The sequence below is a fragment of the Alexandromys fortis genome, unplaced genomic scaffold (genome assembly GCF_014885135.2).
Source record: "Alexandromys fortis isolate MF-2015 unplaced genomic scaffold, M_Fortis_MF-2015_v1.1 scaffold_12, whole genome shotgun sequence".
NCBI classification, from domain to species: Eukaryota; Metazoa; Chordata; class Mammalia; order Rodentia; family Cricetidae; genus Alexandromys; species Alexandromys fortis.
Genome location: NW_026067937.1, coordinates 16,236,816 through 16,287,339, shown reverse-complemented (window position 1 = coordinate 16,287,339; position 50,524 = coordinate 16,236,816). Strand labels below are relative to the sequence as shown.

General features: G+C 49.6%; 1 protein-coding gene across 1 annotated transcript; it reads left to right on the top strand.

Moving 5' to 3' along the window:
* Positions 1 to 4,641: 4,641 nt before the first annotated feature.
* On the top strand, positions 4,642 to 45,485 carry Syt13 (synaptotagmin 13). The gene is made up of 6 exons (XM_050147141.1): positions 4,642 to 4,953; positions 31,611 to 31,836; positions 33,925 to 34,059; positions 36,322 to 36,623; positions 41,186 to 41,315; positions 43,189 to 45,485. The coding sequence occupies exons 1-6, from the start codon at positions 4,771 to 4,773 to the stop codon at positions 43,491 to 43,493; spliced, it is 1,281 nt and encodes a 426-aa protein (XP_050003098.1). The 5' UTR covers positions 4,642 to 4,770; the 3' UTR covers positions 43,494 to 45,485.
* The last annotated feature ends 5,039 nt before the right edge of the window (positions 45,486 to 50,524 follow it).

Sequence of the window (50,524 nt, the reverse complement as noted above, 5' to 3'; positions counted from 1 at the left end):
TCTCTCTCTCTCTCTCTCTCTCTCTCTCTGACTTTACTATTTCTCTCTCTCTCTGTCTCTCTCTCTCTCTCTCTTTCACTGTCTTCCTGTCATCCCAGCTTTATCTTTTTTTTTTAAAAAGATTTATTTATTATGTATACAATGTTATGTCGGCTTTTATCCATGCACACTAGAAGAGGGCGCCAGATCTCATTTCTGATGGTTGTGAGCCACCATGTGGTTGCTGGAAATTGAACTCAGGACCTCTGGAAGAGCAGCCAGGGCTCTTAATGTCTGAGCTGTCTCCCTAGCCCATCCCAGCTTTATCAGATTCTAGGAATGAGCCTTTCTAGTACCACAACACAAAACAACACAACAACAACAAAAAGGTATTTGGCCTCTCCACACAAACAAAACACTTTGTCAGCGGGGACAGCTGTGAACTGAAGTTCTCAGAAAGCAGAAACAAAATCCAACCCGAACAAAGGAAACTTGCACCAGTGTTACATCTGTGCGGGCCGCTTGCCTGCCTAGGACTTCAGTGACCGCTGAGACCTGCAGCGCTGCGGGTCCAGAGACAATTACCTTGGGCTATCTTTATCGTTCTTAGCAGTCATATTTGCTACCCACTTCTGTGTCTGACCTGACATCCTGGGGACTCTCTGGCAAAAAGCCCATACCGAAGAGTTCTCTGCCGTGATCAAAAGCGACTGAGGAAGACTCCGTTCTGGCATTTGACTCAGAGGGTTGGAGTCCACACGGTACTCAGGAAGGCATAGTGTGGCATGCTATGGCAGCAAGGACAGGGACAGGAAGCTGGGTGGTCACACTGAATCTGCACAGAAGAAGCAGAGGGATCAGAACAGGAAGTGTGCCAAGGCCAGCACAGTGACATACTTCCTCCGATAAGGCACCACCAACTGGGGACTAATACATGAGTGTTCAAACATATGAGCCTGTGGAGGATATTTCTCACTCAAACCAGGCATCTGCTTCGTAAAACCCACCAAGTTGCTGCTTTCACCAAGGTTCCAAAGGCCTTGACTTTTGACTTTATTTTCTTCTGTTAGTACTAAAAGAAATCACGAACTAGCTACTGCATTTTGAGGGCAGCGTGAATCCGTGTTCCTGGGTCATGGTCACTCACATTTTTCTCTGCACTGCTGTGTGTTTTATTACAGGCATGCTGTGGCCAATGACATTCTGTGTTGGGCCCATATGATGACAATGGGACTGACCTAGTATTGCTGTGATGGGTTCCTCACTTGTCTATGGACATGCTGCTAAGAACAGACATACTATACCACCAGCCATAGGAAGACACAGTGCACCCAGTTACACAGAACACCACTGTTCCTATTTGTGTATTTACTGCACTTACTCTTACCGGTATTTTCTAACATTCTCCTCAGACTAATTAGGCATTATTACAGCAAAAGAGTGTTAGTATTATGCTGGATGCAGCCTCTGTGTAGCCGGTGGGGACGGTGTCCCTTAATTGCATGTGGGGGCCATAGGGTTTGGCTGACCTGTGTGCTCTGGTTTTGTGCAAACGCCTCTTGTGAGGGAATTGTGACCTGAAGAATTCTCAGAGGCTACCCCATGGTGAGCAGTCATGTGCTGCATTTGAAATGTTTTCCCTTCAGGATGAAAGAATTTCAGGATCTTAGAGACTAGAAGTGATTCCTCTCCCTATTTAAACATCCAAGCAATCATCAAAGTAACAATGATGGCATTTCATCCAGAGGCTGGGGGATAGCCCTTGGAGAGCCTCTTTCTGCTTGAGACACTCCCCCAGAATCTTGCCCTTTTCTGACCTTGGCAGCCCGAACACTCCCAATTATGCACTGGCCTCTTCTCCGGACGCTCTCGTCCATTCTTCCAGGCTGACTGTCAACCACTTTTTATCAGACCGTATGATTTCATTTGTCAAAGAAACCCAGCCAGGCCTTTTCATTAAAGGCCACTTCCTAGATATCAGTCACAGGAAGCGCAAGTTCGCCCTTTGATGGGATGTGTGAGGCTGGCTGGCTGGGTAGCAAAGGCATCCCTGCATCCTGACAACCCCTCGGGTTCAGCTGCCTTGGGTTCCACTCCTGGCTCTGTAGGAGGTTCATTGCATATGAAAGAGATGAGAGGTGAGCTTTTCTTCCTAAACTGGGGGGCCGCTGCATTCCAGTAACCATAGCAACAATGGACCACATGGCAGGTGTCTGATGTCCATTGGACATTTTCTGGTATTAAGTGCTCTTCACCCTTCCTCCCCTGCCTCCCTTGGGTTCTGTTCCGACTGGTGGCATTAAGAGTCTCCCGGGGGGACAGCTCAGGCCCGGGAGACTGGCAGCGGACTGCGTTAATTAAGCCTCTTATCTCATACCCTAGAAGGTTTTGCATTGCCTGGCTCAGGAGCCAAAAGAACCTCCAAGGGCAGCTAAACAGAGCACGGGAGACGGGGGTGGGAGGTTGCAGTTCACAGTTGAGGACAAATAGGACTTAATTTAAAAATATTCCTGGTATACAGCAGGGACATAGCTAGTAACTCTGGCAAAGATCAATGCAATAAAACGGACTTGATATAGAAAACGGAACTCCCTCTGATGTCTACAAGCCCCTAGAGAGATAATCATGGGGGTTACTAACTATTGAGGACCTGCTGTGTGCAGTTATGGGTGCTGTGGAGTCTCTAAAGATGTTAGTTTGTTGAATGAATCGCCAATACACTGGGGATGACGGAAGAGAAGAATGGATGGATTAACAGCACCCACCATGTAACCAAGTGTTTGGATCTAAGTTGCCCCTGGGGTCTCTCCACGGAAACCCTTTGGAAGGTTATGTATACTGTGACAGAATCGGCTGTAGGTGTTAGAAACATCCACTCTGGTAGATATCGAAGGGAACAGTGAAGGAAGCTAACTACATTGAGCAAAGAAATTATTTTCTTCTGTATCTTCTGACACTTGGGTCTTCCTTGCTCTTTGAACCTGGCTGCCATGTTGGGAGCTCTTACTACAGGGAGAGACCATGTGGAGAAGAACCGAGGGTGCCTGCTGAGGCTTCAGACTGTCTCCTGTGGTGACCCAGCACCAGCTGCTGCCCGTGTGAGTGCACAGCACAACACTGCACAGCACAGCACAGCACAGCTGGACCTCTAGATAACTGTTGTCCCAGAAGACTGTTGAGCAGAAACCAACCACCTTAGGCCAGCCAACCTACAGATTCACACCATGTAGAAAGACAACTGCTCTAAGCCACAAAGTCAGGGTGGAGCTCTGTGAGGTGGGTAAGTGATAAATCAGGAGGAGGCAAAGGGGACCCATGCAATGAGCACACCTGAAGCCAGACAGACAAGAGCCGCTGGGCATCTGCAGATCTGGAATCACAGCTGCTGTGGATTAAACTCCACCGGGCCCCTTCCTGTCAGTGCCCAGCAACTAGAGCCCACAAACCACATCCAGTTCTCAATGAAGCAAACCTTCTACGTAATGAAAACTCCCAAAGCTCCGTTTTCTAGAGCTAAGCCTTCCTGCACAGACTCTCGTTTTCCCTCGCTCTTAAGCACACATTTCTCCACATTGTGAGACCTCTGTCCCAGCGGCAATCTGTTAACCCTCTAAAGATAGAACTTGCAACATTGAGTGTGGGCTCAGGATGGTGACAATGTTTCTAGTGGCCTGTAGCCCTTCTGAGTCTCAGCTTCTTCAGCCATCTAGAAGGTAAGGTCCCTGCCAATCAGGTGACATAATAAACGTGAGTCTGAATGCAGCCCAAAGACAAGCACTGGAACACAGGACCCTTAAGTCAGACAGCACCCTGAATCAGTTAGTCCTCCCACACCCGTCTGCCCTCCCCCACATTCCCTCTCCAAGTCTCTGCCTGTCCTTGGTGCGAAGCTATGGTGTGTCCAGGAAATGAGACACCTTGACTCCCATGTGTGAACGCTTGCCAAGCCTGGAGCATCTCCTTTACAGCCTCCTTAGCAGCCCTGGGGTAGGGTGAGGGGTAGTGGGGTGAGCAAAGGGTTAGTAGTCTGATGAGGTGACCAGCTACCCAAAGTGAGATCCAGGTGTGAGTTGAAGCACCCTTCATTGGGTTGATTAACACTGTGTGACTTCAGGAAGCTCCAATCCTTCCTAGGTCCAACTGTCTGTTGTGTGTGTACGCATGATCACAGAGCATCTAGATAACACTGAGATTACCCACCTGCCAGGGAGTGTGTGTGTGTGTGTGTGCATATGTGTGTGTATGTATACATAGAACACTAGGAATGGCTCCAAAAACACTGTTGTTGCCAATGTATGTGTGCATATGCTTGTATATGTAAGTGTGTGTGCACACAGGGTATCTATCTGTGTATGTATGTGTGTGTGTGTTCTAGGATTTGCACCACACAAACCGGAGGTTATACCTACCAGTGTGTATGGGGGAGGGGGCGGCGAGAACTAAGATTGATCCCATACAACCCTGATGCGATCACCTGCTAATGTGTGTGTGTGTGTGTGTGTGTGTGTGTGTGTGTGTGTGTGTATAGAGCTCTTGGCATGGCCCGCACAACCCTGAGGCAATCACCTGCCAGGGCCCTCCCGGCGATAGGAAGAGGGTCACATGGTGGCGGGGAGGGGGTTGCAGTTGACGCGCCTCCGGGTCAGCCTCCGCCTCTGACGTCCTTACAGCCATCCTCGCTCTCTGCTGGCTGCGTCCGCACTCTGGAGTCTGGAGAGCAGCTGAAGCCCGGCGGGAGCGCGAGGTGCAGGAGGACCGCGGGAGGCGGGCGAGCCGCGGGAAGCAGGCACCATGGTGCTGTCGGTGCCTGTGATCGCGCTGGGCGCCACGCTGGGCACTGCCACCAGCATCCTTGCGCTGTGCGGGGTCACCTGCCTATGCCGGCACATGCACCCCAAGAAGGGGTTGCTTCCGAGGGACCGCGAGCCCGACCCTGAGAAGGCGAGGCCAGGCGTGCTCCAGCCGGCCCAACAGGTGAGTGCGGGCCAGGTGGGGTGGCCGGGCCACTTTATGCTTTGCTAGACCAGGAAGGGGACAGCAGACCTACAAACAGGGATCACGATGACTCTGAGGGGTGGGGGAGGGACTTGAAGGAGAATGGGGGATGAAGGCTTGAGAGGGCTGGGAAAGGAATGAGAATGGGGGTACAGTGTTCGAGGAGGAGAGGCTGTGAGCCTTAGGAAGGGATGGGGAAACTGCAAGGCTTAGAGCATCCTTCAGGGGACACAGGGGGCAAGGATAGTGGGATCTGCCAGAGGAAAGAGGGAGACCTTAGGGCAAACAGCTGAGAAATAACCGGAGGGGAGGTGGCACCTCCCCCCTGTGAGTCCCCAAGTTGGACAACAGGAGCAGTAGGGGTGCCTGGGTCTAAAGGTGGCCAATGTGGAGGAGTCTGCAAGACCCCTACTCCTAGCAGCTGAGCCTCAGCCTCCCCGTAGGTCTCTGGAGACTGGAAGGCTTTTATCCCCTTCATCTGTGTTCCTCAGAGCCTCCTTAAGCTGGAAATGGGCTATGGGCTGTGTATTCCAGACAGGAATGGCAGCAGCATCTGAGCGATGGAGGCAGAAGCCTTCTCCATGATCTGTGACCTCCAGAATGCTTCTCAGGTGGAGAACAGTGCTCTTTGGAGAGCCAGAGGAAGGCTGGCCCTAAGTCAGGAATGCATCATGGATTTCCCGGGACCATCCAGATTCCCTGATTTTAGCCTTCTGGGAGCATCCTGCTTTGTGTCAGTCCTCCTTTTCCTGGTAAATTAATTATTCACAAGCCCCCCAGGTCCCAGAGCGGAGCCTGTGTCGTTGTTCACTGTAGTGAGAGGGAAGGGAAATGGCTGCTGTCCTTGAGACACTTGGAACCCCATACAAGTGACAATGTCGCTGGCAAATAGGAGCTGGTGAGCTGTGGAGTATCAGCCTGGAATGATCGGGAATTGGGAGCAGTGGGCTCCCCAGTGGTGAGGGTGTGGCTGGATGCCTTTCCCTCCCATCTGGCATGGCTGGGAGACACCTGAGGGACAGATGGCCTTTCCGCTGCCTGCTGTCTTTCAGAGGCGGCCCTCCATCCTTGCCCCTAACTGGGGAACAGTTCATGTAAACAGCCTCCAGGCTTTCCTCTGACTGCCCTACTGACCCCCAGGAGCCCACACAATGCTGATCATCTGCCAAAACCCTGCCAGGCTGTTTCTCAGCACTTAAAACCCTCCAAATGCCTCATTAGAATAAGTTGCAGCAAAAACTTAGTCATCACCACACAGCCTTACTGTTAAGACCTTTACTTATAATTGTGCTTTTTACAGCCCAACAAAGGTACAAAGGAATCGTCCAACTCACAAATTAGGAAGCACACGTTCAGGGAGGGCAATTGACTTGTCCAGGGCCACACAGTTTTGGGGCCCAGCTGTCCCTGAGCTGGTCTGATTTTAGAGTCCTTGCTAGTAGCCCCTCCAGCCATCCCTTACCCCCTCTGTCTGGAAGGTGCCTGTCTCTCCAGCCAGGTTCTGGTTTGGTGATTTACAGCACTCCCTACCCTGGCTGCCATTCATATTAGCCACCTGCATAACATTTATTCCCAGTACCTGGAAACTGACATTTGTGCAATGAGAAACCACTGGCAAACAAAGGCACTCAGCTTTCTGTTCCAAGGGGCTGTGTCTTTTCAACCATGGCCAGTTCTCTGAAGGCTCAGTGATGTCTACCCATGCATATCTGTTGATATGTGATGCCCACCCATCTGCATTTCTTCTCCTGGTTCCCTGATGCCAGGACATTTGGCAACAGCGGCTAAATTGATAGGTGTGAGCACTCAAGGTGTCTTGGTGGCCACTGTGTTCTGATTCAGTCGCTGACCCAGATAAAGTAGCTCACAATGACGACTTAGTTGATTTCAAGGGAGTCAAGGAGGCAGGACAGGGTGGGAGAAGACTGGGGGGCAGTCAGCAAGGCTCATGAAGATATTCCTCAAAGTGAGGACAAGGTGCTGGAGGAGGGAGGGGGCTGTACACTTCTGTCTCCAACTGAGGGCTTATGGTTAGTTGTGTCCCCCTGAGGTCTGTGGTGTTTGTAGGGTGCAGCATCCCTGCCTTGTGCTTCCAAATCTCATTGGCTGTGTTGCTGGGAAATGCCTTTGGTGTCAGAGGGCAGGCCTGGGAATCTAACGAATGCCCCAAATGGATAAACAAAATTGAGGTTTGTATTGAAACAGATTTTGGAGGTTATCCCGAGGGATTAAACATCGGCCAAGAGTCTGTAGATGGAGTTGGAGGGGGTCAGGGTCTTGAGTAAGGAGGAAAAGATCATGTTTTTATCATCATTGACTCAAAGTGAAACTTGGCATTTTCTTTAAGTGCGACTATAAACAAGAAAGCGCGGGAGTGTTCCTGATCCCTGAGACTCTGTCCTCAAGGAAAAATCATAGCTTGTCTGAAACCCGCTGCTGGGGTTGCAGACACTTCCCATGCCGTTTACACCCACCACCACCACCATTCTAAGTTATGGTGTTTATTAAAGTCCCTGATCCATCCCGTGATTTACTACGCTAATATAAAGCTCCACGTCCCTGGATATATGCTATCAACTATCTGCAGCCTACGCGTCACCTTCTGCTTTGTCATCATCCCAGAGACATAGCTGAGGGCTTCTCTCGGCAGGGAAGGGGTCAGGTCACAAATGACCACGAGCTCGTGCTGACGGCCAGGTGGCAGAGGGTGGAAGCTCTCTGCAGCATCCCCTCTAGTACCCTGCTGGCTTCAGGTCACAGATCACAGTGATTTGTTCTGGAGCTAGACTTAGGTCCTTTGTCCCATCTACTTGGACAATGTCCCCCCTCATTTGTATCTAGCCTTCGGGGGGTGCTGAGAATTCAATCTTCCTACACAGGTCATTCTGTTCATGGTGTGGTGAGATCACTGGGGACACCTCAGTCCACCCCAAGAAGTTTGGTTACAAATGATGTATGACTTGAAGCATAGTCAGGGAAGTGGCCCTCATGGGGTACACTGATGGCCATTCCCTCTCCTTCACAACTGTCTCTGAATGAATTTGTAAGCTGTCTCCAGACCCCTCGATCTCCTTCCCTGGGATTCCCTCTTCCTGGGGTTAAGGTTACAGCTGTCCCCTTTGTCATTCCTGGATGAGCAGAGAAGCAACCCTCCCCACTGGGCATCCTGAAGTCATCCCCTAGCCTGACCCTAAGGAGTCAAGAAGCTTTCTCTGTAGGGTCCCGTTTCCCCTTATGTGGCACTTACCTGGCAGTGACCTTAAGTGAATCTTCTCATACTCCTTTTAAGTTCCCAAGGGACCTGGTTCTGTCTTCTCAAAGGCAACATGGAACCAGAGACTTTAGCAAACTTGTCCACACCCTGTGGACTCCCCTGACCACACTCCTGCTAGCCACTGCCACAAGCACCCAGCTCACCCACTTCTTCCCTACCAGTAGAACTGAAACATGATGGCTTTCGCTGGGAGTTTAGCTTCAAGCTTCTATGGGATGAATAAAAGCTGAAAATATATCAAATAATATACGCATAGTCGAGTCCTTTCCCCAGAGATCAAGACTGTGTCTTTCACTTTTCCCCTGCCCCTGACAATGTCTGCTGGAAAAGAAGGGCATGTGACCTTCCTGGATGTGTATATCGAATGAAAACATTTTGTATCCAACACGGACTTGGGGAACAAACCACAAAGTAAGTCACAGTCAAGTCCACACTTGCAGGAGACCTGAAGCCAGGCTTGAGGCATTCATGCTACTTCCCTACAAGACAAATAAGAGACAGGGTGAGTCTGGCTGGTTAGGGAGTGGGGAGCCTTTAGGCTTTGATCCCTGTTCTGCCTCACAATGTAACTGCTGGCTACATGGTTTATTTCCTTCAAGATTCACCTAGCCTTATGTTATGGTTTGTGTGCTTTTCTATAAGCAACTGTGTATCAACATGGTTCCTGTGAAGGTATCTCATTGTGACATAGTGTTTGTGAAATTATGAAGATCAGGCCAGTGCTCTCATGATGGGGACTTTCAGGCCTGAGATCTTCCTGTACATGACCCATCGCAAGCTAACTCTATCCATTGCTGCTGTTTCTTCACCTGCAACATAAAAGACTCACTCTAGAAACTGGGGTCTCAATACCAGCAATGGGGCCCTAGGACCCTTTGATTGTTCTCCACCCATGACCTCAGAGCAGCACCCCCAGGCTGCATGTTTTCATTGTACCCCTGGATGAGATGGGCCAGACACAGCTGTTGTACCACATATTCATTAATTCATCCATTAAAGGTTAATGAGGACATCCTAGGTAGCATACGGTGAAAGGCAGACATGCTCTCCCTGAGGAGACAGAAGGTACACCCAGCAATTGCCACAAGCACGGTATGGCAACATTCAGGAGCCATGAGGAATCCTAAAGAGAAGCAATGCCACCCACAGCCCAAAGTACATCCTTCTCCATTTCTGGGTGGCCACTCTCCGGACATCCCTTTTGTAACCTCTTAATGACTGGACCCTGAGAACTGCTAACCCCACTCCTGGAACTGATTGGACTCTGGCTGCTTTAAGGGCTGACCTCCATGGATTTTCAGCCTTTTACTTATTATTGTTGTTGCTAGTTGGTGGTGGTGGCAGGGGTAAGCTTGAACCCAAAGCTTCTACATGCTAAGTACATGTACTACTGAGCAACTGCCTCAGCCCAGTTCTTAGCTTTTTAAAGGAACCAACTCCCAGATTTCTGTTAGTAAATGCTCTTCCATCTGCACAACATCAGTGAAAGATCCATTTCCATAAAGTAATAAACATCAGGGCTGGCAAGCCATCTGCATGTGTTCTTCACCTGCACCAGATACTTGCCTTTTACAGGTGAGGAGTGTGAATCCAGAGAGCTTACATAACACAGTCATAGGCAGAGCTAGGACCCAGACTGAGGAAGTCTGGCTCTGGAGCCACATGTCTGATCGTGGGCTAGAGCTTAGTAAGAAAACGCTAGTCAAAATTCTGTCCATGTCACTGTTTCCCCAGACAGGTGAACAGGTGTCTGTGAGTCTGTGTCTCTGAAATCAGCTTCCAGAAAAAGTCCTCTGATGTTTGGGGTCATTCTCTGTTTTGTAAACCCATCAGGTCCAGGCATTGGGTACAGCCCAAGGCCCCCCTGAGAGATTTTTAAACAGTAAACATGTTTGGGCTGGTTGCTTAGCAACAACAAAGACAGTATGAATTTTTCATCACAAGATTAGCATAAATTATTTCAGGGAGATGAGCACACAGCCCCAGGAAGTGCTAAGCTTTCAAAGTATTCACAGAGTGAATGTCTGTCTCAGGACCCCTCAGTCACTTCCCAATGACAGGTTCTGACCTATCGCATTCCTGGTCCCTCCCCCAATCTCTCCTTTTGGTATAGCATATAGATAGCCAGTGTGGTGGTTAGTGCTAATCAACTTGACAGACTTTAGAGTCACCTGGGAGATGGGCATCTGGGAGGCCTGGGGGGATATTCTGATGATGTTCACCAAGGTGGGAAGGGCTGCCCACTGTAGGTGGCACCATTCCCTGGCTGAGGTCCCGGATACACACACGGAGAAAGAGAGTTGAAGGGCAGTGTGCACTCACCACCCTTTGCTTTCCAGAGAGTTGAAGGGCAGTGTGCACTCACCACCCTTTGCTTTCCCGCTATGAATGCAAGGTGATCAGTTGCTTCGAGCTCCTCTGCCGTGACCTCCCTGCTATCCAGTGAACTGTGAGCCAAAGTACAGCCTTTCCTTCTTAAGTTGTTTCTACCAGGCGTTTTATCACAGCAACAGGAAGAGTAGCTAAGCGTCAGGTTCATGACTCATCCCCTCGTGGAGCCCATACAGAAGACTCTGCTGCACCCTGCTCAGACTTTCAGACAGGGTTATCAGCAACTGGGGGTGCAGGAGGACTCTGTGGGGAACAGTAAAGAAGGCAGCAGGGCTTGATGGAAAAGGGAAAGAAGAGAGGTGAGGACCCAGAAGGACAAGGGAAGACAGAGGCTGCACCCTGAGTCGGGGCCCAGGAACCATCAGAATCCACAGACATGTGCTCTTTCCCGAGCACCTGCTCCATACCACAGGGACATTGAGGCTGAGGCCACCTCTTGGCTACTGTGGGTACAGTTCTGCTCACTCCTCTGCCAAAGGGCACAGCAGTTCACCTCCCCCGTGGCCATCCTGCCTCTGTGCTCAAAGCCCCAGAGCACATTTCCTGCTAGCCTTGAGGAAACCTGATTTGAGGATAAGAAGAGCTTCATAGGAGCAAGGGTTTTGTTTGTTTGTTTTTATATGTGTATTGTGTGTCTGTGTGAGTCCATTGTACCATGTACACGTGTGCAAGTATCTGCAGAAGCTACAAGCATTTATGAGCTACCGTGGGTGCTGGAAATCAAATCCAAGTCCTCCTCAAGGACAAATATTCTTAACCACTGAGCCATCTCTCCAGCCAAGTATAGTTGAGTTTTAACAACTAAGGAGTTCTCAGTCTGGGTATCAGGACCAACACCCCTGAGCACCCACAATATCCCATAACCAAGTTATAGGGGAAAGAAAAACAGAAGGAAGGGGTATGTTCCTCCCTCCCTTCCTCTATCTCTCTATCCCTCCCCTCCTTCTTCTTCTGAGAGTTGGGGGTTCAGAGAGGGTCGCTGTTCTAACTCTGTAGCCCAGGCTAGCCTGGAACTTGTTATAAAGACCAAGTTGGCCTGGAACTTAGAGATCCTCCTGCTTGGTCTCCTAAGTGCTGGGATAAAGGTATGCACTACCACGCCAGCCCTCTATTCCCTTTCTTACTTCTTTAATTGCATTTATTGAGCACCCACTGTATGCCTGGCTCAGTGCTAGGGAATAGGTACACAGTAGTGGCTGCTCTCTCGCAAGTGACATGTGACCTAGTCTGTCTTCATGAAGCGTATGGTGCTGTGGGCAGGATCAGAGTCAACAGAAAGGTCAGGCGTGCGAGGGACTGTAGGGTCAGCGCCGCTCGGGCAGGCAGCTCATGGCAGCCCACGGTCAGGGTCATCATCTCGTACATGCTCCATGTGTTCCGATGCCTGTGAGGACTGTGTACCGATTCTATTTGGTTTCACTGTGTTTTTGTATTAGAGTAAAATCCACTCCCCAAACTAACCGTTTTAAAGTGCAGGAATCATGAGTCAGTGCCGTGGAGTACATTCACATTGTCAAGCAGCTGCCACCCCCACTAAGTTCCAGAACATTTCATCAGCTCAGCAGAAAACCCTGTCCCATTGAGCAGGCAGCCTCTTGTCCTTCCTCCTCCCCAGGCCCTGGTAACCACCCATCTGCCCTCTGTCTCCATGGACTTGCCTGTTCTGGACATTTCTTATATAGAGACTCTTTTAACAAGTGACCTTCTGTGTCTGGCGTCTTCAGTTAGCATGTCTCTTTTGAAAAAGAGGTTTGTTTGTTCTTAGTTGTGTGTATGGGTGTGTGTCTGAGCATGTGTGTGCAGGTGCACTGGAGGCAGGAGGCTGTCCCGGCTCCCTGGATCGGAAGTTACAGGTGGTGGTGAGCCCTGCTCTGGTCGTCTGCAGGACAGCAAATGCTGGTAGCTGCAAGCCAGCTCTTCAGCGCCATCACTCAGAACATTTCTAAGGTGTTGTCCTTTCCTTAGTCCTGCTGCCCTGGACATTCCAGTGCTGTGTGCTTGAGTTTCTACCTAGGCTCTTTCAGGTAATATATATGAGTTGAATTCCCAGGTCATACGGCAATTCTGTTTTTAACTTTTAAAGGATCAGCTAAACTGCCTTCCCTGGACACACTGCCATTTTCTATTTTCCCCAGCAATATTCTGCAATTCTTTGGGCATTAATTATGATCTCCTTCCCTCCCTTCCTCTCTTCTTCTCTTCCTTCCTTCCTTCCTTCCTTCCTTCCTTCCTTCCTTCCTCCCTCCCTCCCTCCCTCCCTCCCCTCCCTTCTTCTCTTCTTCCTCTCTTCCTCTTAGCCCTTCCCTGCCTCCCTCCCTTCCCCATTTCCTTTCCTGCTGCTCCCCCTCCTCCCCCTTCTTCTTTTGAGATAGTCAAAGTGTGACTAGCAACTGTGTGGTGTTGTGTTTTGGGTGTAAACTGTACTCACGTCCAGGCTCACTGTGCTCTAACACCTGATCCCCAGCTGGTGCTCTAACACCTGCCCAGGCTCACTGTGCTCTAACACCTGCCCAGGTTCACTGTGCTCTAGCACCTGATCACCGGTTCATGATCTAACACCTGCCCAGGCTCACTGTGCTAGATCTAACACCTGATCCCCAGCTGGTGCTCTAACACCTGCCCAGGCTCATTGTACTCTAACAAACAACCTGATCCCCAGCTGGTGGAGCTGCTTTGAAAGGTTGAGGAAGTAGAGCCTTGCCACCAGAAGTGGGTCACTAGGGGTGGGCTTTGGAGTTTTACAGCCTGGCCCCACTTCCTGTCTGCTCTCTGTTTCCTGATTGCAGAAACAATCTGAGCAACTGCCTCACCTCGCATTGCCTTTCCCACATGATGGCTGTGTTCCCTAAAACTGTGAGCCCAAACAAGCCCCTCTTCCCTTACGTTGTTTCCTGTCAGGGTTAGTCTCTGCAGCAAGAGAAGGAACTAGTATACAGTGTATGTCACTTCAGAGTTTTCTAAGCCTTTCATGGAAACACTCACTTTAAAATTATTCTTTGTGCTTATTCTGATTTGCATCCCTAAATTCACCTTCTGCTTTTTCACTGCCATTTGCTGTTTGCACCGAATGTTTATTGAAATGGACCGACGTAGGTACTCCCAAGATGCGTGAGTCTCGGACGAGTTGCGGTGTGACACACAACCATTCTGTTGCTTGAATATTTTCATGTTGTCACTGTCCTCTTCGTCAGCTCCCCCCGCGTCCCCCCCCCACACTGAGCTGGTGTCCTCTAAGCTCGACTCCATGTTGTATATGCTGACTGGCCAGAGCAGCACCAGGAGGAGCCTTGTCGTGCCCACTGGGGCGGGTGTGGCACGCACACAAGCCTTCCCACCACAACTTCCATAGGTGCTAACCTTGGGTAAAGGGCTCTCATGCCTTTACCGTACAGAAAAGCCTACAATAATTTTCACACAGCATTGAAGGGTAATTATAAGTATTTGGAGAGGTTGGTTGGGGTCTTAAGGTGGCAAGGAATGCATTATGATTTTTCCCACTTGCCTTTTGAAACTTGCTGTATGGGAACAAATCAAGATCAAGCCATGAGGAGCCCTTATGTATGTGTGTGTGAACAGACAGAAGCAGGAATGGCCTGTGGGGGTTCTGTGTGACTAAGTCCATCTGAAAAAGACCCAGGGCATTTTGATATATTCCATTGATTTCTTCACCCTCACTTCTGCCCATTAAAGCCAAAGCATACTTTACTTTCTTAGAAACAAGCGCAGAGCTTTGCTTAGCAAGAAGTGAGGAAGGCTAAGTGGGTGGATGGGTTGGGGATGGATGGGTGATGGATGGGCAGCTGCCTGCAGCCGCAGCATTTGCACAGCACAGGCCCGGGAGGCGGGGGGGGGGGGGGGGGGCTCCAGGTTCACCGGGCAATCTCTGCACTCGACTTTTAGTACAACAGGGAGCAGCGAGAGGTGCGGAGTGTGGGCAGTCTCACTCCTGGTTGATTTCCCCCACTTTACGCCTTCATTCACTTGGTTAGCATAAGATAAAATAAAAGTCCTCACCTGTGGGCGTGGGGAGCTGTCTCCATCTGTAAGGGGCCAGCTGTGCCAGCATAATGATCTGTGTTCAAATCACGGGCAGCAGTGCAAAAGCCTGGCATGGTGGTGGGTGTTTATAATCCCAGCACCACGGAGCTATGGGCCCAGCCATCAGCCTCTGATCTCCATGTGCAGACACACACAAGTGCAAGTGTATTTGCACACACATAAGCATATGCACACACACACACACACACACACACACCTAGGTCTTGACCTGTGAGGACCAGGCTCACCCAGGAAGTTTATATTGTGCCTGGCAAAGGGTCCGAACTGCCTAGGGTGGCTGTGCTGCTGAGACATCATGGGGGCAGCAGCACTGAGGCAGAGAGAAAAGTATGTTTGTGCATGAGTACCTGTGTGCACACGTGTGCATCTGTGTGTGTATATGTGGTGTGCATGTGTGTGTGGTGTGCATGTGTGCAAGCGTGCGCGTGTGGGCACATGTGTTGCATGAGAGGAAAGTAGAAGGGGAGACTGTGATGGGGAGAGAGCGCTCTAAGGGAAGGGAAAATCAAAGAAGGGATGAGGATGGGAAGAAAGACCAACTCTCAGGCAGGGAATGTAGCACAGTGGTAGAATGCATGCCTAGCATGTGTCACGTCACAACGGGAGGAGGAAGAAGACATGACTGGAAGACAACACGGCTGACGATGACAAACTGTCTTCTTTCCTAAAATGAGAAGATTTCCATCTACATGTGAAAGAAAAGAAGAAGTGTTGGGAGGGAAGAGGGGATCAGAAGATGGGGTGAGAGAGGTGGGAGGCTAGTAGGAAGGTCAAATATAGGCAACGTACCACAGTGACACACATGCCTGTAAATGTTATAAAGAAGTACAACTAAAAGACTCACTTTAAAAAAGCTTGTAATCTTAGCACTGGGGAGACAGAGGAGGGTTATCACGAGTTCAAGGTACATAGCAAGCCCAGTCTGACCTGGGCTGCAGGAGACCTTATCTCAAAAAAAAAAAAAAAAAAAACAGTGATGACTAAAATTTTAAAGAAGAATATCCTGTAAAAGATTCAGAGTAGAGAAGAGCACTTTAGGGAACGGCAGAGGAACCGATGGAGAGACTCACAGGCATGGGTCTTCCTTCATGTCTGGCGTTTCATATCTTCACGCTTCCAGGTGTCTTGCAGCAGATCAGACGTGTTTCCATCTCCAACACACCTTCCTTCACCCTCAAGGAAAGGATAAGGCTATCAGAGAGAGAGACAAATCCAATCCGAACTGCAGGGCTATCTGTCCCTGGAAGAGTTCATCTTCTTCCGCACAAGTGGATCCTTGAATCAGCCATGGGATAGGCATCCTCAAACACACAGGAAGAAGTGCAAGTGTTAGGAGTGGCTGACTCAAGACCTGAGCTTGCCAGATGACATCAGGACAAGGACGAGGGACAAGGGGGTCTCTAGATTCCACAACACTCTTGAAACAATAAGCCACAGAGTCAAATAGGGAAGCTGGGAGGTGAAGCTAGTCGGAGACTCCCTGGAAGAGACAGGAGAGCTCAGCCTGTAGCTGGAATGGAGGACACCGAGTCTCAGGGTGCCCTGAGAGCACCATGCTCCCAGAATGCACAAAACATCCTTTAGATCCCTACGAGACAAGTGGGGGTCTTAGCGGGGGAAGTGTTAGGGGACATCTAGAATACTTGCAGTCCATTTAAAGGAGCATGAACTGCCAGCAGCAGAGGAGGCGAATGCTTGTTAAACTCCCACTGTGGTGTTTCTAGAATCTTCCTTCATTTTAGGAAAGCTCCAGAATCCCTCTGTGGGGGAGCTTCTTGGCTGTGTAGCCACCGAAGCCCATGGGAATGTCCCACAGGGGCACTCACAGTGGCTCTCTGTGTCTGCTTATACCTGAGCCTGTAAGTTTAGGAAAGTGAGTTGAGGCTACTTGCGGGGGGCGGGGGGATCCATGCAGCATTGCAGATTGTCCCTGGGGAGGCCCTTCCAGGACATGGCCTTCTCAGGAGCACAGAAGGGTGATGGACTGAGGCTGACTAAGCTGGAAGAAACTCTGCTTGGGGATTGTGACAGGCTGCCTTGGGAGGCTGCGCTAATTGCAGCAGTAAACGAAATGGTAATTGGGCTAATAAATAGCATGAATAATGAAGCTGCCTTCAAAGGCCCTTCTCCAGTGGTTTTGCTCTACTCTTGGAATGAGGGAAGGGAGGAGGTATCTGAGTAGACCTACCCTTCTCTCTGCTTTGACACCAGCCAGTGACCTAAGCTCTCCCTGCCTGCCTTGGTCACCTGTTAGCTGTGTCCCCATTAGTGAGTCATCATGGAGATTAGATTAGATAGCATGCCGTGATGGTTGGTATAGATTGTCTACTTGACAGGATGTAGGATTATGATGTAGGATTATAAAAGAGGCCAGCCTCTGGGCCTGCCTGTGGGATGTCTATACTAGGTTAATAGAGGTGATTAGACCTACCTTAATTGTGGGTGGGACCATTCCAAAGGATGGGTCCCAGACTGGTTAAAACTGAGCACCAGCCTCCTCTCTCTCTCTCTCTCTCTCTCTCTCTCTCTCTCTCTCTCTCTCTCTCTCTCTGCTCTGGTCAGGGATACAATACAGCCCACTGTCTCAAGCTCCTGCTCCACACCCTTCCCTGCAGGAGGGACTCTCCCTTCAAACTGTGAGCCAAAGCAAACCCTTCCCTGAGCTGCTTTGCTGGCATCTTATCACAACACGTAACAAATGCATACGTGGTGTCCAGAATGCAGTGCTGGCATGGAAACTGCACCTTGTTGCCTCCGAGACCCAGCTCCAACCCAGCTCCAACCTTACCCAATCCCTACCCCTAACCCAGCTCCAACCTTACCCAATCCCTACCCCTGCCCAAGCAACCCCCATTTTCTGTTCCTTCATGCTCTGGCCCTGGTGACTCCTTCCTGTCAGCTACACTGGTAGAACAAGGTGGTGTTGGCCCACGGGGACCCTGAAGGAGACCTGCTCTTGACTCCTTCTGCCAGGATGCTGAAGGTGGGTTGCTATACCCGTAACAGAAGGGCTTAGGTCCTTTCAAAGGAGTGCCTTCACTCAGTCATCTGCCCTGCATCTTGTGACCTCCCCTACCCAAAGCCTCTTTATACCTAGGGATAACAATGATCCTGCTGCCCTGAGACATCCACCATTCATCTCGCGTGTCGATGCTGTGACCCTCTACCAGTCCCCTATGGTGTCTGCCACCCTGACACCCAGTGTAAATGTACCATGTGCTTCTGCCCAAATCTAACGATGGGTGCTCAGTCAGAGTTAACCATCATCACCATCCTGACAACTGGCCAGATGATGACTGAGCAGATGGTCAAGAGAAGGTACCAATGAAACGGGCAAGGTGGGAACCAACAGTGAAGATGCTTTTATTCACACAAGATCCCAACCTTTAGCACGCTTTCATCTTCCCTGTTGATCCAGCTGGTACCTTGTGCATCCAAAAGCTTTTAATACCTGTTGTCAACCAACATCTGGAAACAAGGCATTTCAGGGTGGCTCTCATTTCAAGAAGCTTAGAAGCTTGCGAGGTCCTGAGGAGAAACACCCCAAGCTTACAGTAACCGGAAACCAGCTGTTCCGATGTTTATGACCTCTCATGATCTAGTCATATTTTGCAATGTTTTGCAGGCCCACTGGTGGGTGAGATGCAGTAGGTTTGCATTTGGTTTAAAAGGAAGAACAACTATATCCAAATGGCAGCTGAACTGGAGATGCTAAGTGGCTCTGTGATGGGGTTGGAGGTGGGGGTATCTCTTGGTTCATATTTTCTCAAAGGAGGGAACTTAGGAAGAGAGAAAGACGGTAGGGTTTGTCTACTTGCTGCATTGCGTTTGTTATTGATGTTTTAGCAAAGCAGACTCTAAAGAGAGACTGGACTGGGTTTCCCAGAAGGGGACAAGCACCTCACTGGTTCTGCATTGTAGGTTTCAAAGACATGCTATGACTGTTCATGAGGTAGGTGGCATATTCATGGGTTAAGGTAAGCCATTTCACTCCCAAGTCATGGTGGACCAGATCTCCGTTTTAGGGTATTTCTTCCCATGACCCTCTGGAAAAGTCACAAGGGTAAGAAGTCCAGAGCACAATATGAATGATGCATATTATAAAGCCAGAGCCTTTAAGAGTACATACACGCACACACATATGCACACACACACACACACACACACACACACAAAACAAACACGTGCGCGCGCACACACGCACGCACGCACACTCCCTTCATGAGCACACATGTGGGAACTGGATGAACACTCTAATTTCTGATATCATGGCAACAACCTCACTGTGAGCACAAAGGGTCGTGAGTCATGAGGAAATCATGAGGAAACAAAGCTGCCAAGGCACCAGTATCATTGGCTTGCTCATGTCCAATCCCTTGCCTATTCAGTATCTGCCCTTATAGGACATCCCTTGTTGACTAGACAGGAGGGTCAAGGAAGAAACTAGTCTGTCCTTCAAGCCCTACTGTGAATAACCATGCAGCAGATTTCTCTGGAAAGTTGACAGAAAAAATTGGAAGTGTCCCTCCTGAATGCTGCTCTCTTACACACACCCCTTCCCTTTACAGCCTGGTACCACTGTAAGCTGCCCATCTTCCTGGAGGTCTTCATCTTGGTCTTGGTGTCCCAGAGTCCTCCCTCCTAGACCTTGCCTACCCCACCCCACCATTTCCCTTTTCCACCTCTCACTTCTCTTTCTGTCGTTCTTGCATGCACCCACTGGTTTGAGTTACTGGAATCAGTTTCGTTCATGCCGTTCTCTGATCTCAGATTGTCCGATGTTCTTACTGACCCCTTTGTTCAGTGTTCAAAGCCCTTTCTGGCCTGATCGCTCACTCTTTTCCAGCTCCACCTTCCTCCTGGGCACCTTCACCATGTCATGACCCTGCTCCCTTTGGATTCAGGTCACTGTCGTTACTATTGAGATGGTCTCTTCCACCATTCATTGTCCTCGAATTCTAGGCTGAAGTCCTCCGCCTTCTGACCACACTGATGGTGTGCAACTCTCCTGTTGGCCTTTGACAGCACAGTCCAGACGTTGGACCTTTGAAGACCACCTTTAGGGAACTGGAAAGATGGCTCAGCAGTTAAGAGCGCTTGCTGGTCTTGCAGATGACTTGAGTTCAGTTCCCAGCACCCATGTGGCTTCAGTTCCAGGTGTTCCAACACGCTCTTCTGGCATTTTCAAGCACCTTTTGCACATGGCACACACTCACACAGACACAGACACACAAATAAAAATAACCATTCCTTATAAAAGGCCACATTTAGCAGGCTTTCCCACACACATGAGGCCATGGATCCCATCCCCAGAATGACCAAAAGTATCTTTTTATACAGAGGTACCCAGGTAGCAAATCTTTTCCATCCTGCATATCAGCTCTTATCCATTAAGACAGTGCCGGAGCTAGCAAGAAAGAACCCTTTGATCGATTAGCCGTGTCTGCCTTGTGCTCTGACTTATGGCATAAGTACTTCCTTGTTCCTAATATGGAGACTCTCCCTCCAACCCCTCAGTCCATTCTCTAAGGGCAGGGCCTTGCTCGTGTTTGCTGCAGATGCTGGTGGATACACAGCTAGGAGATAAGTGAGGCTGACCTACTGGACCCTCTTTGCTCCACCCTTTACCACATGGCTGTTCTCCCACCTCCAGGGCAGAGACTGCCGTGCCTTCCACATGACTGGCAAAGAGGACGGCTGTTCCCCGAGACTTGCACCTCTCTGCACTTTTTCCACCCCACGTCACCCTTGATGGATGATTTATACGCTTGGCGGCCTCAGCAAATGTACTTCCTTCTCTAACATGTAGAAAAGCTTTGAACAGGCAAATGTGAGCAGCAGGCACTGCTCGAAGGATAATCTACCCATCATGTCATGGGTAAAAACAATCCTGTTCCGGTAACATGTGATTTTCAATAAATTGGCATAATAGCAGGGTTGAACACTGTTGTTCTGGCCCGTGGCTTCATCAATTACACAGGGATTATAGACTCAGCAGTTCCTCCAGCTGCTTTGGAGGAAGATTCGATGTCAAGGAAAAAGTGAGCACTATGGGGGCCTTGAGTACCAGCCTCAGTACCCTCTCAGGACTCAGAATTGGATGTCTATGGCGGTGAGGATCTGAGGGTAAAAAGAATTAACTCAAGCATGTTGCCTCTGCATGTTCTTTATTTTTTGTGAGGGGGAAAGTGAAGCAAAGGGGCCTGGAGAAGAAGAATAAGGGGGAGAATAAGGAGGAGAGTAAGGGGAAGAGGTAGAAGTAGCGAGGAGATGAAGGATAAGAACTGATCTCCACGAGGTTTCTGGTTTTTACAGACGTAGTTGGAAAACTCCACAGGCAAGGACAATGATAATATGCATATCAACATCACGAAGAGGGGCAGGTAGAACCTCACAAAGTTGTACTCTGGAACAGGTGGCACCACCTGGGAAAGAGCCAGCATCCAAGGGGAAGTACCTGCCATCCCAAACCGTTAGATAAAGTTACTCAACATCCTGGATCCACACATTCTCCTCATCTAATCTCTTTGGTGATAACCAGCTTTGGGGACGCTCAGAGGTGGGACATGCTGCCTTCCTGCTCAGTGTCTGTCTTCTGTAGACATCTCTATGTTGTCTGTTAGCGGGTAATCCTGTGGGGCTGACTCTGAAAACGTGACTGCTAGAACCAAGAGTGAATGCCACCGCTCAAAGGCCTCGTGTTGGGGGGGAATGGAGCAAGGTCACTCCTTTGCCTGTGCAGAAATGACACTGCTGAGGTGTTTTGGGAATGAATCCCATTTTGAAGGGAAGAATCGTGGCTTTACAGGGTTTCCACAGATATGACAGCCATTTTCCAAAACACAAGTGTTTCCGCAGCTCTGCAAAACGGGTTATTCCAAGTGGACGTGTACATATGCACTCCCGTGGATCTGCCCACTGGTCTGTCAACTGTGCATTCCCTGTATAGTCTTGTGGGCGCCAGCGGAGCAGGGCCCATGTAATAAAAGTCAGGCATGGTTACATTTATAACCCAGTGGTAAGGATCCAAACACAGGCTTGCAAACCACCCCAGGCTATTTGGTGAGTTCTAGGCCAGTGAGGCTCTGCCTCAAAAGAACAAAATTTAGATACCTAAGGCATGTCCTCTATCCTCCACATACCCAAATACATATGTGTACCTGAGCGTGCACATGCATACACACGCATGCACACACACACGCGTGCGCACATACACACACACACACACACAAACATGGCCTCCATAGATAAGATATGGAAGCAAAAGTGTCTAAAGCATTAACGTGGCTCACAGGCTGTATGAAGCCTGTGTGCAGCTTACAGAAGCCACTCAGGCCTGCCTGAGCTCCTGGACCACAAATGGACTCAGATTAGTAGAGAGACTTTTAGTTCCTGCAGACTCAATGCAGTGCTGATGGAAGGGTTCACATGGGAACTTCAGAGGTCAAAGGCTCAGGAGTCAGAAGTCACTAAGGCACACAAGGAATGTCAAACTCAGATTCCAAATAGTAAAGTCAGAAACCAAATAGTAAAGGAGGGATGCACAAACACCCAGGCAATTCATTAAACACCAATAGACAACTAACTGATTGGGAGAAGGAGGGCTGTGGGACACCTAAGAGAAACACCGAAGGGAAAGTCTAGAGCCAGCCTTGGCACTTCCGTTCTCAACGGTGACCGTGGGTATCCAGACATGGCACCGAGGAGCCACACAAGTGCTGAGCCCATGGCTTTGGGGGGGGATTTAGATTCTAAGTCCGTCCAAGCTGCTCATAAGCTGTGCAGCTTTGGAAAGCTTCAGTCTTTACAGTACCCTTTTTTCTCCTTAGTAGAAAAAGTAGTTACGTTGTTTTGACTTTTACTTAGTTTTAAATTTTTATTTTGTTTTATGTGTGAGTGTTTCACTTGCATAGATATCTGCCCACCACTTTCATGTCTTTGTGGAGATCAGAAGAGGATGCTGGATCCCCTGGAACTGAAGTTACAAATGGTTGTGAACTGTCATGTGGGTGCTGGGAATTGAACCCTGGTCCTCTGGGAAAGCAGCCAGTGCTCTTAACTGCAGATCCCTTTCTGTAGCCCCCATCTTCACTTATTGATACTAAAATAATAGCACTGGTCTGGTGAGACGGCTCAGCACGTACATGTGCTTGCTGCCGTGTTGATGAGACTTGAGTCCAGCCCGGGGACCGACACGGTGAGAGGAGAGAACTCAGTCTCAGAGCGGTCCCTCCCCTCCACACACACTACGTACACAAATAAACACATAAATGTGACTTTAAAACGTCAAAAATACAGACTAGAGAAAATACTACCTGTGGGGTAGATTGAAATTGGATGTAATGACGCTTGTGTTCCATTTCACAGAGTATCCCATTCACAGGGGTGGTCAGGGACAAGGCAGCCATATTGCCTTTTCCTGCTCTGTGAATGAGCTCCAATTAATGCAGGAACTAACCTCTGGAGAGAAATATCTCTGGGCACGACCTTGTCCTTCTGTGGCTTCTGGTCCCGTTCGTTCGTTCGTTGGTTTTATGTAGTCCAGGTTGGTTTTGAACTTGTCTCCCAGCCTCCATCTCCCCCTGGTGCTGGGATTGCTGATATTCAAGGTCCTGCTTGGCTCTGTTTTAGTCTGTGTCTCTTCTCAGAACGTTTGGGGTCTAGCTCTCCTCAACCTCCTTGTCCTCTTGGGCCTGGCTTCCACTCACCTGCAGACGCAGCAGCTCCCTGGATGCCCCAGAATGTGCCTCTCCAGCGTCTTTGTCTGTCAACCTGCCACTCATGCTGCGGGGTGCCTAGTCCAAAGTCAGATTCTCTTAGCATCTTCTTGCATGGCTCCTTTATCCCACACCTTCTCTTCTCTGGGTGTTGTGTGATTCCAGCCGCTGGTCTAGCTGTTTTGTCGCTGTTTTAAATTGGGCTCCGCCACTGTAGTTTCCCTTATAATATCTATAGGAGGGCACTGATTTTACAGAACATCCTTTGTTGTTGGATGGGGCAATGCAGGGCACAGGCAGGCAGAACCATGGTATGGAAAAGACAGGAAGCCTGAGTTTAAAGAAGAGAAACTAAGATCCTCTCTGACTGGAATAGTCTGTTTTCACAATCTTAACTACTTAATTTGGGGTCCAGGATGGGGTGTTACAGATTAGTCTTCCCTGACCAAATTAAGTTCCCAGGAGAGCGAGGCCATGCTGACTACAAACTTAGCCTGTGGGGGGTAGCCTTCCCTTGGGGAGACAGAGATCCCCTTGCCCTGATATACCCCCCCTCCCCGTCCCTGTCATCACACAGGTGCAGACCATGTGTGAGGACAGAGACAGGTGGCTGCCATGGTGGCTGGCACAGAAAATGTCCTGATAGTGAATGATGACTGACCAGATGAATGAGGAATGACCAGACTGGGAACACAGAGGTGGGACATCCTCCCCTTCCCCCAGCTGGCTTCTCCTTCACCTTCCCACGGCCCGGGGAAGATGCCAGTTCACTGCCAGCAGAGAAGCATGTGGCCAGGTTAGTCTAGACTCTACAGTCACAGACTTGGGTCAGAAGCCTAGTTTGGTATCTCATCAACCACACAACTTCAGAATTTCCCCTTCTGAGAAGCAGGCAGAGTGCTGGAACTTTCCTTATAAGGTAGTGAGGTCTAAAGAAATCCCTCTGGAAGAATGTTTAGAGCTGTGTCTGACAGCTGAGTGGTGCACACGCTGATCTGTCTGTCTGTCTGTCTGTTTATTCAGACTTGAGCTTAAGCAGGCTCTCTTGAAACGTTCTAACGGACATGTCCTCACTAGGTAGCCCCCTGCCATGATCTTAATGCTTTTCTTTTCCAACCAAAACTGCCTTTGGGTACTAGTAATATCTAGATTGGTGTCTACTGAGATTGTCCTCCCGGTGAGGATCTGACTTAAAGATTGTTCCTATTGATCCTTGTTCCCCAGAGGTGCAATGCTGAGCAAATGCCCAGATGGGTGGCTGAGCACACAGACAGGGTTTGCCCTTCTAGCTGTGTCACACGCTTCCACTGACAGACAGAGGGCTACCTGCTCACCCCTACCTGCTCCTAGTCTGCTGTGTTAGGTACTGGCTAGGGGACTATCTGTCTATCTGTGTGTCTGTCTTTCTATCTAGGTAAGGTCTCAGTAAGTCCAGACCAGTGGTTCTCAACCATCCTAATGTGACACCCAACCATAAAATTATTTCATTGCTATTTTATAACTAATTTTTACTACTCTTATGAATCATAATGTAAATATCTAATATACAGGATATCTGATATGTGGTCCCAAATTGACCATGACCCACAGGTTGAGAAACACTGGCCTAGACTGTCCTCAGACATACTATATAGCAAAGATGAACACCTGATCCTCTGACCTCCACCTCCCAAGTATTAGGATTGCAGGCATGTGTCATGACTGGTTTGTGTAGTGTTGATTGAACCCAGGGCTTCAAGCATGTTAGACAAACACTCCACCAACTGAGCCACATTCCCAGCCCCCCCCCCAACTATCCTTTTGGGGTTTAAAAATAACCTCCAAGAGAAAATGGAGTAGGAAGAGGTGAGTACCGAAAAAAGGGGATTTGGGACACAGGCTTGGAATACACAGAGAGGAGGTGGTGCCTGCTGCAGGGTCGCCATGGAAACACTGCTTGGCGCCAGGACCAGAAGACCAGCTGTTTCTTCAAAGTGAAGCTCTGCTCAGCAGTTTGAAATACACGCCTCTTTTCACTGGGACCCTGTGGACTCGCCCCTACCTGTGTCTCTAGGGCCTCCCTCCCTCAAAAGGCGGTTTTAGCCCACATAAGGTGCAAGTACCATTCCCACCTGAGCCTGAGACCTGAGAATGTGAATAGCACATCCCCCGGTGTGAGTGATATCTACCAGTTAACTCCTCCAATATGCCTGTCCTCTGACTGCAGGCTGTGCAGGGGGCAGTTGAGGGCAGCAAAGGAAAACTCTAAGTGTTGATCTAGGTTGAAATGAGTCCCCACTGCTCTTTCCTTGACAATAATTTTGAACAAGGAAATAGAAGGGCATTGATCTCACAGAGCGTCCTTTGCGGAGGTTTAGAGGGCTCAGGAGGTTGCGTGGGGCAATGCGGGGCCCAGGCAGGCAGAACCATGGGGTGGAAAAGGCTGGAAACGGAAACCTGAGTTTAAAGAAGAGAAACTAAGACCCTTCTCCAACTGGATGCTTAGCCGCCAAACTGGGGCAACAGGACGGGGGAGCGGGGTCTATTTGTTACAAAGCATCTCCTTAGTCTTCCACGATCAAATCAGAGCGAGGTCATGCTGACTTAGTCTGTGGGAGGCAGCCTTCCCTTGGGGAGATGGTGATTAGGTACATGCACACTTGTGTGCAGGTGTGCATGTGTACATGTGTGTATATGTATACTTGTGTACGTGTGAATGTAGAGGCCAGAGGTCAACCCTGGGTGTCTTCCTTCATACTTTTTGAGTCAGGGTCTCACTGAGTCTGGAGCTCACAGATTCGACCAAACTGTCTGGCCAATTAGCCCAGGGAATCTGTATCTCCACCCACTGAATGCCAAGGTCACAGATACCCTGCTATTTCTGTAGGTATTGGGAATCTGAACTCAGGTTCCCATGCTTGCGTACTAAGTCCTTACCGACTGAGCTATCTCTCAAATCCCTTGAAATGTTACTTTAAAAAAGATGTCCCAGCACAAACCCCAAATTAATAATCAGCAGGGCTGCTGAGAGCTTCATCTGTCACAGACCACTAGCTCCCTAATTGACTTCCGCTTTTCCCACGCAACCTCACCTGGGAGGGCTGCTGTCTCTTCAATCCTGGAACCCTCAGGCTCAGGTGAGGCCTGGCCTGAGGTGAGGCTCCATCAATATTTGCTCATTAGATGAAGGTCCAGGTCCTCCTGCCCTGCCCCCAAGCCATCTGTCAGCCTGCAACAGCTAATGTAGATAGAGCCTGAGGCTTCCAGACCATACTTCCTTAGGAAACCAGAGCCAGGAAGGCAGGGCTGAGGCAGAGAGTGAGGGAGGCCAGGCAGGCACACAGCAGAGCAGGCTCCACTCAGCATCCAGAGTGACAGCTGGGGCTGCAGGGGTCATCTTCAACCCCAAAGCTCCAAAGACACGGTAGGGAAAACAGAGGAAGAGAAACAGAAATTAATGTTCGGCTTCCTGCCTAGGACTCGGGATACCTCCAAGAGCTACCACCGTTCCAAATTTTTTCAAAAAAAATTTTTTATAGATGTTATTTGTAGAAGAACCTTATTATATAGCGGGGCTGATCTCCAACTTGTGATCCTCCTGCCTTCACCTCCTGAGTGCTAAAGTTACAGGTTTGACCAACTATGCCAGCTTCAATGTATGGATGTGTATGTTATATATGTGTATATGTGTGTGTATATATAAGTTATGTGTGTTTGTATGTACATGTATATATGAATGTGTGTATGTGTATGTATGTGTTTGTGTGTATGTGAATGTGTATATGTATTGAGTTGTTTGGGGTTTTTGGGGGGTTGCTTTTTTTGTTTTATTTTTGGTTTAGTTTTTTTAAGTATCTTTTTAAAAAGATTATTTATTTATTATGTACACAGTGTTCTGTCTGCATGTACACCTACAGGCCAGAAGAGGGCACCAGATCTCATTATAAATGGTTGTGAGCCACCATGTGGTTGCTAGGAATTAAACTCAGGACCTCTGGAAGAGCAGCCAGTGATTTTGCCATCTGAGTCATCTCTTCAGCCCTCCAGCCCATAGACTTGGTTTTTTGTTGTTGTTGTTGTTGTTTTAGAAAGGCTTTCTCGGTATGGCCTTGGCTGTTCTGGCCTCAAACTCACAGAGATCCTCCTGCCTCTACCTCCTGATTGCTAGGATTAAAAGCTTGTGCCACCACCGCCTGGCTGTATTGGTTTTTTTGAAACAGAGTTTCACTACATAGCCCTGGCTGGCCTAGAACTCATTTTGTAGACCAGGCTGGCCTCAAACTCAAGGCAATCCTCCTGTCTCTGTCTCCTAACTGTTGTGATTACAAGTGCATAGGGTACCATCGTGCCTGACTACCACACCAGGCTCACTTTGCTTGATTGTGCTAAATACACATGACAGGAAATCTTCCATGTGTGGTGTGCATATGTAAGCCTATGGTGTGAGATGGTCTTAGAATGGTGGACACCACCCCACATCTCTGTACCATTTGGTTTCTGTAAAGTTGGACCTCTGTCCCCTTTCGGCAGTACCACCCTTCCACATCCTCTGCATGGTGTTCTGACTACCCAAAGCCTTTCAGATTTGTCTAGTAGCTAGTGTCTTTCAGCTATAGTGGTGTTCTCTAGGCTTGTGCAGGAAATCCTACCTCCGAATTCCTTCTCTTTTAAGGCTGAGTAATATTTCAATGCATATACTGCTGTTTTCTTTCTTTCCCTTCCTCCCTCCCTCTCCTTCTCCCTCCCTTCTCTCTTTCTCTCTCTCTTCCTCCTCCTCCTTGTTCTTCAGGCAGGAACCTGGAGGCAGGAACTTAAGCAGAGGCTATGGAGGAGTGTTGACTACTGGCTGGCTCCCCATGGGCTTGCTCAACTTGCTTTCTTATATAGCTCAGAATCACCTGCCCCGGGAGGGCACCACCCACAGTGGTTTGGCCATTCCCACATCCATCATTAATCTAGATAAATTCCTGACAGACTTGCCTCCAGGCCAGTCTTATGAAGGCAATTTCTCAGTTGAGGTTCCCTCACCTGAGGGAAATGATCCAGTTCGTGTTAAGTTGACAGAAACTACCTGGTTTCGGTGGTCATTGCGTTTCCTCTTTGGAGAATGGCCATAGAAATCCTTTCCCTGCTTTCAGATGGAGTAGTTTGGGCTTTTGACACTGACTTTCCCCATGGAGTTTCAGCTCATTGCCTACCCTGGTTGCTTTTGAGTGGCAGGAGTCCAGCTGGATGAGACTGGGCATGCTCCCAGAAACTGGGGGTACAGCCTCACACCCCCAGCCTGAACTTGGTACCTGCAGAGCTTACTATGGTGCAGTGAGTCCGAGGCTAACAACCTGGAGCTCAGGTGAGGTTTGAGACTCCCAAGGGGCTCCTCTGTGGGATCTGTCCTGAATCTGTGTCTCTTCTGCCTAGCTCCACATGGACAGACATCCATACCTATAAGCTCAATGGAAGCCTCTCTGAACACCTTTCCTGACTTACTGGCACCCACTGTCTCAAGTCCCTGTCACTTTCCACCTTCACCTGGGAGCAGGTGTGCCTGCAGGACTTTTTCCATTTCCACCTGGGAGCAGGTGTGCCTGCAGGGCCTTTTCCACCTCCACCTGGGAGCAGGTATGCCTGCAGGGTCTTTCCACTTCCACCTGGGTGCAGGTGTTTCTACAGGGCCTTTTCCTCAACATTTACTTCCTCCCAGACATTTTTCTTCCCTTCACAGACCTCTTTCCTAGGCTCCCTCAGTTTGCTCTCAGATGCTTTTCTATAATATAACTTGGGCACTGAGGTTTCAGCTATTTGACAAGCAACAGAAAGATGATTTTTTACATTTATTTATTTATTTATTTGTGTATGTGGGGGGGGGCACAAATGCCACCGTGCAGGTGTGGAGATCAGAGGACAGCCCATGGGAGATAACTCTTTCCTTCCATTATGTGGGTTCTGAGACTTGAACTCAGGTTTCAGGCTTGGCAGCAAATGACTTTGCCCAGTGAGCCATCTCAATGGCCCTGAAACAGGGTCCTGAAATGCAGAATGAGGTGGTTGACTGGTGCTTTTATGTTTGAAAACTTGAGTTACTGACAGAAGCTCTTCTCCCAAGCTTGGGCCACTAATCATTCTTGCAAAAGGTCAGTTTGCCCTCAGGATAAGTGTAGGAACTGTAGACTGGGTACAGAGAGATTCCCGAGGGACAGAGTCCTGCCCATGGCCGAGTGGACCCTGGGCTGATGACCTCTGAGGGGCGTGTCTACAGTTTGTCATGCTCTGGGTTGCAAGGCAGAGATTTACAACTCAAACCAGCTCCAAGAGTAGGAAGAGCATCACTTGTGAGTTTGCTGAGGTGGCCAGAGGGTGAGTGGACTTGGTGACCAAGTTATATTAACATCAGAGACTCTTTGTCCCTCCGCCCTCAGTGCATGCTGTTGGCTTTGTCCTAACTCTGACTCATCTTGCAGTCACAAGACAGGACCGTGTGCTTTCTGCCTAGTGGGGATGCATCCTGTCTGGTGGAGAACATGCCTTCCATAGCATCTGGGCTAGCTTCCCTAGGACAGGTGACCCCCAACCCCAAACTAGGAAAAGTCACCGAGGTATTGCAGTGGGTAGGAGTATCAGAGAAAGCAATCCCACCCCAAGGGCTGAGGATGACCCTAGACAAGCAGGCAATATGCGTGGCTGGAGGGGAGTCAGGATGGACGCTTGTCTTTTTGCTCTAGGGTAGGCTAGAAAGCGGACCCTGACTCTGAGAAGGGCCCATGGAAGACCTCAATAATCCTGGAGCCAGTGATGAGTCCCCCACCAAAACCGCAGCTCATTCAGCCATGAATCAAACCCAGGAACTAAACCCAGTCCTATAAAACAATTGAGCTGGAATGAAATCAAATCAAACAGGAGCATGTTCCCCAGGCCACCCAAATAGCCTCACTTCTGGTCCCCATATGTGGCAGAGAGGCTGGCTCTATGTCCAGGATAGCTGGGTGGTCTCTGGGAGTTTTGTGGGGCTGAGGAACCAGGTAGAGCACCTGAGGCTGGACCAGGGTGCTGCAATTGCCATTTGATCACTAGCAGCGGCCGAATGACAGTGGATACCAACAGGCAATCGGTATCAAATTTGGTCTAAGGCTCTAGTGCGATGGTTCTCAACCTGTGGGTCGCAGCCCCTTTAGGAGGCATCAGAAGACACAGATACTTACCTTACAATTCATAACAGTAACAAAATTAAAGTTACGAAGTAGAAACAAAAGTAACATTATGGTGTGGGGGTTTCCCCACAACATGAGGAACTGTATTAAAAGGGTTGCAGCACTTGGACAGTTGAGAACCACTGCTCTAGTGACTTCATGTGGCTGTGAGGGCCTCTAAGCCCCAGTTTCCCCACTTCTACACAAGGTCAAGGTCAAGCTTCCAGGCTCTCTAATTGCCTGGAGCTCACGTGCTGCCCTGCCTTTGACCTGCAGTTGAGGGCGGGCAGTGACGTCTCCTCCTCAGTCAGATGGCTCACGCTTTACTTCTGTTGTTTGGGCTATCTCTCCCAGGGACAGAGTCACCTACCTCTTTACACCTGAAGCAGCAGCACAGAGAGGCAAAGTGACCTGCCCGAAGGGGCCCAGCTCTGAAGTTAGAATCAGGAGCAAGTCAAGACCTAGTGCTGCACTCATGGGTCTGACACCCTAAGGCCATCACTGGGCCACCAACAGCTAAAACGTAACAGGGAGGCCGGTGCTGGGAGCTAAGAACAGATGTGGTGAGGAGAGGTGGGTAGAGTTTAGATGGGGGATGGGTGCATCAGAGGTGGCCTTTGGGGCCTCAGAAGGAGAGTGGGCAGATCTGCGCTGAGTGAGAGAGCAGTGGGTCAGGCAGGACGAGCTCTTGCAGGTCACCACAGAGTGTCTGGATTTTGTAGGTGAGAATCAACCACTGGCACACCTCAGCCAGAGGAAGGGGATGGAGAGATGGAGGAGAGAGGGGAGGGCACAAAGGAGGGTGCATGGAGAAGCATGATGGTACCCAGGGAGGGCAGAATGTGACACCTCCCAACGTGGTTGGAAGTGACATTGCCCTTTGCCAGGCTGTGCTCTCTGAGGTAGAATGGGAACAGACCTCCCATCCGGCCTCCTACAAGCAGTCATGACCCCACTTCTCCTTGGGGTGGAGATGGTTCCCACCATGCCCTTCTGCTTACATCAACTAACCAGCTGTGTCCACATTTGCAGTTCAACGTTCAAAAGTCCACAGAGCCTGTCCAGCCCCGACCTCTTCTGAAGTTCCCGGATATCTATGGTCCCCGGCCAGCTGTGACAGCCCCAGAAGTCATCAACTATGCAGACTACACTCTGGGGACCACAGAGGAGTCTGCTGCACCTGCCAGCCCCCAGGCCCAGAGTGACAGTCGCCTCAAGAGGCAGGTCACAGAGGAGCTGTTCATCCTTCCTCAGAATGGTAGGGATCCCTGGCCCTGGAGGCAACACAGGGGGTAGGGAGGGGCTTGCTAGTGTCTTCTGACACGGTGTATGACCTGCCAAGGTTGTCCAAAGCCCTGGTGTGGTACAGCAGGTGGACCCCACTGTTTGACATCCAGCTTCCTGTGAGAACTGAGGAGTCTCCTGATCTTACTGGGTGATTACATAAGGGATAAAAAAAAATCAAGGTTAGACACAAGCTTCTGAGTTATGTTTAATCCTCTGCTGTTTTACATGCTTGCTATGTGCCCTTGGACTTGCTGTCTCTTTGGGATATCATCCTCATCAATAAAGTGGGATCGTGTTATCCCACTGTCAAATATGTATAAATAATGGCTAAAGTAAATGCTTTTAGCAGGGCTTAATACAAAGCATCAAAACACATGGCTATCATTATTGTCCCTGTTCTCCTATGGGCATCAGCCTTCAGAGGGCAGCACCCATAGGTGGCCGGCATGGTGCCAGCCAGAGGAATAGCAGGGGAGCTGAGAGACACGGGCCTTAACCCACAGGAATCCAGAACATTCTAAGAGAGACAGTCCGAAGACTAAGAAAGTGGCCAGTCCTGTGGTCCGGGTTTGCTGCATGTGGCAATGCAGGGAGCAGCAGCTTTGATGGTGACCTGGATTTAGGTGGATTCCTCTTGGCCAGTGGGAGATGGCCTGCCACAGGGGCCAGCAGTTCACATTAGCCTGACTTTTCAGGAACCACCTCAATCTGCCCTGCAAATGGGCCAGTATCCAGGCTCTCCCACCCACATTTTAAGTAGATTCAGGTTTGAAGTCTTGAGAGGGAAAGTCAGGCGAGACTCTGACGGGGGTGAGTATTCTTGGGGGTGGTTCCCACAGTCAGAGCCTCTCTCGGGAGCCCCTGACTGCTCGATGCTTGGGTGAAACCAGGATGGAACCCTCCACCAAAGGAAGCTGTGCCCAGCTGCAAAGAATTCAGCACACATCATACATGGACTCTTTTCTTCCTTTACCTTCCCATTCCATAGAGCAGCAGCCTGGTCCCGATCCACAGACAGCTAGCAGCCTTGACCACTTCAGCCAACATCCCCATGATGCACTGTGCTGGACTCCCTCAGCCCCACTGCTCCCCTCACCACACCACAGTACTCAGCACCCCACGTCTAGAGGAGGAGTCCATCCTTGCCGCTCACATGGCACTGTCCCTTGGTCGCTCAGCAAAGATGACTGCAGAGTGAGCTTGTGTGTGCTGCCCTGAACAGAGATGCCAGATGAGTGGGGTTTGGGTCTGGGTTCTTGAGCTGAGGCTGCCTGGGCACTAAGAGTCTTCTCATCCAGTCTGCAGCAATGGCCTCAGGATGGCTTTGGAAGCCAAGAACATCCTGCATACATGTGTGTCTTGATCAGTCTGGTCCCTGGAGGATGGTGTGCAGCATAAATTTAATAATGAGCCCTTGGGGGACGTTAATAATCCTCTAGAATCCTGCCCCCTGATTCATTCTAAGGATCAGCGGTTTGGTTCTGGTTACTTACCGTGTTGTCTACAGCAGCCACTGTGGCTTCTTAATTCTTCTTTTAGATTCTTCCACACATTAGACTCCAGCTCACAAAAGGGGTGGAGCCAGCAATACTGACAGTTTTATTGGTGGTTTTAGGACTTTCTCCATTAAAGGTAAGGTCCTCCGTGCACGCAGCAAATGTTGAGTGCACATGAGTTAAAGTCAAAGTCTCCATCCTTGCCACTGGTGTCTACTCTGGGGTTATTCTTTGCTGTTATCTCCACCTGTCCATTCCTGTGAGATCTGCCCACAGTTCCATCCTCCACCAGAAGCACCAATTAGGCTCTGACTGCTTCCTTGTGGAAAGCTCACCACAGACCAAGCACAGAGCATCCCCTAAAGGACATTCAGCTACTATGTGGCAGTGTAAATACGGTGCCAACATATTGACCACTGGACCCCAACAATCCCTTGAGATGCATTGTCCATAGGCTCCTATTTTTTTGGACAGTTTTGGGCTTAGATGGCAGAGATGACATGATACCACCAGGGAAGCAGAACCCCAACATGATTACCATGGCTGCTCTGTCTATCTTCCAGGTGTGGTGGAAGATGTCTGTGTCATGGAGACCTGGAACCCAGAGAAGGCTGCTAGCTGGAACCAGGCTCCCAAACTCCACTTTCGCCTGGACTATGACCAGAAGAAGGCCGAGCTATTTGTGACTAGCCTGGAAGGTGCCGCTTTGTGTGTTTGTCTGGGATCTGTGTGTGCCCTGTCCATGGGATGGGAGGGTCTGCAGCCAGAGAGAGCAGGGATTCATGTGCGCCCTGTCCATGGGATGGGAGGCTCTGCAGCCAGAGAGAGCAGGGTTCGTGTGCCCTGTCAGCGGGATGGGAGGCTCTGCAGCCAGAGCAAGCAGGGATTCGTGTGCCCTGTCGGCGGGATGGGAGGCTCTGCAGCTCATCACTTGGCCACACTTTGTTGCAGGGGATCCTAGGAACTGTGGCCAGGCAGGCTGCCTAAGAGCATTGGGAAGCAAGTGATTGATGAACAGCTAGCAGCCACTGCCAGCGATGCCTTTGACACTCAACAGGGGTTTGTGCTAGGCAGAGACAGTTTTTCATAAGTCAGAAACATTTCTGAGAACTTTCCCAAGAATCGAGTCATTTGTCCTGGGGGCCGCTATACAACAAAGCTAAAACTGTACAAAGAAACGAGGGCTCGTGATGGGGTCAGCTGTGCTGTGTGTCTGTTCCTCATTTCTCTTGTTTCCGTGTTAGCCAACTTTCTATCACTGTGAGAAAATCCCAAGGGGCGGGCACTTAGAAGGAGACGAGGTCTCTTTAGACTAGCAGTTCCAGAGGTTACATTCAGCCCGTGGTCAACATTGTTGCCTTTAGGTGTGAGCCGAGCATCACAGTAGACAGAATGCCATGGCAGAGACTGAGCAAAGCAGCTCACCTCACAGCCACAAGGAAGCAAGGGGTGGGCAGCGTCCAGTATCCTCTTCAATAATATGCCCGAGGCCGTTTCCTTCCACCAGCTCCCACCTCCACAGAGCGCCACCAGTCATGGCCTCTGCAGCACATTTTAAGATCCAAATTTGCCTCAGTTACTCATCTGCTTGCTGTGGTGAAACACCCTGACAACGGCAATGGAAGGAGGAAGGAGCCATTCGACTCACAAGTTCCAGGATACCTGTTCGTAGTATCCCATGGTGGAGAAGTTATGGCAGCTGGATCTTGAGGCAGCTAGACACATCATGTCTGCAGACATGAAGCAGAGAGAGATGAACTCTGGGGCTCCCTTTTTATTCAGCCTAGGACCTCGGTGGGGTGCCTCCCACAATTAGGGTGGGTCTTCTGGATCTAAAGCTCCCTCCTGGAGGTTTGTTGCCTAGTTGACAAAGCTAACTGTCACAGACTACCTATCAGTCTTGTGTTGAACTTGATCCTGGAAATAGAATCGGGGCTTCAAACGTACTGAATCGGTGTTCTACCTCTGAGCTTTCCCTCAGCCTCTGGTTTCCTTTCTTGAGTGAGAATTTTCCCTCTTTATAGTTGTTTAAGATGTTTAAACACTTCCATGTACTTTAGCCCATTTGGGCCTCAGGAAAGTACCATTTTACAGATTAGAAAACTGAGTTCTAGACTCTCCTATGAGGGGTCCGCGTGGTAGAGTGGGCACACAGTGTGGGAGACCCAGACCCCTTTCCTGGAAAGGTTAAAGACCAAAGCCAATTAGTCTAGCCAGACGCATGCTAAGGGATTCACACAAGTGCTGCAGTTGAATTCCTAACTGTCCCCAAAGAGACATGTGGCTAACACTAGCTCCCCAGCCCTTTGGCCTCTTTCTCTCTCCTCATTTGTTTCCTGGCCATGACATAACTCTTCTGCTCAGTCACGTGATTCCTCCATGGCATCCTGTCTCACAAAGCAATGTAGCTGCTGATATCAGGGGCTAGAGTTTCTGAAACCACGAGTCCAAGTAAATCTTCTCACCTTATAATTGGATTCTTTATAAGGTGATTCTTCTGGGTGTTTGTCATGGTGTCAGAAAGCTGACAGACACAATCCACAGTGGGACGCATTGAAAACATCAAGGTGGAGAATAAAGGCAGCGGCCGGTGATTCGGATCACAAGTGGCTGTGTGGGAAATGTTTAAAACACAGAAACAAATGAGCCACAGCATTGGTAGCTATCCTAACAAAAGCTCTTCAGGGCCTTGGCACCAATGGGGACATCTCTGAATCTTGAGGTCAGAGGGGATCTAGAAAGTGCCTCTTGTCCCGATTATCCAGTGAAAATTCATCACCCGTGATGTTCTAGTTTAAAAACTTTTCCTACAAGACATTTGCACAGTGATGGAATGTAGTGGTCACCCCAGGGTCCTGCCGACACCCAAGGTTATCTGTGTTCTGCAGCCCTGTCTGGGGATCTACTCCCTGCAATCCTCAGGAAGTCCCAGGTCTGTCTTGTTTTGTCTTTGCCTGCAGCTGTCACCAGTGACCATGAAGGAGGTTGTGACTGTTACATCCAAGGAAGCGTGGCTGTCAAGACTGGCTCTGTGGAGGCACAGACGGCCCTGAAGAAACGGCAGCTGCACACCACCTGGGAGGAGGGCCTAGCCCTGCCCCTGGGTGAGGATGAGCTCCCCACAGCCACCCTGAGGCTCACCTTACGGACCTGTGACCGCTTCTCCCGCCATAGTGTGGTTGGGGAACTCCGCCTGGGCCTGGATGGAACATCTGTGCCCCTGGGAGCCGCACAGTGGGGTGAGCTGAAGACCACAGCAAAGGTAGGGTTTTCCGACCAGAGAGTAAGAGCTGGCTGGTAGAGGGTGGGAGAAGAACGCTGAGATGATGAAACAAGGCCCAGAGACATTCTTGTCTCAGGCAAAAGGCAGCTTGGGCTCTTGATCAGAGGCTGGAGCAGATTTGTGGCCCAGAACTGTCCGAAGACACCCCTGCCGCCAGGAGCAGCACCATGATGAGGGTGGCAACAGTTACCATGTCTGCAGTCATGGTTCTTGTGCTCCTCTCAAGTGTTGTCCTGCAGTGGCGGAAGGAAACCCAGAGCCCTCTGCTGTCAGCACAGACCTAATGTAAACAGAAGCAGTTAGCCGCTGGCAGCCCGTCTGAGACAGGTGGTACAGATGGCTAAGACGAGCCTAGGCATACTCTGATGGAGAGCTCTGCAAGGCCTGGTGGGCACGAATTGGCACTGACTCTAAATGAGCTACCTTAGTTCTGTGAAGACCAGAGCGCAGTCAGTGGTTAGCACAGATACTATTCTGGGATGGCATCTGCTGTGCAGGCTGCTGAAGCACTGGGCTCCTTGGGGAACAAGCCATGATCCCCATAGGCCGTGACGGCATGGGGTCAAGGCACAGCAGGGATGGTGTATAAGGACTCAGTGTCCATCCAAGATCCTGCCACTGAGGACCCTCCGGGGAACTTCTGATAATGACCTGTCATTTTAGTTGATCTCCAGCAGTAAGATGTGCCTAACCTTTTGACATTGAGACATGATGTTGTCACTTACAATGGCCACAATCAAGAATCATGAAATCAAGTCTTATAAAAAAAATCACAAAATAATCTTAGAGTGTTTTAAGTGAGTTTAAGGTTTTGTGTTGGACAGCATTCACAACAATCCTTGGGCCATGAGTCTGCATGTAGCTGTGGAGCACAGGCTGGGCCAGCCTTGACTAGCTTGCAAGGCCCACAAAGTTGCAAGTCTTGCCCATCACCCTTTCTGGATAAAACAAGTTGTCAAGCTGCTCATAAAGACACCATTTCTGTGTACCCTTCTCGGTGGCTCAGCTCAGGGTGTTAGCGTCCTCCCAGCAGTCACTTTGCAGTCCGGGCAGGTGAGGGCAATGCTGTGAGCACCCTGTCTGTACCCAAGGGGATCGCAGGGTGACATGGCCAGGAGTCCACACAGCATCAGCTGACAAGACAGGGCACATAGCTCAGCCTCAACGGCATGCTCTTCTGACTCTCTCAACTTCCATCACCTGCCAGAGCAGGTGACAGGCAGGGGCCACCTCTGTAAGTCTGGACCGTAGGAAGCAGAGGGCACTCCACTCCTTACATGCTTCTCTTTGGGTCATCATTTCTTCTGGGCCCTGTTTTTCTGTTATTTTTTTTTGCCCCAGCTTGGAAAATTGATAAGAATTTACAGCCTCCCTTTGATACCTGTTGTCTTAAAGCCTACTTTCTAATTAATATGTAATTGGGGTCGCATATAGGTCACCTCTGATGGGAAAGAAGACATGTAGGTCTATTAAACTGATAAGCTCGTCTTTTCTGGAGCTTAGGAGGTTCCTCTACTAGGCATGGGTGTTTTGGCATGACCCCAGAAGGGCTGAAACGAACCTCACCAAGACAGAAGTCCTGCATGTCTTGACTGCTTCTGTCCATTCCCCGGAAGACAGTAATCACTCATTCTAAAAGCACCTCACTTAACCCCTACTGTGTCCCAGGCAGGATGCCACACCATCCTCAGGCGCATCCATCTTAATGTCACCACTCTTGCTGCAGCTGTCACCACTCCACAGACAGCCAGGCAATCTCTTTCCCTCTGGGCAGCGTCGGGGAAGGCATCAAGCTGCAGGCTGGGTCAGGAAGCCCCATCCAGATAGAATGAAGGCTGATTTGAAACCAGTAAAGAAATCTAGTTACTGCACCTCTGATTTTTTTTTGTTCTTTTCTGGGCTTGCATGCGTTAACAGAGGTGGCAACAGTGCCCCAGTTCCAGCCGGAAGACATTCAGCCAAAACAGGCATGTGCGTCATGAGGGACAACAGAGCACCCCACTCTGAGGGCAGCTGGGAGTGATTCATTGAGCATGGACCAGAAAAGGAGGTGGGGGAGAGGAGGAAGAAGATGGAGAAGAAAGTGGCTGCTTTTTGTTTGTGGTGCTTTGAGCATCTGGACCCGGCTAGGTGTCACTGCAGGTCCCTTGTACGCCGACATCCACACGACTGGTCCTGGTTTTCACTCATACACATATGAGAGGCCTTGCAAAGATGCAGGCTGGCTCTGTGAGGAGCAGAAGGCTCAGGTGTGGTCGTCTGTAACACAGCCCAGGTCAGCTGTGGCGCTCTGCCCCTGGTTCTGTGCTTGGCACCTGTCCCCAGACCTCAGTGCCTCCGCTGTAAAATGAGAGAGCTAGGAGAGACTGGCACCTAGGAAGCCAGATCAGTGACCTGGGGCTTGGAATCCCTTAGAGCAGACTTCATAGGAGTCTCAGATTTGCTATGTCATAGCTGTTGACCCAAGTGGTAACCAGCCCCCTTGCCTTTCCTGCTGAGAACGAGAACTTCAGTGCCCTTCTCAAGGTCACTGCCAAGAATAAGAGAGATGTCTGAAATTTTTCTGGCAAATATTTATTTTGTGTCCAGTGTGTGCCTGATGTCAGGGCTGTGCAATGAACCTTTAGTCTAGAGGGACAGGGCACACGCTTGCATGGGCACAGTGTTCTTTGTTTAATAGACCCGCATTCATGTCAGCCTAAGAGTCCCAGACTCCCAGATCAGTTTGTCATGTGACTAGCACCCTAGATCTAATTAAACTTCTACTGGAACCTCAAGCCCACGGGCTGCCTCTGGGCACCTCAGCAGACCAGGCTTGACCACCAGCTTCCTCAAGGAGTCCAATCAGCAAAACCGTGAAGAGAACAGAGCAGGACGCTTGTTTCCCTGAACTGCATCAAGGGGGTGGCAAGTCTAGCAACCTCCTAGGATGCTGTCTGCCTTCCTGTCCTGACAGTAGCTCCCAGGTGATGCAGGACCGGCAGTCATGGGGACGAAGGTGTGGGTGACGTTATCTTGCTTCTCTGCAGGACCGTCACTACTGCTTTGTGGGGTTCAGTTCCAAACACGAAGTAATGGCCTGCAGGTTCCCCATTTCTTAGAATTAGAAACAACTCAAAAGGGAGGGTCAGAGGAACAAACCGAAGTCAATCAGAATGGTGAATTGGTTCTGTCTTCAAGAGCAAAGGGCAATTTCAAAAGAGTCCCCGAGAAGAACGAATCATTGCGGTCATGGTGGAGACACCTGTCCTGGATGGCAGGCCTGCTCTGAGGCAGAGGGTATGCCCAGAACCCACAGCAGGTTTCCCAACCACAGCTGGGTCCCATGCCAGTGTGACTGAAGGAGGTTAAGGGTTCTGTGACCACCCCTAGTGACCTCAATGCTGGGCAGAAAAGGGGCTCCCTGAATCCCCTCACTGTGCAGCAAGAAAGGACAAAATCTGACTGCTAAGGCTGGGCCACAGGGCAGGGAGGGCTCCTTCAAAAGACTTGGCAACATTTCTCACTCCTGCGGGAGGCTGATGGGCGACATTGGAAGCCAGCATATGGGTGGACAGAGACAGAGTGCCGGGGAGCTGCCGAGACTAGGACCCGCGCCTCCTCCAACTACACCGCTGCTATTTGGCCCTTGCCCAGCCGTCCCTGCTGCCCCTCTGCCTTGTGCTGATGTTGGTATCCTGTAAACACTTCACTGGTGATGTTGGCCCGCAAAGCCGGAGTTGCCTTTTCCAGCAAAGAAATGGACAGCTTGGGACTGGGGAAATGGCTCGGCAGTTGAGAGCTCCTACTACGCCTAGCAAGGATCCAAGTTCCAGCCCTCATGTCGAGTGACTCAGAGCTGCTTGTGACCCCAGCTTCAAGGGATCTGATGACCAGCACTCACATGTGCACATGCCCACAAGGAGACACACAGAACACATGCTCAAAAATGAGTGAAATCAAGGCTGGGGGATAATTCTACTCCTCCAGGAGCCTGATGGGTCCACGCTGTTACTCTGAACCCAGGTTTCCTAGGACCCTAGCATTCTGACAAAGTACCCCAGAGTCTAGGCAAAGGGTGCAGAAGGAGAGGAACCTCTTGCTTCCTGCCCTCAATGTAGCCTGAGGGGAGGCTGTTTTCTGTTTATAAGTTGGAGTTAAAGAGGTAACATGTGCAGATCATGGTGGCTCATGCCTAATCTTGGCACTCTGGAGGGAGAGGCAGGTAAATCTCTGTGAATCTGAGGCCACTTAGTGTACATAGTGAGTTCTGCCCCAGTTGGGGCTGCATAGTGAAATCCTGTCTCAGAGAGAGAGAGAGAGAGAGAGAGAGAGAGAGAGAGAGAGAGAGAGAACTTACGGTATACCAAGACTCCTGATGACACCCAGCACCCGTCTTCGGGACCCACTTACCTTGTGCCGTGGTAGATAAACTAACCTTAGGCTAATGGAATGGATCCTGGAATATCTGTGGGGTATGAGGGCAGTGTGACTCTAGTCTCAGCTTCAGTTGATGGGTCAGAAGCCAGGCTGACGTGCAATTCCTTACCTCCTGTTTTCAGGAGCCATCCTCAGGGACCGGGGAGGTCCTTCTGTCCATCAGCTACCTCCCAGCTGCCAACCGCCTCCTGGTGGTGCTCATTAAAGCCAAGAACCTCCACTCCAACCAATCCAAGGATCTTTTGGGCAAGGGTAAGTTTGGCTGCAAGGAGACAGGTGAGGGGTCCCAGCTCTGGGATGTGTGCAGAAGGTGGTAGAATCCAGCATAAAATGGAGACGGGTGAACAAGGAGCTGCTAAGAGTCCAGCTGTGGGGTCACCCTCGTGCCTTTACGTTCTCTCGGATACTTGCTAGAGTTCCCACATGCTCCAGTCTCTTCTCTGCTCTAAGCCTTGGCCACGCTGAGCAAGGGTGGCAGCAGTTGATTTGTGGCTATGAAGGCAGTGTGGGGCTTAAGGAGCCTAGAGCACAGATGCCCACATAAGCCTCTTCATAAAAGCCCATAGGTTTGGGGTTGCCTTCTGATACCTGGGCACATGGCCCTAATTGTGGGGACTGAGCAGGCTCTGCTAGCAGCAGGGATGGGCCGGGCCATGCCTACACACAAAGCAAGTTATAAATAACACAGAAATCATGGTTATGTATAAAGAGGTACAATACAGATTTGCCCATCTATTCCTGACAGGTCCCAGGCAAATGAAATCCAGAGGGTTGGTGTTGTAGCCCTGAGTCACAGGTCAGAGGTGGACGCCTCCCTTCATCCCTTCCAGTCAATTCTGGCTTTCCTTTTTTTTCTTTCTTTTTTTTTAATAGCTCCTATCAGGACCATTACAGAAGAGCACTTTGTGTCTGAAATATTTCTGTAGAAATAACAAACTAACCACACAGGGGTGCTAACGATAGCAATAAATACAAAGTAACAATTATTCTCACATTAGCTTGGGCAACCTTGACTAATGAGAAGGAATTGTCCTAAGCTGTGTTAGCCTGCCTGCTGATGTGTGAATTTTCTGGGACCTGGGGGCAGGGAACCCGCTTTTTCCCTCTCCACAGGAAACCCAGGTCCTCAAGTAAAACTTAGAGAAAAGACCAGTGACCAAAATTCGGGCAGCCACCGTCTTAGGGACACAGAGGCTTGACTGGAGACTGAAGAAGATAAGGGTGGGGAGAACATGATTTTTCTGGTCTGATTTGAAAACAAACTGGAGGACACCTAAGTCTTTGTCCCTGGCTGGTTTGTCAAGTCATTTAAAAGGACTTGTGGCCAAAGTGGTTCCCCAGAGGCCCTCTGACATGCCTAGGTCTGAGCCACCCACCGAGCTCATGTTTTGTGACAGGCTACGGATCTCTAATCTGAAAATCAAAATCCAGTAAATGTCAACATCTGAACTCTCCTGACCACTAGTGGTGAATTCTAATAAAAACAAAACAAACAAAAAACCCATTTGATTTTATGTTGTATAAAAGAATCTTCAAGCTGTGTGTATAAGCTGCACGTGAAGGCCTGGAATCCCAGCTCCTGTGAAGGCAGGAAGATCTCAAGTTTCAGGCTTTTGTGGGCTGCAGAGGAAGTTCAAGACCAGCTGGAGTGGCATAGTGCAACCCTTCTCTAGATCAAAAAGAAAAAGAAAGCTGGGGATTTTGCTCAGAGGTAGAATGCTTGCTTAGTATGTGTAAAGGCCTTAGGGTCAAGGAAAAAAAGAATCATTAAATGAATTTTATGCTTACACTTGAGTCCCATCTCCAAGATACCTTGCAATATATATTCAAGTATTTCCCAAGTCTGAAAAATGCCCCAAATCAGTAAGGTTTATAGTCCCATACTTTACAGATAAAGATACTCAACCTGATGGTAGGTCTCTCACATTCTGGTGCAAATTACAGACGTGGCAAAGTTGTCTCTCTTCCTAAGTCTACACCATCTAGTAGATACTTAATACCTGTTGGGTGGATACATGGTCCAGGGGAGGTGTAGGGAACCTCAGAAAAGAGCAGTGTTCTGGGTGCCATCAGAACCCCGCAGCTCACCTCCCCCTCATCTTATTTCCTCTCTACTCTTCCCCAGATGTCTCTGTCAAGGTGACTTTGAAGCACCAGGCTCAGAAGCTGAAGAAGAAACAGACAAAAAAGGCCAAGCACAAGATCAACCCCGTGTGGAATGAAATGATCATGTTCGAGCTACCGGATGACCTGCTGCGGGCGTCCAGTGTGGAGCTGGAGGTGCTGGGCCAAGGAGAGGGGGGCCCGAGCTGTGAGCTGGGTCACTGCAGCCTAGGCCTGCACGCCTCGGGCTCTGAGCGCAGCCACTGGGAGGAGATGTTAAAGAACCCACGCCGGCAGATCGCCATGTGGCATCAACTGCACCTGTAGTCGGCTGCCCGCCACCAACCTGGTCCTTCTTGGTCACCGTCATCCTCCAGGCTCAGCGGTCAGTGCTCCCCTCCTGCCTCCGTCCACATGATACAGACGTGCTGGCTGAAGCCAGGACCTCAATCCTCTTCTACATGTCCACTACTGAAAAGTGAGCGGCGGCACCAGGGCAGTGAGTGTGACTGGCATGTGAGGGTCATTCGGAAGCCCTGCCTTGCCCATCTGTGTTATGGACAAAGGTGCGTGTCAGGTACACTCCGTGAGCAGTCCTTGCTCACTTTAGTCTAAAGCAGCAGCTCTCAACCTGTGGCTCCTGACCCCTTTGGCAAACCTCTTTCTCCAAAAATCTTTACATCATGTTTCACAACAGTAGCAAATTTAGTTATGACGCAGCAATGAAAATGATTTTCTGGTCAGAGGCCACCATGCCAAGAGGAACTGTACTAAACTGTCTCAGATGCACTGGCTGGCCAAGGGCCTTGGGCCACTGGGGTCACACCGCACTGAGACTCTGTGTTGAATACACAGGGCATCTGTCCTGAACAAGCATGGGGGGGCTCTGGAGTCGAGCAGGAGGGGCTTACTAGACTGCCTTCCCAGCCTTGTCCTTCGGGAGCTCCCCACCAGCCCAGCGTGAAGAAGAGAAGACTCTCACTCTCCCCTTTTCTACTTTTGTTGTTCGTACCCCACTCTTTAACTGAATTGTGTGTTTTGACTGTTTTATTTAAGAAATCATGGTGCGTTCTGTTTGTTTGTTTTTATCATACCCAGGGAACCCTTTCCCTGGCAAGCTCTGGTGGCATCTTCCGGGGTGGCTGCCACATCCCGAGGGCTAGCTGTCACGTGTACCAGTGTCATCCCCCTGCAGCTGACTCTGTGGGGCAGAGCTGTCCCTCTCAGTATGCCCATACTTCAGGAGGAAGCAGCCCCAAGCTTGGCCTATTCCATTAAGCTATGTGGATGAGGAGCTGGATAACAATTTAGAGAGGAAATGCAGCCTCTTAAAATGTACCCCCCTCCAGTTTGGGGGAACATGTCCCTTTAGCTAGGAAATAACAAGAAGCCAGGATTGGAAATATCTTCCTTCATTGATATTTCCAACAGATGCCCTCACTGGGAATTAAATGTAAGCGGCTGCAGGCAAAGACACCCGTGAGCCAGAATTCGGGTTTTCAGTTACTTCCTTGCTCTACAGCGCCTCGGTGTGGCCACCTGTAGCACAGCACCGATATCATGGATGCCTGATAGCCCAGCTTGAGAAGCCCCTAGGCATCTAGGCAGAGAAAGGTCCGTTGTCACTGCTCAACTGATGGCACTTGGTAGCTCCTCTCCAAAACCTCCTCTGTAAATTACTCCGATGTCAGACCAGTGAATCAAAAACCTTCAGTCACCTTTACATCAGCTTAACTTGTTTCTAGCCATGCCTGGGAAGCCGCCTCTGAACCAGCTGAATCTGCGTGAACAGTTGGGATCAGTGGGAAGGAACCTAAGTGTTTGCCAGGGACCACTTTTTAGCAAGAGACCAAAGCTGAGGAGAAAATCGTGTGAGAGGCCATTTTCAGGCTGGGCTGCTGATGGTCAGCTAGGAGTTGCCCTCAGTCCTCTGTGAGTCTCCTCCCAAGGTCTGTCTGTTGAGTGTTTGTCCACTGCTCTGCTCAGAGATGACTCCTGGGCAGGGAGTGGACAGTACATCACTTTAATTTAAACAGCGGATAACGGGCAGCCGTGAGAGCAGTTCGGGTGAGCTGCTCTCAGAACGGGGCCCTGGGGGAGGTGACAGTCTCTGAAATGAACTGAGGTGGGGATCTCTGGAGGAGAACGTTAGTCCTGTGGCATGTTTCTGCCTTTGGTGTTTCTTGTTGTCACATCCGCGTGTTCATTATGCAGTTCCAAATCAAAGCACAAAGAGACGCATGAGACATCGTGGTCACATGTCTGGTCACACTTTGGAATACAGAGTCTTACAGTGGTAAATAAATCATATCCAATGGGGTTGGCAGCCCAGTGCCTTTCTTTGTCTCTTTTCCTTAATAAGAGTCAGAAAAAAAATTGTGCATCAAGTGCCCATGAAGCACTGCCAACTTCAGTAAACCTTGAGGACCGCAGCTGACTTCCCCTCTGGTGTCCTATGCCGAGGAGACCAGGGCCTGGCATTCTGATTTGTTATCGCTGCATGAGCATATGAACCCGGGGCACTAGAGAGTGTCTGTCTGGTTTCATGCAGATATGTGGCTCTAACCAATTTCTCCTCCACAGCTATATATAATTCATATTCTTCTATATGGATTTATCACATCCCATTTTATTGATGAACATTTTAGATCTCCTCCCCCCACCCTGCTGTCTGCCTCTTCTCTCCTTCTCTGTAGTTATTTTATAGGACCTGCCACTGTGAACATTCCTATGTGTGCTTTCCGTGTACATGGGTTGTTCCTTGGAGATTTATCTAGAAGTGAGTGAAACTGCTAGGATGAAGTGTGTGTGTGTGGGGAGAGAACGTGTGTGCGTGTATGCTCATATGCGTGCGTGTGAGAGTAATGTGTGTGCATGTGCTCGTATGAGAGTGAATGTGTGTGTCCGTGTGAGAGTGTGAGCATGTGAGAGTGCATGTGTGTGCCCGTGTGAGAGTGTGAGCATGTGAGAGTGCATGTGTGTGCCCGTGTGAGAGTGTGAGCATGTGAGAGTGCATGTGTGTGCTCGTGTGAGAGTGTGTTCATGTGTTTGTGTGTGAAAGGGCATGTGTGTGTGTGTGCATGTATGTGTGTTTGTGCATTTTGAAGTTTTGACTACATTCCTGAGAAGAAATATCATGTGGGCTTTTGTGACTCTTCATGACTTTACCCAGTACCCCCATCAATGGAGGAGAGAGGGCAAAGGGCCCGTGGAACCCTGCCACCCTAAGTCTTCCAGATGACCACCTCTGTGTTGGCCTCTGGAGTATGTCTTAAGATTGAGCAAAGGATCAACCCTAAATTTTAATTATTTGATTTTTTGGAGGGTTTAATTTATTTTTGAGACAGGGTTTCTCTCACTGTGTAGATTAGACTGGCCTTGAACCCACAGACATTTGCCTGCTTCTGCTGCCTGTGTGCTGGGGTTAAAGGGGAATTGTAACATGGAGGGCCAGGCCTGCTTGTTGGAGTTTTCTGTCCTGCCTGGTTCCCCACAACTGTTTATCCCCAAAGAAAATCACACATAGGTCTCTGTAAGTTATAAGCTGATTGGCCCATTAGCTCTAGCCTCTCACTGGCTAACTTTCACGTCTTGATTAACCCATTTTTCTGATCTATGTTAGCCATGTGGCTCAGTACCTTTGTTCAGTGGGGCAGATCACATCCTGCTGCTTTGGTGGTCTGGGCAGGAGTGGGAGGAATCAACTTCCTTCTTCCCAGAATTCTCCTGTTCTCATTACATCATTTCTACTTCCTATCTGGTTTTCCCGCCTATACTTTCCTCCTGGCCAATTAGCATTTATTTAAAACATGATTGACAGATTACAGACAATTCTCCCACACCAGGGAATGCCATCATAACTCGCTCAAAATGGAATGTTCTTAACCAGGATCATGCGATGTTTTTCATGTGACTCCTTCCTTACTGTATTCTTTCTACACCCATTATTACATCATATGGCAACTAGGAGGCATTTGTATTTATGTAATAAAATGGCCTAAGTGGGCTTTATTCCACAGAGCCAAATATTATATACCATAATTCACGGGTAACTGTGGAGACAGCCTGCTAAGGCCCAAACTAGCGTTTGGTATGGCTCTATGTGAGAGAGAAATGACGGAGATACTCGGTTACTGTGTTGAGGGCTTTCCTTGAAATGCCCTCAACAGCAAGACATGCTCCGACAGGAACCGTTCACCTCTATCTGGAGCTGCGTCAGAGCAGAGACCCTGCCCCCTGTGGGACACTGTGTCTGGCCACCATTATTTCTCCAAACTAGGCAATTGCCTCTGGGCCTTGGTGCCCATATCTATAAAATGAATTTAGATTAAATGACCCCAAGAGCTCTTCCAACTTTAACCTTTTATAATTCTCTGGTTTAGATTGTGTCTTAGTTAGGGTTATTACTATGTAATAACAGCCGTGATCAAAAGCAACTTAGCGAGAAAAAGGTTTATATTTGGCTTACATATCTGAAGTCATAGTTCACTGAGGGAAGCCAATGTATACATTCAAACAGGGCAGGAACCTGGAGGCAGGAACTGATGCAGAGGCCATGGAGGGATGCTGCTTACTGGCTTGGTCCTCATGGCCTGCTCATCCTGCTTTTGTATAGAACCCAGGACCACCAGTCATGGGTGGCACTATGTACAATAGCCTCGGCCCTCCTCATCAAACACCAATTTGGAAAATGCTCTATAGGCTTGCCTGCCTACAGACTGATCTTATGGTGGCATTTTCTCAGTTGAAGTTTTCTCCTCTCCGATGACTTTAGCTGTGTCAAGTTGGCGTAAAAGTAGCAAACATGGACTGGTAACAGCTTTGTTTCACATGTTTCACATGTAGAGACAAAAGGCAGCCTACAAAGGTGGATGTCTGCTCTCTCTGCTCCACATTGGATACTGACCGTCTTTCTGAAGGCTGTGGGTGCTCCCCTGAGTAAGCCCGAGGCTCGGAGGAAACTGGGTCCCATCTGTTTGGTTGCTGCTGGGCATGGGTACTTATCCACCCAAGAGTACTTACTTTGTAGAACCAGCTGGATGCCAGCATTTGGGAGATATAATTTGGAGCACGTATCCATCTCCCTCACAGCAGACCTCTATCTGCCAGGGATAAAGTTAGAAGATGGAGTGGTTGGGTGTTACCTTAGTGCTGGAGAACGCCCCTCCCCCCACTCCATGAATTTTTCTTTTGCAGGTGAATCAGTTCCTGGTATTAGGAAAGAGTGGTTGCCATGGAAACCAGTCTAGTGGTGACCACTGTGATTAAAGCAGAGCTTCCATGGTGTCTGCTCCTCAGCTGGGCTTTGTCACTTGTCAGAGTGGCCTCCAATTTCCTGGCACTCTTTCCAGAGGTTTCTGAGACAGCTTGTTGGCAAATGTGGCTGGCAAAAAGTCCTCCTTCAGAAATCTGGTTGCCATCCAGGGACAAGGGAGGAGAGCCTGCTTTTCCAGCCCAAAGAAACAAATCAAATTTCTCGCCAGCTCCTCTCCAATGAGACAAGCAGATGCAAGCTGAAGAAGGAGCCTTGGGCTCTCTCCGAGAAAGGCATGGTGGTTCCCACTCAGGCTAAGGTATAGGTTGTCCATTTCTCAGATATTCCCAGTAATAAGAGATCATAGCCCTGATACTTCCTGGCACCTGCTCCATTCTGGTCAAAAAGGACACAACAGCAATGAAAAATAATTGTGCACAGTGGACCATAGCCCTGTGCTAGGCTACTCATGTAGGTTGGGATTTGGGATTTGTCCAAGGTCTAATGCTTCTAAGAAACTGGAGGGTTTTAATATGGTCTAGCCCTAAAGTCGGGACTCTTAAGACACACCAGTGGACTTGCATCTTTACTTGGAGGTCATAGTCCCCAAGTATTACCTGGAACTAAAGATCCCAAACACGGATAATCAGAAAGAACGGGGACAATCTTATTTCCTGGGGTATAGGAGATGCTTGGGAATTTTTCTGGGACCCTGTCCCAGGGCAAGAACAAGGAGCTCAGGCAACTTTGCCAGCTGTACACAACCTCTCACTTTACAGGCAAAGGACTGGGTCAAGGCCAGATGCAGCCAGAGATCAAGTACAGGATCCTTCTGACTGCGTGAGGAAACCAAGACAGCGATGAACAATGAGGAGGAATCCAGGACTCCAGCTCTGGCCCCTGCAGGTGCCCGGCTGGGCTCCTCTGAGGAGCTGCACACAGCCCTTCACCCCTTCAGCATGGTACTTGCCTACTTGGTGACAGGCACTACCCACAGCAGAATGAAATGCCTCTACTTTTCCCTCACGGGCATCCCCCCCCCCTCTCTCTCACACACACACACACACAGAGACAGAGACAGAGACAGAGACAGAGACAGAGACAGAGAGACAGAGAACTATATTAGTAGACATGAAAATTCCCTACTAAAAAAGGTTGCGTTTTGCCACAACCTGCTGCCACTCTGGGAATAACTGTCCCAGCCATAGGGCTCAGGATGTCAACTAAGGTTCTCAGATAGGCAAGACACATGGTAGGGGTTGGAAGACTGTGTGATCACTAAGTGAGGACAAGATGAGACAGGAGGCAGGCAGGGGGTGGAGCACGTGGGGATGATTTCCACTGGGAAAGCCATGCGCCGTGCTGAGAGAGTACCATGGCCAGAGCTGCTTTTAAAAGGCCACCCTAGATGCTGTCACAGGAAGCTCTGCTGATCCTCAGGCCACTAGCCAGGCTCCTAAGTCTTCTCTCGGGGTGACTTCAACTTGTCCTTTGGACCTTGGAGAGAAAAGTTTGGGGAAAGAGGGAAAGGAACGGAAGGCGTTGACCACCTCCTCCAAGAGTCACTCTGAGGGGACTGACTTCGTAGGCAAGGGCAGATGGAGATCTTTCCTTCCTTGCTTCCTGGTGACAAAATCATTGTGTTCCAGAAACTTCTACAATCTTGGGTCAGTCAGATCTGGAAGTGTTGTATAATAATGTCCTCTTAATTGAAATATTCTGCCCTAGAGAGAGGCTCCTTTAGATTCGGGAAGCAAACAATTTCCACATTTTAAGAAGTCCCTGAAACTGACTAGTTTCACGAGGTCCCTCCATGCCCAAGGGAATATAAACAGCAGGAACTGGTGGACTCTGTAAGTTGCACAGGAAGCTCTGGGGTTCCAGCTTTCAGAAGTTGCCCTCTTAGCCGGGCGATGGTGGCGCACGCCTTTAATCTCAGCACTTGGGAGGCAGAGGCAGGCAGATCTCTGTGAGTTTGAGACCAGCCTGGTCTACAGAGCTAGTTTCAGAACAGGCTCCAAAGCCACAGAGAAACCCTGTCTCAAAAGAAGAAGGAGGAGGAGGAGGAGGAGGAGGAGGAGGAGGCGGAGGAGGAGGAGAAGGA

What these genes read in the sequence shown, in the direction of transcription:
- Syt13 (XM_050147141.1), top strand. Translation starts at nt 4,771, where the DNA reads ATGGTGCTGTCGGTGCCTGTGATCGCGCTGGGCGCCACGCTGGGCACT. An exon ending in AGCTGAAGACCACAGCAAAG is followed by an intron (nt 36,624 to 41,185) that starts GTAGGGTTTTCC and finishes TCCTGTTTTCAG; the next exon opens with GAGCCATCCTCAGGGACCGG. An exon ending in CAAGGATCTTTTGGGCAAGG is followed by an intron (nt 41,316 to 43,188) that starts GTAAGTTTGGCT and finishes ACTCTTCCCCAG; the next exon opens with ATGTCTCTGTCAAGGTGACT.